The sequence below is a fragment of the Myotis myotis genome, unplaced genomic scaffold (assembly GCF_014108235.1).
Source record: "Myotis myotis isolate mMyoMyo1 unplaced genomic scaffold, mMyoMyo1.p scaffold_m19_p_4, whole genome shotgun sequence".
NCBI classification, from domain to species: domain Eukaryota; kingdom Metazoa; phylum Chordata; class Mammalia; order Chiroptera; family Vespertilionidae; genus Myotis; species Myotis myotis.
This window is the reverse complement of record NW_023416346.1, coordinates 81121384-81193472: the sequence shown is the minus strand read 5'-3', so window position 1 is coordinate 81193472 and position 72089 is coordinate 81121384. Positions and strand designations below refer to the sequence as shown.

Sequence of the window (72089 nt, the reverse complement as noted above, 5' to 3'; positions counted from 1 at the left end):
TATTTGTTGCCTGTACAAGAATAAGAGCCAGGGCTAGTATATTTTTAAAATAAATTTATACCAAAACTATAGCTTGGTTTTTAAAAAATTGAATTTATTGGGTGACATTGGTTTACAAAACCATATAGGTTTCAAGTGTACAACTGAACAAAACATCATCTGCACGCTGCATCATGCACCTGTCACCCAAAACAAAATCTCTTTTCACCCTCATTTATCCCCCCTTTGCCCACCTTACCTACCCAACCCCCTTTACCTCTGGCTATCACTGCATTGTTGTCTGTGTCCATATCTATCTATCTATCTATCTATCTATCTAATCTATCTATAGATATAGATATGGATACATATATAGATATATAGATATCTATCTATCTATCTATCTATCTAGATAGATAGATAGATAGATAGATATATGGAGATGTGTGTGTGTGTGTGTGTGTGTGTGTGTGTGTGTGTTGTCTGTGGAATGCTACACAGCTATAAAAGGAACTCTTTCATATATATCTGTATATATATATATATATATATATATCTGTTTACACACACACACACACACACACACACACATATATATATATATATACAGATATATATGTATATAAATATATTCTTTTTTTGCTTAATCCCTTCACCTTCTTTTATGCAGTCCTGCAATCCCTCTCCCATCTGACAGCTGTCAGTTTATTCCATGCCTCCATGCCTCTTGTCTTATTTGTTTGTCATTTTACTTTGTTGATTAGTTTCCACATATAAGTGAGATCATACGGTATTTGTCTTTCTCTGACTGGCTTATTTCACTTAGCATAATGCCCTCTAGGTTTATCCATGCTGTTTCAAATGGTAAGAGTTTCTTCTTTTACAGCTATGTAATATTCCATTGTGTAACTATACCATACTAATGGCCCGGTGCATGAAATTCATGCACATTTAAAGGGGATTAATTAGAGGAAATATATTAATATTGCTATTTGCCCTTTCTGTATAATAGAAGTGTCGGAGATGAAAGAAAATTAGTAAAATGTATATGAAAATCTTCCTCCTGTCAGAATTTGAGGTGAGCCGCGGGACCCAGAGTCAAGTCCCCGCCCACCCACGGTGCCTCAATGTTGTGCAAGACCCAGACCCAGCCAGCTCCAACCACATTGGGTGAGATCCAGACCCAGCCAGCCCCACCCTTGTCAAGCCCGGCTGGGTGGGTGGCACAGCCTCCGGTCCCCCAGCCAAGCACCAGGGCAGGGGGCACACCTTGAGGTACCCCGTCAAGTCCCACCAGGCTGGGGATGCAGCCTGAGGTCCCCTGTCAAGCCCCGCTGGGTGGGGGCCACAACCTCAGGTCCCCTGGCCTAGCACTGGGGCGGGGGGTGCAGCCTGAGGTCCCCTGTCAAGCCCTGCCAGGAGGGGGGCATGGCCTGAGGTCCCCTGTCAAGCCCCACTGAGCAGGGGATGCAGCCTCAGGTCCCTGCTGATTGCTTGTTAAGGCTCATTATGGAACTCGGCCTCCACTGTGGGTGCAGCCATCTTGTGTTATGGAAACCCCGCCTCTACTGTGGGTGCAGCCATCTTGTGTTACAGAAATCCTGCCACCGCTGTGAGTGCCTCTATCTTTGTGACGGTGTGATGGTCAATTTGCATATTTCATCTTTATTAGATATGATAGTTTTCCACTTATCTACTGATGGGTACTTATTCAGTTCTTTAGACATATTTGTAACAGCTCCTTTGAAGTCTTTGCCTCTGAAATCTAACATCTGGTCATTGTCAAAGGTAGTTTCTGTGGCTTAATTTTTTTCTGGTGTATGGATTATTGTTTCCTGGTTCTTCGCATGTATCATACTTTTTTATTGTAAACTGGACATTTTAGGTAATATATTGTAGCTACTCTGGATACTGGTCTCCCAACCCCCACCCCAAGATTTGTTTATGTTATTTGCTTGTTCACTGACTGGATTATTTTAGTGAAGTCTATTCCCCCCACACTCCCAGTGTGAAGCCTGTGATATTTTTTAAGGAGCACATCTCTAGTGTGCCCACAGACAGTCTGGTTTTTGCAGGGCTTTTTTTGTCTCTGCCCATGACCAAACCCAGCTGTTAAGATTTACAAACATTTGCTTTACAAATATTTGAAGGGATAGTTTCCTAGATCAGAGTTTGAGATTTGTTCGGATCCAGGAAGGCTCTTCTCAACTGTCTCTTTCCTTGTTTCTTTCCAGAAACTAGCTTTTCTATAGTTCAACCTATATCTCCAATGAATCTATCATTCTCTTACCAATTTCCCTTTACCACACCCTCCACTTTTTGAGAGTGCACTTAGGATTGAATGTCTCCACATGCTATTTCAAATGAAGTCCATTCCTTTGGGGAAGTATTCAGAGTTCTCCATGCTATGGCCTGCTTCTCCCCCAGGGCAAAGTCTCTTAGCTACTGCTCCTGTGATGCAGTCAGAGACAGTGGCACACTTCTGAGTAACAACTCCACTTTAGAACCTGAGTGCTCAGTGGAAAGAAATATCTTGGCTTGCCTCTCTTGGCATGCTAATCGTGCTTCACAAGCCAGGTCACAGGACATAGAGTTGCCTCTATAATGTCTCTCTATCTATGCCTAAATTTTATTTGTTATCTTTTTGATACCCATGCAATCTATAGTGATGTCACATTTTCTTTCTGATATTAGTAATTTCTGTCTTCATTTTTTTTCTCTTAGTTAGCTTGTCTAGCAGCTTATCACTTTTATTGATCTTTTCAGAGAGTCAACTTTTGGTTTTGTTAATTTTCTCTACTGATTTCTTATTTTCAGTTTCATTGATTTCTGCTCTAATTTTTTATTATTTTTTCTTCTGTTTACTTTTGAATTATTTCTCTCTTATTTTTCTAGTTTCCTAAGGTGGTAATTTAGATTGTTGATTTTACATTGTTCTTTTTCCCCAATACAGGCAATCAATGCTATAAATTTCCCTCTTAGCACTGCTTTTGCTGCATCAAACAAATTTTGACAAGTTGTATTTTCATTTTCATTTAGTTTAAAATATTTTAAAATTTCTCTTAATTCTAAATAAAGTCCAGAAGGTTCAAGGTTTGAAATTTTAAAAAGTAAAAACATGAAAGTATTAAAAATATCCAGGGGAGAATTTACTTTTATAATGTTAGTGTGGAAGCAACCTTTTTAGGAAATACATAAAGACAACAAAACATAAAGAAAAAAGTGACCATTTGACAACATACGATTTAAAGTTTTTTCCAAGGCAAAATATGCCATAAATAATGTCAAAAGACAAATCCTATCTAATAAAAGAGAAACATGGTAATTGGCGTACGACCACTTCCCTTCCCATTGGCTAATCAGGGTGATATGCAAATTAACAGCCAGCCAAGATGGCGGCCGGCAGCCAGGCAGCTTGAAACTAACATGAGGCTTGCTTGCTTCAGTGACGGAGGACTCCAACGTTCCCCGCCTGCCGCTGCCGGCCTCTGAGCTTGCAGTTTAAGAAACATAGTTACAAATATAGAAGCTAAAAAAAAAAACCAGAAACCAGCTTTCAGCCGGCTGGTATCTCAGAGCTGGAGTTGATACAGAGTTTCGATTATAGAACTGAAACAAACCAGATACCTGCTTTCAGGAATGGAGGCCTCAGAGCTGGAGCCTCAGAGCTAAAGCTGGCCCAGAATAAAAAAAGAAAAAAGAAAAAAAAGGAGCAGTTGGGAGCTTCAGTCCCAGCCTGAAAACAGCCCTCAGCCCCTCACCCAGACTGGCCAGGCACCCCAGTGGGGACCCCCACCCTGAGGGGTGTGTGATCAGCTGCAAACAGCCATCATCCCCTCACCCAGGCTGGCCAGGCACCCCAGTGGGGACCCCCACCCTGATCCAGGACACCCTTCAGGGCAAACCAGCCAGCCCCCACCCATGCACCAGGCCTCTATTCTATATAGTAAAAGGGTAATTTGCCTCCCAGCACCGGGATCAGCATGACAGGGGGCAGCGCCCAAACCCCCTGATCGCCCTGCGGCTCTGTGTGTGACAGGGGGTGGGGCCACAACCTCCCTATCCATCCTGCTCTGTTCCTGACAGGGGAAGGCGCCCCAACCCCCTGATCGGCCCTGCTCTGTGCCTGATAGGGGGGAGCTCCCCAACCCCCTGATCGCCCTGCGGCTCTGTGTGTGACAGGGTGCGGCACCCCAACCCCCCCACCCCACGGGCCCTGCTCTGTGTGTGACGGGGTAGAGCCATAACCTCCCCATCGGCCCTGCCCTGAGTGTGACAGTGGCGGCGCCCCAACCCCCTGATCTGCCCTGCTCTGTGTGTGACAGGGGGCTGTGCCCCAACTCCCCTATTGACCCTACTCTGTGAGTGACAGGGGGGAGCTCCCCAAACCCCTGATGGGCCCTGCTCTGTGTGTGACAGGGGGGAGCTCCCCAACCCCCTGATGGGCCCTGCTCTGTGCATGACAGGGGGGAGCTCCCCAACCCCCTGATCGACCCTGCTCTGTGTGTGATGGAGGGAGCTCCCCAACCCCTTGATTGACCCTGCTCTGTGCATGACAGGGGGTGGCCCCGCAACCTCCCCATCGACCCTGCCTTGAGTGTGACAGGGGGCGGTGCCCCAACCCCCCAATCGGCCCTACCCTGAGCGTGACTGAGGGTGGCATCGCAACCTCCCAATCCGCCCTGCTCTGTGCATGACAGGGGGCGGCGCCCCAACTCCCCAATCAGCCCTGCTCTGAGCCCGACCAGGGGCTGCACCTAGGGATTAGGCCTGCCCTCTGCCACTCGGGAGAAGGCCTAAGCCAGCAGGTTGTTATCTCCCGAGGGGTCCCAGATTGCAAGAGGGCACAGGCCGGGCTGAGGGACGCCCCCCCCCCCTCCGAGTGCACAAATTTTTGTGCACCGGGCCTCTAGTGTTAAAATAAAGGTGGAATGAGAGTGGGGCTTTTGCAACCCAACAAGTATGGACTAGCATATGTGTAACTACAGAAGTCTAATTTATTATTGAATTAAGAATTCTCATAAATCAAGGGTTAAAAAGCTAAGAAATGAAAAGAGGGACAACGTTCAAAGAATAATAATAAATAAACATCTGAAAATATGCTTAATATTTCTCATAGATAAAAGCAAATTTGAATAGTAAAAAATCAAATTTTATCAGATGTGCCAACACCATGAGTTTTGAAGTTGTGTTGATAGGATAGAGGAAGCAGTGCTCCAATGTGCTGTTGGTAGGCATATAGTAAATTGTTACAGTTCATTTTGTGGAGGACTACTTGGCAATAGCTATCACAATTGCAAATGCACACCTTTTTTAAAATATATTTTTATTGATTTCAGAGAGGAAGACAGAGGGAGAATGAGATAGAAACATCAGTGATGAGAGGGAATAATTGATTGGCTGACTGGTACACACCTTCCATTGGGGATCAAACTTACAACCCCGGCCCGTGCCCTGACCAGGAATCGAACAGTGACCTCCTGGTTCATAGATCAATGCTCAACCACTGAGCCATGCAGGCCAGGCTGCACATAACCTTTGAGCTAACAATTTCATTTCTAGGAATACACAGTATTCCTAAAATTTATTGCAATATTGCTTGTAATAGTAAAAGACTAGGAAACTCTTTAAATGTCTCTCACTCCATGTCATAAAATATGGTACATGCTTATGGTAGAATAATCTGCAGAGAGGAAAAAAAGAATAGGGTATTTTCATATGTGCTGATATAGAAATATCAAGATGATTATGTCTCTCCATCTAGCCTAGAAATTTTTGGAGATACCCAAGAAAAGATTGTTGCCCTGATGTGAGAATGGGCACCTGAAAAAGAAGACACACATACACACACACACACACACACACAATTTATATATTTTTAATTCTCCCACTTTTTATTTATTTTGACATTTTAAAATTCTCACCAGAGGATATATTTCCATTGATTCTTTTTTTAGAGAGAGTGGAAGGGACGGGGAGAGACACAGAGAGAGAAATATCGATTGGTTGCCTCCCACCTGCGCCCCAACCAGGGCCGGGGATTGAGCCTGCAACCAAGGTGCATGCCCTTGACTTAATCAAACCTTCAGTCCGCAGGCCGATGCTCTATCCACTAAGCCAAACCGGCTAGGGCCGTGGTCGGCAAACTGCGGCTCGCGAGCCACATGCGGCTCTTTGGCCCCTTGAGTGTAGCTCTTCCTAAGCCTTAGGAGTACCCTAAGTAAGTTAATAGCAATGTACCTACCTATATAGTTTAAGTTTAAAAAATTTGGCTCTCAAAAGAAATTTCAATCGTTGTATTGTTGATATTTGGCTCTGTTGACTAATGAGTTTGCTGACCACTGGTAGGGCATGTTGATATTTCCACAAACTCTTAAGTGGAACGTAAGACAAATATTTTTTTTATCTTGTATCCCACAACCTTGTTGAATTTCTCTATTAGTTCTAATAGATTTTTAGTGGTTTTCTTAGGATTTTCTACCTACAAACTCATGTCATCTGCAAATAGAGATCGTTTTAGTTCTTCCTTTCTAATCTGTTTGCCTTTTATTTCTTTCCTTTTAAAAATGTTTTCCTTCCCTCCTTCCCTCCCTCCCTCCCATCCTTTCTTTTGCTTATTTGCCCTAACTTGAAGCCCCCTTATAGTGTTGAATAGAATTGGTGAGAGCAGACATTCTTCCTTATCTTAGTGGAAAAGCTTTCAGTTTTTTACCATTAAGTATGATGTTACTCATACCTGCTAGAATGGCTAGCATCAATAAATCAACAAACAATAAGTGCCGGTGAGGATGTGGAGAAAAAGAAACCCTAGTACACTGTTGGTGGGAATACAGACTGGTACAGCCACTATGTAAAACAATGTGGAGTTTCCTCAAAAATTAAATATGGAACAGCCTTTTGACCAAGTGATCCAACTTCTAGGATTATATGCTAAGAATCCCAAAACACTAATCAGAAAGAATATATGCACCCCTATCAGTAGATGAGTGGATGAAAAAGCTGTGGTATTTACACCATGGAATACTATGCAGCTGTAAAAAGAAGGATCTCTTACCCTTTGAGACAACATGAAGGGGCCTGGAAAGTATTATATCAAGCAAAATAAGCCAGTCAGAGAAAGAAAAAATATCATATGATCTCACTTATATGTGGAATCTAATGAACAAAATAAAATGACAAACAAAATAGATCCAGAGACATAGGAGCATGCAACAGACTGATGAATCACAGAGGAAAGAGGCAGGAGAGAAAGGGAGAGATTTACCAAAGAATTTATATACATGTATGCATAACTCATAGGCAGTGAAGGCCTGGGGATAGGGTGGGAATGGGGAGGAGGGGGTTAATGGGGAAAAAAGGGGACATCTGTAATACTTTCAGCAACAAAGATTAGGTTTTTTTTAAGTCTAATCATAAGAAGAATATCAGATAAATTCCAATAGAAGGACATCCTACAGTACATCTTACCAGGACTCCTCAAAATAATCAGGGTCATCAGAGACAAGGAAGGTGTGAGAAACTGCCATAGCCCAGAGGATCTAAGGACACATTACAACTAAATGTAATCTTGGATGGGATTCTGAAATAGAAGAAGGATATTAGGTAAAAACTATTTAAATCTGAGTAAAGCATGGACTTTGGTTAATAATGTATAAATATTGGTTTATTATAATTATGACAAATGTATCACACTATTGTAAAATGTTGATAATAGGGGAAAATGGAAATGAAGTGTATGAGATATCTCTGTACTATGTTCTCAATATTTCTGTAAATGCAAAATTCTTGAGATAAAATAAAACACACAAAAACAGCAACAATAAAAGAATGATGTTAGCTGTGTGTTGTGGTGTGTGTGTGTGTGCGTGTGTGTGTGTGTGTGTGTGTAAACCCTTAATTTGGTTGAGGAAGGTTCCTTCTATTCCCTGTATATTGAATGTTTTTTAAAAAAATAATAGGGTGTTAGATTTTGTCAAATGCTTCTACTGAATCTATTGAAATTTTCATATATATATATATTTTTTTTCTGTCCTTTAGTGATTAGTAATTGGTTTTCATATGTTAAATCAATCTTAAATTCCTGGGACAAATCCCACATGTTCATGGTGCATCATTTTTTTCTGTTACTGGATTAAGTCTGCTTAAATTTTGTTGACTCTTACATCTATATTCCTAAGGGATATTGGTCTGTAGCTTTCTTTTCTTTTCATGTCATTTTCGGGCTTTGATATTGGGAGAATGGTGGTTTTATAGAATGGGCCTGGAAATTCTTTTTCCTTCTATATTTTCTGGAAGAGTTTGTGAAGGATTGGTGTTTATTTTTCTTTAAATGTTTTGTAGAATTTATCAGTGAAGCCATCTTGGCTTGTACTTTTCATGAGAAGTTTTAAAATTATTAATTCAATCTTCTGTTTTGTCTGTTTAGATTTGCTATTTCTTATTACAATTTTAGAAATTGTTTTTTTCTAAGAATTTGTCCATTTCATATAAGTTTCCTAATTTGTTGCCATTCACTTCATAGTAGTTTCTTCTCTTATTTTCCTTTTTATTTATGTAAGAGCAGTAATGATGTCTTCTCTATTTTTCTCTTGATTAGTTTAGCTAAAAATTTGTCAGTTTTATTGTTTTTCTCAATTAATCAACTTTTGAATTTGTTGCTTTTTCTCTCTTTTTTTTATTCTCTACTTTATTTCCTCTCTAGTCTTTATTATTTCCTTTATTCTGCTAGCTGTCAGTTTAGTTTCCTTTTTTTCTGACAGGTTTCTTTTACTGCCTTTTTTGGAGTTAAATAAGTATTTTTCTAATGTGACATTTTAATTCCTTTAATGATTTTTAACTATACTTTTGCATTGTTTTCTTAGTGGTTGTCCTATGGCTTACAATATACATCTTAACTTGGCAGAATCTACTTGAATTTTATGCTGTTAATTTCATTGAGTTATAGAGACTTCCTTTTTATATAGCTCCCTTTCTTTCTCTATTTTTGTGCTATTATCGTTGTAATATTATGTCCACATATGTTATGAATCCAGCAATACCTGGTTACAATTATTGCTTTATGTAATCTTATGTCTTTTAAAGAAGCTCATAGAAGAAAGGGGAGCACAAATATATTTATAGTTTTTAAAATATTAACATTCTTAATTACCATCATTGGTTCTTTTTATTGTTTCCTATTGATTTAAGTTAACATCTGGTGTTATTTTCTTACTCCAATACAGCTTTGTTCCCAACTACCTCCTTTGTGTTGTTATTGTTAAATATATAACATTTCTATATGTCATAAGACAAACAAAACCATTTTATAGGTGTTTTTGAAATTATTTTTCAAATCAGTAAAGATAAGAAAGAAAAAGAAAAATATAATTATATTGTCTTTTATCATTACCTACATAATTACCTTTACTGAAGTGCTTTGATTATTTGTGTGAATTCAAATTACTGTATGGTGTCATGTCCTTTCAGCTGAAAAACTTCCATTGATAAGTTTTGTAAGGCAGGTTTTGTAGCCATGGGTTCTTTTAGTCTTGTTCTCTTTCATTTTCAAAGATAGTTATGTTGGGTTTAGGGGGTGATATTTTTCTTTCAGTTCACTGAATATGGCATCCCACTCCTTCCTGGCCTCCATTGTTTCTAATGAGAAGTTAGCTGTTAATCTTATTGAGATTTCCTTATATGTGATGAGCTGTTTTCCTCTTCCTACTTTAAAAATTTTCTCTTTGCCTTTCAACATTTCTATACTTCAACAACTATGATGTGTCTGGGTGTGGATCTCTTTGTTTTTATCCCACTTTGAGTTCATCAAGCTTCTTGGATATGTATATAAAAGTTTTTCACCAAATTTAGATTGTTTTCTGCCAATATGTCCTTAAATATTTTGTCTATTCTTTTCTCTGTCACCTCTCCTCTGGTAATCCCATTATTTACATGTTGGTGCACTAAATGGTGTTCCACATTTGTCCCACAGTTTTCTTGGTTTTCTTCTTCTCTTCAATTCTCTTCCTTCTCTCCTTCTCCTCCTCCTCCTCCTCCTCCTCCTCCTCCTCCTCCTCCTCCTCCTCCTCCTCCTCTGTTTTAGATAATAAAATCTCTATTGATCTCTCTTTACTGTTGGATATGTGTGTGTGTGGCTTTCACGTTCAAAGAGTTTATAATTTTGTTCCACATTCAACCAGGAAGTAGTGGCTTAAAAGTTTTCTCTGAGAGGGCACAGTCTTCCAGACTACTAGGGGTAGGTATAATTTAATTTTAAGCCTGGATTTCCAGGAGTAGCCCCTAGGTCAGAGTAGCTTTCTATTCAATCAGTATTTGATCAGAGGTTGTGCCTAAATCCCTTGAACCAGTAAGACTTCTGCCCTTTCTTGCTTCATCTGTGTGTGGCTTGGGGAATGTTTTCAAGTCTTTCTTGTGTCCTTCTCTGATTGCTCCTGAAATGGGTGAAACCTAATGCATGTGCACAGCCTTCCAGATCCATAGGGATGAATGTGATCCCACGAGAGGGTCATCTTGGCTGTTTCTTTCTCTGGCGATCTTCTGGCTTATCTGCCATTTTTCTTATTGCTACTAGTTTATTGAAGCTAACAGCCCCCTCTTAACTTCTTGCCAAGAAAGTCTCCATTATTTTTGACAGTGTCCTTAGGCATGAACTCCTCCATGTTCTGTTCTAAATAGTCCTTTTATGGCACAGCTGTGGAGTTTTCTATATTTATGGTCTGCCTTCACCCTGAAGTGAAACCTCTGGGCCACTGCACTGGAAGCTGAGAATGGGGCAGTGATTGCCTTCCCTGCTGTATAAACAGGAATAAGGAGAGGAGATGGTAGACCTTGGTCTTCTCAGCTTGACTTTTCTAGCATGGAACCTTCATCCTTTGAGCTTGCAGGAGTAGGCTAATTAAGGGCCCAGTATTCTTGGCCTACTGAGCCTGAGGTAGGCTTCTTCCACCTTGTGAGTTGGGGTTGGGTTGAAGAAGGCAGCCCAGTCCTCTTGGCAACTCTCACCCAAGATAGAGCTTCTGCAATACTGAGCTAGGGGAGAAAAGAGATGCTTTGGGGTGAAAATGTGGCCCCTAGACTGGGATATGGGGGGAAAGGGAACCCTGTTTTCTTAGCCACACTTGTCTTGAGCAGTGCTTCTGTAACATGAAGCTAGGTGGGGGGGAGGCAGCATGGATTGGAGCAGGTTGTGGTTCAAATGCCACAGACCCTCACTGTTCTTACCGAGATTTTGTAGATTTTCTTGAATAAATGTTTCTGTGCTAGCTGTATGCCCCGAGGACAATCTCCAGAGACTTTAAAAGGCTGTTTTTCAAATAATTTTCACCAGTGAAATGGTTTTTTCCCATATGGCCATTCTGGAAGCCCCACTTTCTAAAAAATTTTCCAGTGGAAAAAGTACTTTGGTTAGAGCTCCTTCTCCACATATTATCTATACTAGAATCTCATCAAGCCAAACCTAAGATTTTATTCAGCATACAAAAAGCATGCAAAAAAGTGAAATGGGGTTACAATGTAAAATATAGCATAGGTAATATAGTCAATAATATTGTAATAAGTATGTATGGTGTCACATGGGTACTAGATTTATCAGGGTGTTCACTTTGTAAGTTATATGAATGTTTAATCACTGGGTTGTACACCTGAAACTAATATAATATTGTACAACAATTGTAATTGAAAAATTAAAAATTATTTAAAAAGAAAAAGTAAACCCAATAAATAGTTTGAGGTTTATCACCTAAGTGCCAATGTTTTGAAAAGCAGCTGTTCTGTAGAATCAGGCATTAATCAGAAGAGGAAACAACAGTAATTATGTGTAAAACATTCTGATTCCTGGAGCAGCAGAAATCATCCCATTCCTTGGAACTGTTTGTGGTTATGTAAGGTCTACTCTGCTGCCGATACAGCTATGGTTTTGAAATTTCATTTTAATATTTTATAAGAAAAAAAGGAAAGATTATCTTCACTAAATATTGGCAAGAGCACAAAGTAGGCCCCATTTGGTCTCTAGAAACATAGATGCTGGGTATAAAATTGTGGAAAAGCTGATTGTGACATTGCTGTAACTGTTAACAACTTTAGTGACCCCTTCCATGCTAACTATTGGAGAATGATTGTTTCTTTTCTCTTCCACTTCACTTTCTCCCTCTGTAGCGTAGAACTCTGAACACTAGCTAAACTGGGAAACTCTTACCTCAATGGAAAGTGTGACAGGATTTTGCCACTAGGAGAGATGTCTTCTTCTAAATTGACAACCTCTCCCCAACCTCAGCCTCTTCTTGACCTACTCATTCTGAGCACTTTATCAAAGAAATGGTGAGTTATAAGTATATGTAGGACCTCAAAGAAAAGAAGCATCTATAGCAGCTCTCAGTTCTCTCCCTGCTTGTTTAGCCTGTGTGTGTCTCTATTCTGAGTAGCCATTGCTCCATTGTGCCCACAGCTGCCCCAGACCCTAGCTGTAGGGCCGCAAGGCTGGAGGGGCAGATACCAAACTATCTATTCCCTGGGAACACTCCCTCAGGAGTGTAAAAGAAATTTAAGCACACTAAGGAATGGCTACTATGAGACCATGACCACTGCAGTGCCCTAGCCTCTTGGTTCCCTATTATCTTCTAATTTATTTTCTCCATCATTCATGGACATATCTCACTCTTTAATTCCCTTCAATGTGTGAGTGGATAAACAAATATTCAGATCCACGCAATGGAATATTATTCATTCATTAAAAAGGAATGAAGTACTCATACATGCTACAACATGGATGAACCCTGAAAGCGTTATGATAAGTGAAAAAAGCCAGACACAAAAACCTACTTATTGTATAGTTCCATAAGCAAATCCACAGAGACAGAAAATAGTTTAGTATTTGCCAGGGCTGTGGGTGAGGGAGAATAGAGAGCTAATGGGTATGGGGTTTCTTTATGGGAGTAATGAAAATATTCTAAAATTGACTGTAGTGATGGATACCCAGCTCTGTGAATATACTAAAAACTATTGTATTATCTGTTTTAATTTTTTGAATTGTATGGTATGTAAGTTATGTCTGAAATAAACTATGAGGAAAAAATGGAAAAGAGAAAAGAACTTTGCAAAGCCACCATGACAGATTTGACAAAAGGAAAAGGGGTTATTGGTGATCACCAGTTGGTGTGTCTGTGTGTGTGCATGTGCTCACATGAGTGTTTCAGAGTATTCTGCTTCTGGCCTGGCCCCAGAAAAACTGTCACATCGACAAAGTTTTTTCTCAGCACTTTTCTAATTCTCCATCTGCCTAAAGGTGAAAAAATTTTACCTTACTCTCCCTTGAAGTGGTCTTTATATTTCTGTTGGGGACTACAGCTGTGTATAGGTTAGGCACCATCGATTCTTTATGAGTGAATGAATTTTGAAGAGAAGAGCTTCCAGGCAGAAGTTTCAAGCAGTGGGCTGGAGAGTGGTGGGCTCCTGGGTCGGAAGTGGGCGCAGATCTTACCACCTGTACTCCTGGAGGGCAAGGCTGCAGAAGGGTAGAGCTGGGTAGCCATATGTGCCATATTCTGACACATCAGGATGCTATCTTTGGTCAGCTGGTGTCAACTATCCATCGTAATGGGACCCAGAGGTGGGATAAATAGATCCCTCCCAGTGGAACATTTGTTTTGTAAAGGATTTCAGAGGTAGGCCTGTGTCCCATGCTGGTCAGTCTGCCATCTCTGCTACCTTGCAAGGAAGGGAGCTATAGTGGAGCACATGGCAGCTGTGATGTTGTCGGCCCTTCCTTAAGATGGTGGATGTGGGTGCTACCCTCAACTTTTTACATTCCTAGCCAGATTTTGGTAATCAAAGTGGAACATGCCCATAATGTCCAAAGTGGAAAGAAATGACAGTATGATGCAGGAACCCCCAACCGCAGCCCCTTTCTAGGAAGCAACCAATTTTTGTTCCTTTCTTCTTATATTTACCCTCATTTCTCTAAATAAAGCACTTCTTTTATTCCTTTATTCACTGATTGAAAATTACCTGTTGACTTTCTGCTAAACTAGTTGAGGATTTATCACCATTGTATAGCTCTATCACTATTTCTTTTATTGGTTAATTTAGTAATTTATGCAATACACTGATTCTTATGTTTTTGTTCCATCAGTTCTTGGCTGCATCTTTAGAATCCCCTCTTGGTAAGATGAGATATTGGAACCCTTTCCCTTCCTCTCACCATGTGGTGTCTTGGTAAGACATCTGGTGTTATAGAAGACTGGAGAAAAACCAAGCAACACTTAGAGAAATGGAGTTATACAGTTTTATTATGCCAGTGGACTCAGAAGAGGTTTCTCTCACATTCTGAGCAAAACAATCTGGTGGAAGCTTTTACTTTATACCTTTTTTTCTTCTTTGTCCCCTAAATATGAAATGGGGTTTCTGGGCCTTTTGGGGGCTTTTCAAAAAGCCCCATGTGTGGGGATGGGGTCATGAGACCATACCTAAGGGTCTGGTCTGGCGCCAGCACTGAAAGCCCTCTCCAGGAGTTGTGTCTTATGATTTATGGCCTCTGTAACATGTGAGCAAACAGGCAACAAATCTTGCTAGCACAGACTGCAGGAAAAGGGGAAATAGGTTATATTTTCCCATCTGGGTTACACTGTTTTTGCTTGAGGAAAGTTCCCTTAGAGGGAACCAGATACTATAAAAAGAATTAGCCTTTTGCCTTCTCAAAGATACTTATTGAAAGAGACCTTGTCTTCTAAATATAACAGATAAAACTAGCTTTTATTGAGCGTTTGTTATACTCCAGGAACTGTGAATGCATCATCACATTTAATCCTCATAGTAACCCTGAACAGGAGATGTATCATAATTTCAATTTTACAAATGAGAAAGCTATGACCAGACCATGCATCTGGTAGAAGGTCAAGCTGAGATTGGAATCAAAGTTGGACTCCAGGGGATCCAAGATGGCTGCCTATGGGATGGCAAGCTGCAAGACAGTGTGTGAGTGAGAGAACAAAAGGAGAGTGCGTGTATGTGTGGGGAGTGTCTATATTTGTCAGTGAGGGACAGCTATAGTCCAAGGAATTGTTGGAGACTGCCAGACGGGCATCCCCTGGCCAGGCAGCCTCTACTGCTGCTGAAATCACTCCTGGAGTGGGTGGCTGTGCCACAGAGACAGCACCATCTTGAAGAGGAGAGTGGCAGTGATCTGAATTTCAGCCTTACATTCAACCAGGGAGACCTCAGGTACCTCCCGGGACTCTACAACCACAACTCCCAGGGACAATCTGCCTCAGCTGTGAACCAAGGAACACCAAGACTCCAGCCTCTTCAATCATGGATGCCTAGAAAGTCTGTCCAGGAGGAGACAAAGCAGTGAGAATACGCAGACGAGCCCTGAACCTTCTCGCAGAGCAGATAGAAGGAACAGCTGAATCGATTACATCCACCTGGAATTGGCAAATTAAATAAGTCTGGTGAGGAAATCTGTGGACGGAAAGGACAGATATCACCTAGGGAAAGGACAGAGAGAGCTACCTAACCAGACATCCAGTGAGGAGTGATCACGGGGAGACAAAGAGACAGCCTGCATATGAAAGAAAAGGAGGAATCACCAGAAAAGGAAATAACCAAAATGGAGGCAAGCAATATGTTAGAGAAAGAATTCAGAGCAATGGTCATAAGGTGGCTAAAAAGAATGGAAAAAAAATTCAACAACATGTGTAAGAACCAAGAGGAAATGAAGAAGAACCAAAAAGAAATGAAAAAATTTACATAACTGCAATAAAGAGCTCAATAGAAAGCATCAACAGTAGACTAGAAGAACCGGAGGACCGCATCAGTGAGCTAGAAGACAAGGTAGAAAAAAATACCCAAGAAGAGCAACAGCTAGGAAAAAAACTTAAAAAACAGGAGGAGAGCCTAAGGGAACTTTGGGACAACATGAAATGAAACAACATCCACATAATAGAGGTGCCAAAATGAGAGGAAACTGAGCAAGGAATAGAAAACCTGTTTGAAGAAATATGACAGAAAACTTCCCTGATATAGGGAAGGAAAAACTCACACAAGTCCAAGAAGCTCACAGAGTCCCAAACAAGATGAACCTCAAAAGACCAATAACAAGACACATTATAATTAAATTGGCAAACAACAATGACAAAGTAAGAATCTTAAACACTGCTAGAGAGAGACAGAAAGTTACCTACAAATGATCCCCCATCAGACTAGCGACTGATTTCTCAACAGAAACACATCAGGCCAGAAGGGAATGGAATGAAATATACAGTCATGCAAAGCAAGGATCAGAATCAAAGAGTATTGTACCCAACAAGGCTATCAATCAAAATTGAGGGTGGAATCAGGAGATTCACAGACAAAAATGGACTAAGGAAGTTTATTACCACCAAATCAGCAATGCAAGAAATGCTAAAGGGTCTGCTGTAAAAAGAAGAAATAGGAAGGGAAGAAGGAACACAGGCATAAGAATAAAAATGGCAACAATTACCTATCAATAATCACTTTAAATGTAAATGGATTAAATGCCCTAATCAAAAGACATAGGGTACGTGAGTGGATAAGAAAACATGACCCATATATCTGCTGTCTACAGGAAACCCACCTTAGAAAAAAGGACTCACACAGACTGATGGTGAAGGGATGGAAAAAAGTTTTTCAGGCGAATAGAAATGAAAAAAAAAAAAAAAAGCTGGGGTAGCAATACTTATATCTGACAAATTAGACCTCAAAGTGAAGTCCATAACAAGAGATAAGGAAGGCCACTTCATAATACTAAAGGGAGCAATTCAACAAGAAGATATAACTCTGGTAAACATATATGCACCCAATACAGGAGCACCCAAATACATAAAAAAAAACTTCTGGAGGATATCAAGGGAGAGATTGACAATACAGTCATAGTAGGGAGCTTTAATACCCCACTAACACCACTGGACAAATCCTCTAAACAAAAAATCAGCAAAGAAACATCAGTCCTAAATGAATCACTAGATCAGATGGACTTAATTGACATCTTCAGAACATTTCACCCCAAAGCCACAGAATATACATTCGTCTCAAGTGCACATGGGTCATTTTAAAAGATAGACCACATATTGGGACACAGACAAAGTCTCTTCAAATTCAAGAAGATAGAAATTATATCAAGAATCTTCTCAGATCACGAAAGTATAAAACTAGTAATCAACTACAATAAAAATAATTTAAAAAATCAAACACCTGGAGGTTAAATAGCATGCTACTAAACAATGATAAGGTTACCAAAGAGATCAAAGAAGAAGTAAAAGGAATCATGGCAACAAATGACAATGAAAACACAACAATCCAAAATCTATGGAACACAGTGAAAGCAGTTTTGAGAGGGAAGTTCATAGCTCCATAGGCCTATCAAAAACACAACAACAACAAAACAACAACAACAAAAAAACAATGGTAATAAATTATCTAACCATACAACTCGAAGAGTTAGAAATAGAGCAACAAGAAAAGCACAGCGTAAGCAGAAGGCAGGAAATAATAAAGATCAGAGTGGAACTAAATGACATAAAGACCAAAAAAATACCACACACACAAAAAACACAAACAAACAAAAAAACAATACAAAAGATCAACAAAGCCAAGAGCTGGTTCTTTGAAAGGATAAACAAGATTGATGAACCTCTAGCCAGGCTCAGCAAGAAGCAAAGAGAGAGGACCCAAATAAACAAAATCAGAAATGAAAGAGGTGAAGTAACAACTGATGCCACAGAAATACAAAGGATTATGAAAAAAAATCCTATGAACAACTCTATTCCAACAAAATGGACAACCTAGATGAAATGGACATATTCTTAGAAAAATACAAGCTACCAAAACTCAATCAGGAAGAATAAAAAAAACCTGAATAGGCGATAACTACCGAAGAAATTGAAGCAGCAATCAAAAATCTCCCAGCAAACAAAAGCCCTGGTCTGGACAGCTTTACAGGAAAGCTCTACCAAGCATTCAAAGAAGAACTAAAACCTATACTCCTCAGACTATTTCTAAAAATTCAGGGGGAATGCACACTTCCAAGCTCTTTCTATGAAGCCAGCATTACCCTAATCCCAAAACCAGATAAAGACACCACAAAAAAAGAGAACTACAGGCCAATTTCCTTGATGAACATAGATGCTAAAATCCTCAAAAACAAAATTCTAGCAAATCGGATTCAGCATTACATTAGAAAGATCATACACCATGACCAAGTGCGATTTATTCCAGGGTTGCAAGGATGGTACAATAGCTGCAAATCTACAAATTTGATACATCACATAACCAAACAGACCAAAATCACATAATCATATCAACCAATGCAGAAAAAGCATTTGACAAAATCCAACACCCTTTCTTGATAAAAACTCTCAGCAAAGTGTGAATAGAGCTATCATACCTCAACATAATAAAAGCCTTATATGACAAACCTACAGCCAACATCATCCTCAATGGGAAAAAACTAAAACATTTCCTCTAAAAACAGGAACAAGACAGGGATGCCCACTTTCACCACTCCTGTTCAATATAGTACTGGAAGTGCTAGCCATAGAGATTAGACAAGAAGAAGAAATAAAAGGCATCCAAATTGGAAAAGAAGAATTAAAACTGTCCTTATTCGCAAATGACATGATACTGTACATAGAAAACCCCAAAGACTTCATCAAAAAACTACTAGACCTAATAAATGAATTTGGCAATGTAGCAAGATACAAAATTAACACCCAGAAATCTATGGCCTTTTTATACACCAATAATGAACTCACAGAAAGAGAAACTAAAAAAAAATCCCATTTAATATTGCACCAAAAAGATTAAGATACCTAGGAATAAACTTAACTAAGTATGTAAAAGACCTGTACTCAGAAAACTTCAGGACATTGAAAAAAGAGATAGAGGAAGACTAAACATATGGAAAAACATACCATGTTCATGGATTGGTGGAATCAACATCATTAAAATGTCCATACTACCCAAGGCAATCTACAGAATCAATGCAATCCCCATTAAAATACCAATGGCATATTTCAATGATCTAAAACAAACTCTCCAAAAGTTCATCTGCAATAAAAAAGACCCAGAATAGCCACAGCAATCCTGAGAAAGAAGAACAAAGTTGGAAGGATCACATTACCAGATATCAAACTATATAACCAAGCCACGGTTCTCAAAACTGCCTGGTACTGGCACAAGAATAGACATATAGACCAATGGAATAGAACAGAGAACCCAGAAATTGACCCAAGCTATTATTCTCAAATAATATTTGACAAAGGAGGCAAGAGCATACAGTGGAGTCAAAACAGTCTCTTTAATAAATGGTGCTGAGAAATTTGGACAGATGCATGCAAAAAAATTAAACTAGATCACCAACTTACACCATACACAAAAACAAACTCAAAATGGCTAAAGGACTTGAATGTAAGATAGGAAACAATAAAAGTCCTACAAGACTGCATAGGCAGCAAAATAGCAGACATATATCATAGCAATATCTTTATAGACACAACTCCTAGAGCAGTGATGGCGAACCTATATGTGTGTCAGAGGTGACACGCGAACTCATTTTTTTGGTTGATTTTTCTTTGTTATATGGCATTTAAATATATAAAATAAATATCAAAAATATAAGTCTTTGTTTTACTATGGTTGCAAATATAAAAAATTTCTATATGTGACACGGCACCAGAGTTAAGTTAGGGTTTTTCAAAATGCTGACACGCCGAGTTCAAAAGGTTCGCCATCACTGTCTAAGGCAATGGAGACTAAGGAGAAAATAAACAAATGGGACAACATCAAAATAAAAAGCTTCTGCACAGAAAACACACACACACACACAAAAAAAACAAACCATCAACAAAACAACAAGAAAGCCCACTGAATGGGAGAACATACTTGCCAATGCTATTTCAGATAAGGGCTTAATCTCCAAAATTTACAGAAAACTCATACAACTTAACAAAAGGAAGATAAACGATCCAATCAAAAATGGTCAAAGGATCTAAATAGACATTTTTCAAAAGAGGACATTCAGAAGGCCCAGAGACATATGAAAACATGCTCAAAGTCACTAATCATCCGAGAGATGCAAATCGAAACGACAATGAGGTACCATCTCACACCTGTCAGAATGGCTATCATAAACAAATCAACAAATGTCAAGTGCTGGTGAGGATGTAGAGAAAAAGGAACCCTCGTGCACTGCTGGTGGGCATACAGACTGGTGCAGCCACTGTGGAAGACAGTATGGAGTTTCCTCAAAAAGTTAAAAATGGAACTCCCATTTGACCCAGTAATCCAACTTCTAGGAATATCCCAAGAAATCAGAAACACCACTCAGAAAGGATATATGCACCCCTATGTTCATAGCAGCACAATTTACAATAGCTAAGATTTGGAAACAACCTAAGTGCCCATCAGCAGATGAGTGGATTAAAAAACTGGCACATCTACACAATGGAATACTACGCCTCTATACAAAAGAAGGAACTTTTACCATTTGCAACAACGTGGATGGAACTGGAGAGCATTATGCTAAGCGAAATAAGCCAGTCAGAGAAAGATAAATATCACATGATCTCACTCATATGTGGGATATAATGATCAACATAATTTAATGAACAAGAATAGATTGATCTAGAAACAAATGGTAGGGGAGGGGTGTTAGAGAGCAACTATAGCACTTGTATGCATACATATTAGCATATTAGCATAACCAATGGACACAGACACTGGGGTGGTGGGCGCTTGCCTGGGGTGGGAATGGTTGGTGGGGGGGGGGTTCAATTGGGGAAAAAGGAGACATATGTAAAACTTTAGATAATAAAAAAAAGTTGGACTCCAGCCCTAGCTGGGCAGCTCAGCTGGTTAGATCGTCATCCCAATTCACTAAGGTTGCTGGTGTGATCCCCAGTCAGGGCACATACAGGATTCAATCAATGAATGCATAAATAAGTGGAATAATAAATAGCTCTCTCTCTTCCTCTCTCTCTCTCTCTCTCTCTCTCTCTCTCTCTCTCTCTCTCTCCACTCCAAAGCCACTATTCTTTTTCCAGAGCTCCATGCATGCATTCTTCAGCTTCAATTTTATCTGCAGCTGTTCAAGTCCCCTTTCTGTGATCAAGGCTCGGACTGGAAGTCTTCATCTATTTTTGGAACACCACACTGGCTCTGTCTTGTTCACTGATGCTGCATTCTCTTCCCAGAGGGAGAAGGAAAGGGTGATGAGAGGGAACAGGAGGCAAATGAACCATCCCTGAGTGGATCATCCAGATGAGCTTGACGGTCTGGTGGCAGGCCTGGCAGGCCTCTCTCTTCCTGGCAGCCCAGGCCTTTGGAAGCCAGCACAGAAGTCCCAGGTAACCCCTGAGGTGACACTGTGAATTATCTTACAGCATCACTAAGGCTCTCCCAGCCATCATGCTGCCTTTGATATGAAAAGCAAATACAATATTTTGAAGGTTGTAGCTGACTCAGATCATTGCTCTGGTATTGCGGTCATAGACAAATGTGGGAAATTCCCAAATTTACTTTCCCACAGAGCTGTTTTGGAGTGGGGGAAAGAAAGAGGCCAGGGGTGGAGAATGTATTTTAGTTATTTATTTGATTAGTACTTGCTAAATTGTTGGACTAATTCAAGCACTGAGTGGGATTTCCCCAGGGGTCACTTCTGGGCATATGGAAGAGTTGAGAGGTCAAGAGGCCTGACTCAATTTTCCATTCTGAGGAAGGAGAGACTACAATAACATAAAACAGACAATCCCAGATTCTTCCTATTGGTCTTGAGGTTGCTGTCATAGAGAAATATTTGGACAACCCCATCAACCCACTTCCCCCTAATCCAAGTCCCCTGGTTTCTTCCTTTCAGTTGACCTTGAATCCATCCACCCATATTGGAGTCATTTTTATTTTTCCCTCTTTTTGCTTCTTGCCAACCTATATACTTCTCCTCAGGCCCGTACACTGACAGACACACACATGCATGCACCCACACATGCACATACACATGCACTCTACAAGCCGCACCCTATTTATTTGCAGTGTTTTACACATTCTTCCTTTCCCCTCTCTTGTTAGTGACCCCCAACTTCATTACCTCAGTTCTACGCTATTGATTTCTTCAGCCACTCTCTGTGCCTCCAATTATACCTTCCACCCCACTGGACTGGCCCCAATCCATCTTGTCACAACTGCTGGATGGATCTTCCTATAGAACAGCTTTCTGAGACTGGCTCAGACTTGCCCAAAATTTCTCTGCTGCTAACAGTGTAAAATCCAAATGCCTTGGTTTGGCATTGAAGGCCCCATGCACTCTACCCTCAACTTTGATTTCAGGGTCCAGTTCTTGCCACTTCCCTACTGGAATGAGGTGTTCTAGAAGATAGAGAACATGTTTGGTTCACTGATAGCACAGGAGGATGTCTAGGACATCATGGGGGTCATGACTTCTTTGCTGAAGGAATGAAGGAACAAACAGGATGAAGATATCACAGGATTCATTTTGTCAGACAGTTGTGTCGAGGCCTCTGTCACTCACTGGTTGGGTGACCTTGGATAAGTCCTTTTCTTTGAACTTTGCATCTCGAACAGCAATCCTAAACTTAACAGCAACTAGGCCCTAAGGGCCTGCAGACATGCTTTGTTGGTTGGCATATTAAAATGATTTTAAATGCCTTGTTGTAAGGCATGTGATCTCTAGTTCCCTGCCCCTCTCCCAAATTTTATACCTCCCCTCCTCTCTCATTTTCATTAGCTACTTGGTGCGTAAAGGCATTTACGTTTGTGACCCTTGGATTAGGTGGTGTTTATGCACCTTTCAACTCTGGCAAGGCAGAGATTCTCTGTTTGAACTGCTTTGAAAAGAAAATTGCAAATGCTTTGCTTACGTGGTTCCCAATGTCATCTAATATACAGTAGCCAGGCCTGACTGGCTCTACCCTCCCAAAACAGGCCACCAACGCACAGTGGTATGTGCCCTTAGTATTTCTGACTTTGGCAGTCAGCTGCAGAGGGAGATGTTACTCCATTGAAAGTGATTGTCTTCACATAGCCCAGCGCAAGTGGGGTTCATTTATAGTCTACAAAGAACCAAGCACAACCTGCCCATTGGCAGGCAGCTGGGCATACACAGGGGGCATTAGTTGCAGGCACCAAGTATGATTTAACCCAAGTTGCCTGGCAGGGTCCTTTCCAGAACAAAGTGCTGAATGTGGAGTGTGTATTGCTCTCACTGTCTGCCTGGCTCTCAGTGACCCTGTCCACAGAGAGACTCTCAGAGATGTGCGGGTTGTGAAGGGAACTTCAGGGATGGCATTGTCACCTCTGGGCTCCTTTGCATTAGTCAGTCCCAAGGGCCACATAAGCTGAAAATCTGCTCCACCTAAGGCTGGCAAGGCCCTGCTCACTGGACATGCTAGAGGAACACAGCGCCTAGAAGGCACTGGCCCAGCTGGGACAGCATTTGAGCCCCACACATTAGGGCAGCATCTGGGCAAAAAGTATCGAGAAGGGGCAGAGTGCTGGTGTGAGTGAATGTACTAGGCACAACCACTGGGTAAAGTGGCACCGCTGATGGCCCATGGTGCCAAATGGCTGCAGTGACTTGGGGGTACCTATAATCTGGCTGCCTCCAATCTCAATGTGAAGAGCGTAGAGGAACTATTCAGTTAGAGGAAACATCTGGTGAATCCACTAGTATATAGCAGTTGTATGTATCTGGGATGGGGATGGGGAGGATGAGGGAGGCAGAGGGGGAAAGACAGATAGTGTTTCTCATTAAGTCATTTCATGTGTCTGGAACAACCCTAGAGAGCTTCCTGGGGTGAAAGGGCTTGACTCTGTGTGACTTTACCTCCCTGTTTGTCTTTTCCTGCTTGGTGGCTTATGAACTCAGGGAGACAAATCCTTAGTGCTGTTTCTCAAAGCCAAATAGAATGCAGAAGGTAAACTTTCTAAAGAAACTTTATGGGACACTTTTCAAAGCCCTAGAGAAACAGTTTTAGATTTTTCGTGTTGTTGGTTTTCTTTGTATGACTGCAATCTGCTCTTATCAGCAAGGCATAAGGTGAGACACTTACAACTGTTGCGTCTGCAAGGGGAAGTGGGTACACCTGCTGTGGAAGTGCCAGCTGTGAGGGGCGGGAGAGGCTGGCTGCGCAGGGCTGGGCTGTGGCCAGGACCAAAGGCTGTGCACATGTGACAGCATGATGGGGTGGGTGGTGTGACTGTGGGTGTGCTGTGTGTTATGCACATGTTTGTGACATGACTGGGGACCGAGCTGTAGCTGTCGTGTGTGGATCTGTTGCATGTAGGTTGAAACCAGGATGTTCTGACAGTGCCAGGAGCCAGTAGGGGAGATAAGGCCAGAGAGCCTCAGTGTCAGCTAGATGGGCACAGAATGAATTGCTGTCACCTGAATTTCCACAGAGCCAGTGGGCCTGTGTCTGGCAACACTTGATGGTGTTGGAAGGCTTCCATGCCTTCTCTAAGTGGTCTGCAGCATTTCAGCTGGAAGCCATGGAAATGTATGCATGGAGTTGCGACATTTTTGGCACACTTAGCCACACCCAGTACCCTAGAAGCATAGCAGGATGAGGAGACAAGGCTGGGCCCTTGGTTGCAGACCCATACTGTGCCTCATGCTTAGCTAAAAGCCTGGTTATTATCACACAGTAAGGAATCATGATGGAATGCAATCTCCTGCTGAGACAGGGGTTAATGTTCTCTATCTTTTGAGTAATTGGGGTTCAGGGCAAGCCAAGCCCTGGCCTGGGTTCTGCAGTTGCTTCCTGCAGACTTTGCAGCCCTGCATCCCCTGCTACCATTGTGAGGAGAGCTCTTGCACACCTTGGAGGGTTTGAGGTGGAGATTATGGTCCTGTTGTTGACAGACATTTGGGTCTTTATCCCAATGGCTACTAACCCGCTGCCTAGACATGGCATGGCCATTTAGTTTACATGGCATGGGGGTTCTGCCTGAATGAGCCGAGGTTGTTCTTCTATTAGTGAGCAAAATATTGTGGCCAGTAAGTAGGCAATGGAGGCCCCTGACCAGGGGAAGCAAACTCATGCATGCAGGGCTACACTCCCCACCCCGTCCCTGGCAGTTAACAGAAAGGTGAGAGTTGGTCAAAGGAAGGACAACTCCTGATGTGAACAAACATGACTCTCTCCTCATATTACTTTTAAAAACACTGATCAGTCCTCTCTGAAATGGCCAGAACAAAAATATGTGCAAAATATATTTAGCCTCCTGGTTGCCAGTTTGTGACCCATGTGAGAAGCAAAATTTAATTATACATGATTGAGAATTCTTTTTGCCTGCTGAAATCTTTCCTGATCTTCCAAACCCAGCTTAAATGGCATCTCTGTGACACGTTCTGACTTGCTTCTTTAGACCAAATGAATACTTGTCTCTCTGATCCTTTAGTATCTCTATCATAGCATCCTACCTAATAAAAGAGTAATATGCAAAGTAACCATCACTCCCTCACTCCATCACAAAGATGGCAGCGGCCACAGAGCTGGAGCGAGCAGGAGGCATGGGTTGTGCCCGGTGATGGAGAAAGCCAAGCTTCCCACCTGCCCTGGCGGCACTGGGCTCCGCTCAAGGCTACAAAGTTTCAATTATAGAAGATAGATAAATCCCGGGGGGGGGGGAAAGAAAAAAAGGAGAGTCTGGGAGCTTGGGTCACTGGGGGGCATGGCCAGCCTGAAAACGGCCATCAGCCCCTCACCCAGGCTGGACAGGCACCCCAGCGGGAACCCCACCCTGATCCGGGAAACCCTTCAGGGCAAACCAGCTGGCCCCTACCCATGCACCAGGCCTCTATCCTATATAATAAAAGGGTAATATGCAAATTGACCCTAAGAGCAGAACGACTGGGAATGACTGGTCACTATGACACACACTGACCACCAGGGGGCAGATGCTCAAAGCAGGAGCTGCCCCCTGGTGGTCAATGCGCTCCCACAGGGGGAGCGCTATTCAGCCACAAGCCCAGCTGACGACTGCCAGCACAGCGGTGGTGGTGGGAGCCTCTCCTGCCTCCTCAGCAGTGCTAAGGTTGTTTGGCTGCAGCTTAGGCCTGCTCCCCACTGGAAAATGGACATCCCGGGCTGCCAGAGGGATGTCTGACTGCCAGCTTAGGCCCAATCCCCCGGGGAGCGGACCTAAGCCAGCAGGTGGACATCTCCCGAGGGGTCCCAGACTGTGAGAGGGCACAGGCCAGGCTGAGGGACCCCCCTGAGTGCACAAAGTTTTGTGCACCGGGCCTTTAGTATTAGATAATTCACTCATTCATTCATTCAATAAGTTTTCATTGAATAGTTTAGCAATTCAATGAAGGCTTATTTAATGACTGGGGTTCTAGAAATGAATAAATAAGAAACAATACCTGCCCTTAAGGAGCAACTAGTGTGAGGAGAGATGGGAGAACAGACTGACTGTCAAATGTGTAAAGGTTGAGGGTCCCCAAGGGAGACTGGGCCAGGTACTGGAAGAAGAAAACAAGTAAAGCAAGCTGAGGAGGGAGGAGGCCTCTCCTGGCCTAGTAAAATTCCTGAGCTTACCCCTGGAGTTGTGACTCTGGATGGCCTACTCAGTCCCTGGTGAGTAACTCTGTACCTGGGGTATAAGAAATGGAGGGCTTTACTGGCACAAGAACAGACATATAGACAAATGGAATAGAATAGAGAACCCAGAAATCAACCGAAACCCCAATGCTCAATTAATATTTGACAAAGGAGGCAAGAGCATACAATGGAGTCAAGACAGTCTCTTCAATAAATGGTGTTGGGAAAATTGGACAGATATAAGTTAAAAAAATGAAACTAGACCACCAAATTACACCATACACAAAAATAAACTCAAAATGGATAAAGGACTTAAACATAAGACGGGAAACCATAAAAATCTTAGAGGAACCCACAGGCAGCAAAATCTCAGACATATGCCAAAGCAGTATCTTCACCAAGACAGTTCCTAGGGCAATGGAAAGGGAAGAGAAAATAAACAAATGGGACTACATCAAAATAAAAAGCTTCTGCACAGCAAATGAAACTATCAACAAAACAAGAGGACCCACTGCCTGGGAGAAAATATTTGCCAAGGTTATCTCCAATAAGGGTTTAATCTCCAACATTTACAGGGAACTCATACAACTTAACAAAAGGAAGATAAATGTTCCAATCAAAAATGGTCAAAGGATCTAAACAGATACTTTTCGAAAGAGGACATTCAGAAAGCCAAGAGACATATGAAAACATGTTCAAAGTCACTAATCATCCGAGAGATGCAAATCAAAACAACAATGAGGTACCACCTCACACCTGTCAGAATGACTAGCATCAACAAATTAACAAATGACAAGTGCTGGCAAGAAACACTAATCAGAAAGGGTATATGCACCCCTATGTTCATATCAGCACAATTTACAATAGCTAAGATTTGGAAACAGCCTAAGTGCCCATCAGCAGATGAGTGGATTAAAATCTACACAATAGAACATTACGCTGCTGTAAAAAGGAATGAACTCCTGCCATTTGCAACAGCATGGATGGATCTGGAGAGCATTATGCTAAGCGAAATAAGCCAGTTGGAAAAAGATAAATATCACGTGATCTCACTCATTTGTGGACTATAATGAACAACATAAACTGATGAACAAAAACATATCCAGAACAGAGAAGCATCATTCCTCAGAGGGAAGGCAGGGGAGGGTGGGAGGAAGGGGGAGAGATCAACCAAGGACTTTCATGCATGCATATAAGCCTAACCAATGGATACAGACACTAGGGGGGTGAGGGCATGAGCGGGGAGGTGAGGTGGACAATGTGGGGATAAGGACACATATGTAATACCTTAATCAATAAAGAAAAAAATAATTAATTGAAAAAATGCAGGGCTTGGAGTGGCTGGAAATAGGGAGGATCATCCAGGGCCTCCAGGACTACAGATCTTTGCTTTTACTCTGAGGCACTGGGGAGCCAGCTGAGTGGTTGGAGCAGAGGAGTGACAGGCCTGACCTTGGATTTGGAGGCCCACACTGCAGCCTGCATATGTTGGGAGGACAGAAGGAACAAGACTGATGACAGGGAGCTGTATCCCCAGTGCCTGGGCTTGCTCCCTTCGTACTTGCTGAATGAATGAGTGAGTAGTGATCCTGGTGGGATGTGCAGAGCTGCTGCTCCTGGAGAACTCCCTCCTGCCACTGGGGTTGCTTTCACAGGTACCTACTTGGGTATCTCATGGGCATATCAGACTTACAAAACTCCTCACCATTTTCTTCAAACCTGCTATTCCAGCAGTTTTCCCATCTCAGCTAATGGCATTCCCACCTTTTCAATTGCTCAGGACCCAAACTTCAAAATCATTAACTCCTCTTTTTCTCTCATATTCCATGCGCATCCCAATATCATATTATGTTGTCTCTGCCTTCATAATATTCAGAGCCAAACTCTTGTTACCACCTTTATTGTCTGTGCCACCATCATCTCTCACCTGGATATTTGCAACAACCTCCTACCATATTTCCTTCTTATATAAAATTAGAGGTCTGGTGCATGAATTCATGGGGTCCCTCGGCCTGGTCTACGGGATCAGGCCAAAACTGGCTCTCTGACATTCCCCAAGGGGTCCCGGATTGCAAGAGGGCGCAGGCCAGGCGAAGGGACCCCACCGGTGCACAATCGGGGCTGGGGAGGGACTGTGGGAGGGCTCAAGGGCGTGTCCGGCTCTTCTCTCTCAGTCCCAATTGGCAGGACCCCAGCAGCAAGCTAACCTACCAGTTGGAGCGTCTGCCCCCTGGTGGTCAGTGAACGTCATAGTGAGTGGTTGAGTGGCCACAGAACAGCTACTTATAACAGCTACTTATAATCCTTATAACCATTTTTTTAAATTCTATCTGGTGAATTGCTTGCCTCCATTTCTTTCTCTTTTTTTTGTGGAGATTCTCCTGTTCTTTCATTTGGGGCATGTTTCTTTGTCTCCTCATTTTGGCTGCCTCTTTGTATTTGTTTCTATGTGTTAGGTAGATCTGTTATGACTCCCAGACTTGGTAGGGTGACCTTATGTAGTAGCTGTTCTGTGGGACCCTGTAGCACAGTCTCCTTAATCACATGCACTGGGTGCTTCAGGAATGTCCCTTGCATGGGTTATGTAGCACCTCCTGTTTTAATTGAGTCTTGATTGCTATTGGCTCATATGTGTGTGGGGTCGACCCTCAGGCTGATGACTGTGAGGATCAACCCTGACCACAGTGTATGAGTTGCCATGCAGGTGCTGACTACATGAAGCAGAATTTGCCTCAGCAGTGTGTGGTGTCTTCCAAGATCTCCCTTTGGATATGCTGTTTGTGAAGCTAATTAGATCCTGCTCTGATATTGTCTGAAGCTGGCCACTAGGTGTGTTGATTCTAGGGCCTCTTGGGAGGGACTCTGGAGCGGGCCAATGTCAGATGCTGCCTGTGACTCACCCTGGGCAACCTGTTTGGAGCTACAAAGTGATCCACAGTTTATGGCTGCCTCTGCTGGACCTGGGTGTGCACAGGAAGGATAAAGCTACATACCAAAGCTGGCTTTTACCAGCCCTGGGCTTGGGGGCAGGTCAGTAAGAGTTCTGAGGAACCCCGGGGTCTGCCTCCACCTCCTCCACCTGTTGGCTTGGCAGCTGGTTAAGCTTGGTCACTGAAAGACCCTCTGGTGGTAATTAAGTTGCATGCGCTAGATTTTTAGTGAGCGACCAGACAGAGGCGAGAGGTGTTCACCAGATCTATACAGATTTAAACTTGGTGCCAGTGCTAGGTATGAGACACTCAGCAAATGTCCCAGGATATACCAAGTCTAGATGCCACCCACTGGGTACTCGCACATCTTTATGATATGATGTGGTCTCAGGGAGTCGTCAGGCAGAGGCCCACAAAGTTTATTTAGCCCAAACAGACCAAGATTTGGCCATGGGAAGGGAAGGCTCTGTACTGGTTGGATGTGCAAGTGAAAAATTTCCCCTGTCCTAGAGCCACACAGCTCAGTCTGTCCCAGATTCTGCCAGGAGCCTGATCTCTGCAGGATGGGGCCACTGAGAATCAGGAGAGGGGGAGGTGCAGGTCAGGCTTGGAGGAAGTTGGAAGGTGTGGCACCCTCCCCAGAGCCACACAACTCATTCTGTCCCAGATTCTGCCCAGACCATGGCAGGGCAGAGCTACTAGGAATCAAAAGGGTGGGGCCACCAAGAGCCCAGAGAGAGAGGCTAGTGGACCTCTTATGAGGAGGAAGTGCCAGTCAGGTTAGGGTTAGGGTTACAGTTAGGGTTAGGTGACCAGGAGTGCCTGCCCTGGGGAATCTAGCCTTGCCACAGTGGAAAGTTGGGAGAATGGCCCCGACCCCAAAGCCACACAACTCAGTCACTGACACCCTTGAGTCTGCCTAGACCTCTACACCCTGGCCTAGGTAATTGACTCCTCAACAGGGCAGAAGCTCCATAGGTTGGATTGGCAGGGAGTCCAGAGTAGGTTTATTGCATTCCCCAGGCTGATACTGCAGGTAGGGGAATATTCCAACCAAGAAAGATGGTGTCTGCGGTGCAGTACTGTGACACAGCACAGGGTGTCTTGTGGTTGTTTCTTCAGCTTTCTGCCCAGGGCCACAAACCACCATCTCTCCTCACACAACTTCAGTCCATTCTATCCTCCCTGCACTGGAGCCCAGGGTGAGTAGCTAAGAATAAAATTTTGTACATTGGCCTTCTAAGAGGGTGCCTGTGGCCCTGGATGAGTAGCTCAGTTGGTTAGAGCATCATTCCAATGCACCAAGACTGTGGGTTCTATCCATGGTCAAGGCACATATAAGAATCAACCAATAAATGCATAAATAAGTTGAATAACAACTCAGTGTTTCTCCTGCTCTCTCTCTCCCCACCCCCCTCTTTCTTAAATCAATTAAAAAAAAAACTTTTAAAGAGGGTGCGTGTGTCTCTACCAGACTTCACCTCTCCCTGGTGTACAGAATCCCTGCTTATATTCACAGCCAGGTGTTAAATAGGTGCCTTTTCATGGCTCTGGTGCTCTGGGCCGGGGAGCCTGGCATGGAGTTTAGACACCACATTCCTCTGGGGGAACATTTGCAGCTGAGATATCCCTCCATATTCTCAGCCTCTGCATGTGGGAGTGGGGCCAGCCCTTTTTGCATCTCTGTATGTTCTACCTGTCTCGCTGTCTCTTCTTTTGTAAATCCTTGATTATAAGACTTTTCTTCAGCTAGTCTTCAGTTGGTTATTCAGGACAATAGTTCTATAATTAGTTGTAATTTCAGTTTGGTCTTGGTAGGAGATGAGTTTAGCCACCTACTCCACTGCCATCTTGGATCTCCAAGGATTCTATCATTGAGGAGCTGAGATTTTAGTGGAGGGAGACAGGCAAAGGAAGTGCATTTGACTTGAACAATGTAGAGATTAAGGAATTAAGAGCACCAACCCTTCCACAGTTGAAAATTTGCATATAACTTTTGACTCCTCCTAAACTTAACTATTAATAATATACTGTTGACCAGAAGCCTTACTGATAACATAGTCAATTAACACATATTTTGTATATGTATTATATACTGTATTCTTACAATAAAATAAGCTAGAGAAAAGAAAATGTTATTAAGAATTCATAAGGAGGGGAAAATGCATTTACAGTATTTATTGAAAAAAATTCCTGTATGATTTTTTCAAACCTGTTGAAACCTGTGTTACTCAAGGGTCAACTGTAAAGACAAACACCTTCAGATAGTAATAAATGTATGAAGAAAATAAAGCGGTATAATGGGGCTGGGTTGTGATGTAGAAGCGGCTGAGGAAGTGATATAGAATCTCTTCTGAGGGGGTCTTGGTCTCAGATCAAGTTGGTTCTCGATACGTTGTCAACATTACCTCATCCTGTGAGCATTTATATGTTATCTGCCCAAAGCAGTGGTCTGGGTGTACCTCCCAGGGGTCTGTACATGGGGGTCTGGGTATGAGGGGCTGAAGAGAAGGGAGCTGTAAACATGGGGTACCTTCGTAGGAAAGTTCTGACATCAGTTGTCCTTTGACAGAGCTGTTAGTTGTGCTAGATGAAATAATGGTAGTGGCCTGAGAGCTTCCCCCTGGTATTCTTATGAGCCCAGCTCATGCATATTGCCTTCTTCACATGTGTGAACACTGCATCATCTTAAATACAGCCTAGACATTATCTCATGCCATCGCAACCCTTGTCACACTTGAGTACCCTTATTCATTACATGTTTGGGTATTTCCAGAGCCCAGTACAGAACTGACACCTAATAAGTGCTTATCAAATGAAAGAATAAATGGTGACTTTTTCCTTCTGCTTCCTCAACTGACTGGCTTATTCCCGTTCACGCATGAAGACTCAGCTCACACATCTTATCACCTTGTGTCCCACCTGGGAAGCTTTTGCTCATCCTTTACTTCCTCTGTAAAGCCTTCCTTGACCTCCCCAGGCAGAGTTGATCCCTCCCACCTCTGAGAACTCCAGCACATTCTATTCCCCTTATGACATCACTAACCACTCTAGGGGTATTTTCTTCTAGGACTCTTGTCAAGTCTCCTAACCTGTAGTTTTCTCAATGGCAAGGACTGTATTTTGGTCATCTTCAAATCCCCAGCACTAGCCCCTAGAGGGCGCTCAATAAGTATTTGTGGATTTTTATTTTATTTTTTAAATAAATTGTCAATTTTGCTTTAGTGTCCTATATAGAGTTATGCTGAAGCTGGATTGTTGTGACTCATGAGAACCACTTGTTAAATATTTAGGAACTTTGTGAGCCAATTGTTAAACACAACCATTGTTAAAAATTAAACTCCAGTATATGAGAAAACAGAAGACAAGCTGAAATTGAAGGACATTCTACCAAAATGACCACCTAAATGCTATATGGGATCTTGGATTGGATCCTAGAACAGAAAAAAGACTTTACTGGGAAAACTGGTGAAATCAAAATAAGGTTTGTATTTTAGTTGCTATGATGTACCAAGGTTAATTTCTCAGTTTTGATAAATTTTTTATAACTATGTAAGATATCAACATAAAAGGAAGCTGGGTGAAGGGTATAGAGAAACTCTACTGCTTCTGCAACTCTTCTGTAAGTCTAAAATTACCTCAAAATAAAAAAATTAACTGTTAAACAAAAATATTAAATCTCAGAGGGAAGGTAGGGGAGGGTGGAGGTAAGGGGGAGAGATCAACCAAAGGCAAGCATATAGGCCTAACCAATGGACACAGACAACAGAGGGTGAGGACATGAGTGGGCGGATGGAGGGTAACATGGGGATAAGTACACATATGTAATAACTTAATCAATAAAAAATTTTTAAAAAAGAATGACCCCAAAGTCATTCACATAAATTTTACTACAAAAATCAATCAATCAATCAATTTTATAAACCTACAATTAAATAAATTATATTAAAAACAAAAATAATAAATACTTAAAATCCAACTCTTCCAACATATTTTGCTATGAACTATGCTTGTGAGCTGACTCACATCTATTGCAACTGAACAGTTTGCTACTGTGCATGTTGTCACAACATGTGCTTGGTGATGACACTGTCATAGGTAGCTTGAAATAGGCCACAGTGGGAATATTTATGTCATGAAAATCTGGGAATTACACAAATCAGGGCTTGGATTCTTGTTTTGTTCATTTCACTCTAGACACAAGAAAGTGATGGAGAAAGTGTAAATAATGTACATTTAGCTTAAAACCGTGTCATCTCACGAGGCTGGCATGGCTCAGTGGTTGAGCATTGACCTATAAACCAGGAGGTCATGGTTCAATTCCTAGTCAGGACATATGCCCAGGTTGCAGGTGCTGGAGGCAGCCGATCAATGATTCTCTCTCATCGTTGATGTTTCTATCTCTCTTTCTCTCTCCCTTACTCTCTGACATCAATAAAAATATATATATTTTTAAAGTGTGTCATCTCTATAGCTGTTACTTAGTGAGTAGCACAAAAAAATTGAGGAAATATGCTTCCAGTACATGGAAACTATTCTCTGATTCAGCAAATAAGTTCTTTGAATCTTTAATGAAATTGTCAAGTCCTAACACTTCTTTATTGTTTAACTTTCTTCTTACTCATGAACATAAATGACAATGTCACCCATCACTCTATTATAATTGTAAGTTGATTATGATATTCAGCAAAATCTATGAAAACATTATATAAAAATCAATTGGCTATATGTAATTTGTAAAAAAGAGTAATATATTTCATTATTATTCATAAATTGTGTGCTTTGCATTCTTATATAATAAGTAAGTGTATATCTATATGTATATAAATGCATTCATTTTCTTTTGAGGGATGGTCGCTAAACATTTACCAGAACACCACTAGTCCTAAGTACTAATTACTATTTCATCAAATGCATTGACAGAAAAAGAACACAAAATTGACAATTCATTGCCAGACATCTTCTTTGTGCCAGACTGTCCTGTCTCTTTATGTTCATCATCTCAGTTGTTCTTCACCTCAACTCTGGGAAGTGTGCCCATTATGGACACCATTTATGAGGATAATAAGATGAGGATACAGTGACTGGACTAAGGTTAACTAATTGGAGCCAGGATTAAACCTTACATCTGTCTGAGTCCAAAGCTAGCTATACTAGTTTCCTAGGGCTGCTGTAACAAATTACCACAAATTTAGTAACTTAAAGCAACACATTTATTCTCTTACAGTTGGAGGTCAAAAGTCTGAAATGGGTCTCACTGGATTAACATCAAGGTGTTGGCATGACTGTGTTCCTTCTGGAAGTTCTAGGGGAGAATCTGTTTCCTCACCTTTTCCAGCTTCTAGACACCACTTATGTTCCTTAGCTTTTGTCCTTGTCTTCCATCTTCAGAACCAGCAATGACTAGTCAACTCTTTCTCAGATCCCATCTGTCCGACCTTTGCCTCTGTCATCACATCTCTAACTCTGCATCTCCTGCCTCCATCTTTCACTTTATAAGGACCCTTTTGATGACATTGAGCCCAGCAACAAAGTGCAGGACACTCTCCCCATTTCAAGATCAGATGATTCTCAACCTTAGTTCCATCTGCAAACCCTATTTCTGAACTTTGCCGTATAATCTAACATATTCACAGATTTAGGATGTGGACATCTGGGGGGGGGGGCATATTCTACCTACCACACTTGTGCTTTTTCCATGACCCTTAATCACCTTGCCTCTTGTTTTAGTGTTTATATAATCCAATGCAAGGCCCCAATTATTCTCCTGATACTGGTATGCCACACGTCCTATTCTCTCTGTGTTGGGGTATGATATCTTCTTTCCTTTGGTCATTCTCCCAGCATGCCAGAGTGCTGAGGGAGAATGTTTTCTACTCCCTGGGACTTTTAATCCTGGCATATATTTTACTTTTGTTCTTACTAAGGTGTTTTTAAAATAGTTTCCAGGATTTTTGTGGATTACTGGCTTTATCAAAGCTCCTGTTCATTTTTTCCTTTCCCCAGTGCTTGCACGGGGCCAGTATTCCCCTTTCCTATATGGTAGGTCTCATTGTACTATGGTTTGTGCATTCCTACTTTCTGAGCCTATTTCTAGTCACCAGCCAGGATCGTGCATTATTTATTTGCTCTTCTCACAGATTTTTACACTGCTGTATTCTAGAAAAGTCCTTTTCCCATGCCTGCAGATGAGGCATCTGTCTGTCTGGGTTTAATATTGTTCTCTGACTGGTTTTCAGAGTCAGACTCTATAAATAATAGCTCCCCATCTTCACTCGTTTCCTCCACACTGAGATCCCTGATTCTGGTCAAGGTCATAAGAAACTTCCCAACCAATGGCCAGATGTTGCCGCTCCCCCAGGAAGCCTTCATAACAGCCAGGCCCACCTCTTTCTTCACTGCCTCCAGCTCCAACTACAACCTCCTTGTTTCCCGCTTCCATCCTTGCCAAAAGTTCTTTGCCCCTCCCTTCTGCCTAGCAGATTCTCACCCACACATTGAGGCCCAGTCAGAATACTAACAACCTTGAGGAAAACTTTCCAGATCATATCAGCCCAAGGGACTTACTCTCCTCTGAGCACCTCCAGAACTTATTGCAAGTAACACTAATTTTGATACTTTAACATCTACCACTATGGAGAAGTTGCAAACTAGTGGCTGATGTGTCAAATAATGGCCACTGATATGTTTTGTTTGGTCTGCATGTGGCTTGTTTCTTTTTAAATTATTTGCTAACATGTAGCAATTCATAATCTTTTTATATCATCTGGATTTCTGGCTTCTTTGAAAGCCAGAAAAGTCTAGTAATACTGAGTCTGTATTCTCATAGGATGACAAAGGTTAGCTGGATTAGGGTGGCCATATCTCCTTTAGATGAAGCCTGTGGCTTCCAGCTCTGTACATTCCTCTCTAACTCCTTATTGTCATATTACTTCAGTCTCCATTCATTTTTAGTATTTGCCTGACTCCTAAAGGCATTCTGAAATTCTGGTATTTCTATGCTTGCCTAAATGTCCAGCTATATTACAGTCTCGTGGAGGAAAGAAACTTTATTTTGAATTTTTTTTGTTTCTCCATGCTGCTCTGTACATAGTAGATGCTCAATAAATATTGAAATTAAAGAATTTCCTGCTAGATGATTCTAGAATGTGTAAAAATTTACTTTTACTACAAGGTAAAGCTTTATAAATGAAACATTTGTTGAGAAAGTACCATATACCTGACTCAGTTTTAGATGCCTCAGAACAACAGAGAAGGAAACTGAGACTCCAAGAGCCTACAGAGCAGGGATGGGCTATAGATCTGGTAGTTTCTTGGGTAAGTAAGGGTTAATGCCTTTCTTTAATGAAGAAGCTTTGCTAAGTGTCAGTGCTGCAAGCAGTAAGGAACTGCCCCTGGTGCTCTCCGTAATGTTTGTTCACAAACTCTGACAGTTACTTTGTTTGGATAGAAATTGAGCATTTATTAAATGACCTTTCTGTGCTGGGCATTTATTAAATAACTCCGCAGTTATTCGTGGACTGTCAGGAATTCTGAGCATCCTGGGAAGCCCACTGAAAAGATGAGGACAATATAGGTGGATTGAGCCTAATTGTTGATGAGATTTGGAGCCCATTTGATGAGTCATGTGCAATTGAGAGAAGCCTCTACTCCTTGCCCATATGTGCATGGAGATTGTGCTACTCCCTCATGCTGTCACTAGTGGTACTGACATGTGGTGCAGGATGGGAAAATGTGTAGAAATTATGTGTTTGATTGCACAGTTTCAAGCAGAAAAGAATGTGAGAATACCAAAGACGGCCACTGGGACAAAAATCTAGTGCCATGTGTTGCTGAACAGCTGCAGGAAAATTTTCTGGACACTTGGGTGGAGAGAGGTACGTTTGCCAGACATTGGTTCTGAGTAAATTTGAGGGCAAAAAAGCTGTAGAATAAACAGACATGGTGCACCTAGTAGCTTGACTGTGGAGCTTTTGTCTGCCTTCTTTGCCATTCTGTCCCAAGCAGCCACCACCAGTTCCAGCCATGGCTAGGAGAGGAGGGAGGTGGGAAGGCTTCAGCCCCAGGGCTGTTAGGTTTCTCTGGGCCTGATGTGCTCACAGGCCCTGCTTAGAGCCACCAAAATGCTCAGGTTCAGCTGGGTGGGCTGAACCTCTGGAAAGGAGGAAGGTCCTGGATTAATCCTAAAGAGGCAGGATAGGGCAGAGTGGGGTTGGGGAAGGGAGTAGGGCAGAAACTCAGCTAAGGGCATTTATGGGAGCTTTAGTCCTTCAGACTCTATAGAAAGCAAGGAATCTGTAGCCTTGGAATCACTTAGAACTGGGTTCAAGCCCCTTCCCCATTTCTACAAGTGTGGCCTTGGGCAAGTCACTTAATCTCCCCAACCCCAAATTTACTTCCCTCTGTGTGTAAGTGGTCATGAGGCAATGTTTGGGGCCTGGCCCATATTTCAAGAGATGGGAGCTGTGAGCTCTGTAATGATGCAACCGAGCAATAAACTATCATATTGGTTACTAGTTATTATGGGCTTACTATGGAGACAGACATTATGCTAAGCCATTTAAATCCATTATAACCAGTACTTGCTCCATGCAGAGCAGTTCCAGAGCTGACACTTCTAACTAGACCACCCGCCAAGCGTTAGCCTCACTTCACACTTGAGGGACCTTGAAATTTTGGAGGCACTGGCGTCAGAGACAGAGCTTGGGACTTTAGACTTCTGGCTCTGCTATTTAACACGCTGTGTGACCTTGGGAAATTTACTCAACCTCCCTGAGCTTCAGTTTCCTGATTTGGAAAATGGCCAAGTCCAAAGCCTCTGGCAGCCTATATAGTGAGCAGCAGTATCCTGCGGGAGAAGGTGGAGGTGAGGAAGCTCAGAATCTTCCAGAGAACGTGAATGACAGCACATGGATGGGTCTGTGGCTTTATGAAGTGGAGGCAGGTCTGGAACAGAAACTTGCTAGAGTGGATGTGCCCAGCTCACACTACCCACTTAGAGAGAGCGCAGATGAACCAGATAGGCAGGCACAGCCATACCGTGAGCTGCTGTTGCCACCTAGGGGAAAGTCGGTGACCAGGAGCCCAGGTTGCTGTTGCTGTTGCTGTTGCTGCAGCTCGACTGAGGCTGAACACTACAGCACATTCCTGTCTCCTGCTGGTTTCCGGAGTGGAAAGAGGCTGCCAAGCATTGCTCCAGGAATGGGGAGGGGAGTGAGGAAAAGCAGCTGAGTGCTGCCTCTGGTTTGGAAGTTATAAATAAATCCATCTGGAAGTGTTTGGGGCTGTGGGAGCCTGAGGCCAGCCCTTGCAATTCAGGCCATGTGGCACATATTTCCATTCACACCAGACCCCTCCCCCACCCCCACCTCCTCCTGCCAAGTCCCAGGAGACTGTCTGATTGGCTTGTCTGCTCTAGCCCTGGCTGAGCTGGGCAGGAACTTCTCAGGCCCCAAATCTACTTCCAGCCCCTGTTCCAACCCTCCTCTCCTCACAGTACAACACTAGTAATATCATGTCTGAGAAAGTGCTTCTAAAAGTTTCATGTGCCACTCAAGTATTGGTTGAATGAATAATAAATTTTCTATTAAGCATTTAACTGGCAGTACATTCCCCTTGCTAGAAAGAGGCCTTGTGGTAGTTATGTAAGTTGTTGCATTATTGACTTTTAGCTCCATCTCAGAATCATCTTTGCCCATTCCAGCTAAGGCTGGCTGAGGTGCAAAGGCAGTGCCCAAGCCTTGTTCCTGTTTCTATCCCCAGCACCAAGGGTACTGCTCAGTAGATGTTGGTTATATAAAGGGTTGAGCTAATTTATTAATGTAACAAATACTTATTGCACACACTTATGTACTGTACACCCTGCTACATGCTGGGAACACTGTAGAGAACAAAATAGAGTCTCAGCTCACTGAACTTTTGGTCATGGTGTTTCTCAATGAGAGTATTACTGGTACTTGAAGTGAGACAATTCTTTGCAGTGTGGGACACTCTTGCGCACTCCTGACTCCTGACCCTAAGTGCCAATAGTACCCTGGAATCATTGTGAAAACCAGAAATGCCTCTACACATTTCCAAATACTTACTGGGGACAGGAAGATCCAGCCCTGGCCGAAGGCTACCATTGATGAATTTGACAGTGAGTGAGAGAAAGAAGGCCAATCCCAAGGTGTGAATGTGTTGAGTCCTCTAAATCCACATATAAATTGGTGGTTTAGAAATGGGAGTTGAGGCCCAGGATCCATTAAGATCCATAAGGAAAAAGGTATTGAGGAAAGGTGTAGAATGAATCCTGGATAAAGGCCAGAGCTAGAGAAGTAGCTTCCTGATGGTGTCTCTTCTTTGCCCCTGCACTTCCAGCCCACCGTCAGCACCCTACTTCAAGGCCTCAGCTTGTGCCAAAACCATTGCTGCAGCCTCCTAACTGGTTTCCATACTTCTGGTCTCTCTGCCTTCCATAATTATCTTCTTAAAACACCGCTTTCATCATGTCCCTTCTGAACATTCACCAGGTCCAACCTCCTCAGCCCTGAATTTTTAACCCCCCGTAGTACAGCTTCCTGTCAACCTGGCACTCCCTTCACACCAAATTCTTCTTTCCAGGCTCATTGTTGCTTGCTGGGGCTGACCAGCAGACCCTGAGTGATGGATGAATGATTACTCTGACACACATTTCTGTGAAAGAGAGGGCTAAGGGACTGCCTGGCTAAAGGAACCAGACAGCCCCGTTCACCTGCCTCCTTAGACTTTTATTGTAACAAAAGCTTGAACTAGAATTAACTATTAGATGCTATCAGCAGGGTAAGCATCCTTGAGAAGACACATGCATCTGCAGTGTCCTTTAAGCAAGGATGTCTAAAGAATAAACATAAAGATTCCAGCAAAACACCCAGGGGCTCAGACTTATTTGGAAAAGTCAAGGCAGGGTCGGCCGCCTTTGGCAAGTACCCCTAGAGGCCTCCGACTTTTCAGAGATTCCTCCATACCGACTTTCCAACCAAGTCCCGTGCTTCCCCACAATTACTGATCTCCCTAGACCCTATCATCTGGCCATACAGAGCCCAATACACATATTGTCCTTCTCTTCTCCATGCCACCTCCTCCCCTGAGATACCCTTTGAACCTCTCTCCATTTGAAAAAATACACTCAGGCTTCAAGGCCCAGCTCAAGTCTCTTCTCTTTTGTAAAGCTTTACCTGAAGAGGCAAGCAAATGTTTTCCTATGTCTGTATTCCCCTCTGCAGCTCTTCATATAAACCATGGTGCTGTCTCTCCAACTAAACTAGGAGTTCTCTGAGGGCAATAGTCATGTCTCATTTTGCTTGTAATCCAGTTACCGAGCCTGGTGTGAACAAGTGGAGAAGTGGTCTTGGGGTTTGGCTGGTGTGACAGGGCAAAGAGGAAGTGGAATGGTTTCCCCCAAGCCCGACTGTGGGTCCACTTGAGACACTTTTAACTGCTCTCTCCATAAGCACTGTATTCAGATGACAGCCTGTGAAAGAGCTGGGGAGGATAAGGGAAAGAAATGGAGAGGCAAGGCAAGGGGCAGGCAAAGGAGAAATATGGAGATGAGAGGAGAGGTAGGAAGGATGAAAGAGGAGGGGGAAGCCAAGGTCTGCATCAAACAGCTTACATACATAAGGGTTTCAAATAACCTGGAATGGAATAAGAAGAGATTTGGGATTCAGAAACTGAAAGCAGCTGCTTAGATAGGTCAGCTGAATATACAGATAATTAATAGGCATTAGTGCCCTTCAGTACCAAACCGTGTTTGCAACCATATCCTGCTAGGATCAAATGCCAAAACACCTGTTTAGTAAAGAGCAGAAAACAGCATTGGCATGAGAAAGCTGGAGAATTCCTCAGAGAGCTTTTATTAAGGGCAATAGGGACCATTGGAGTCCCATTGTTGCCCCACACCACTGGCCGGCTTCTTGCCAAAAAAAAGTGGGCATGAGAAGAAAACCACATGTCATGAGTGGCTAGTTTCCCAGAGGCCATGCAGACACCTTTCATACACACAAGATCATTTGATCCTTAATGAAACTCTGAGAGGTGGTTAGTGTCCCTATTTTACAGATTACAAAATTGAGGTCCTGGGAGGGTTAAGAATCTGACCCAAGATAACGTAGCTCAAAAGTCTTGGATCCAGGATTACAATGCAGGCCATCCCTCCCTGGTTGACAGCAATTTGCTCCCCATTCTTGCTGACTTTGGCTGTGGGGCTGATCTCCTTGGATTGATTTCTTTGACCATAAATACCATCAGTTTTTCCTGGCTCTCGAATGAGCTCTCGGAATCATGTGCCATTCTCCAGTTTCAAGCTGGGTGTGTTTGCTGGTGGTTCATGAATATGAAGCAACGGGCCTTATCCTGAGAATCAATGCCAGGGTGCTTTGGTTCCCAAAAGATACTTCAGGCTTCAGGCTTTTAGCCTATGGGACCAAGTTTTCTATTTTCTCTTTCCTCCCAAAGACCTTCCAATGGTTGATGGTTTCCTGCTTTCCCAGCCAAGTTTAAAAATCCTTATCAAAATCATGGTACCTTTGAGATGTTGCCCACACTGTGTTCTGACTGCCGTTGCAACCCTTCCCTATCTGCTCAGTGGTTGATGGATGCAATCTGTCTGCTGCCAGCCTATGAGTGGTTGTGAGCAGAGGACAGGAGAAATAGACAGGGCAGGTGCGGACAGTGTTTCCCAGAATTTGATGTGACATGGTTAGGCCAGCTAATGGAGGAGCCAGTGGAGGTAAAGTTGGCTGGAACCAATTAAGGGGCAGAATGACCCTCTGCATGACCCACATAGGGTTGTGGCTTTGGGCTGGGGTAGATTAGCTAGAAAAATCAATGACAATAGTTTTCTGGAGTCAGGTATAGTCTGGGAACCTTTTGGACTTGGCTTAGAGTTATGTGTCCCACACAAGTTGTAGGATATCAGGATTATCAAGTTGCATGCATGGCCTACTGGCATCTTGTTGAATAACAAAATTTTCAGTGATATACACCAACAAGCAGGGTAACAAGTCTCTGGTTTGAGTTTTTGCTCTGATTATTTTAGTGAACGGGATTCTTCTACACCACCTTCAAAATCTACTTGGAATCCATCACTTCTCACCACCTCCATTACTACCATCCTAGTCTAAGCCATTATGCTCTCTTGCCTGTCACCAGTCTTCCAAAGTGATGCTGTTAAAACATAGTCTTGGTATGTCAGTCTTCTGCTCAACATCCTCCAATTGCTCCCATCTCGCTCATATTAAAAGTCAAAGTCTTGCCCTGACCGGTTTGGCTCAGTGGATAGAACGTAGGCCTGTGGACTCAAGGGTCCCCGGTTTGATTCCAGTCAAGGGTATGTACCTTGGTTGCGGGCACATCCCCAGTTGGGGGGTGTGCAGGAGGCAGCTGATCGATGTTTCTCTCTCATCGATGTTTCTAACTCTCTATTCCTCTCTCTTCCCCTCTGTGAAAAATCAATAAAATATGTTTTAAAAAAGAATGTTAATTATTGTAATCTTCCATGAATATTTAAAAAAAAAGTCAAAGTCTTGAGCCATGGCCTCTGGCACCAGCTACATCACTACCAGTAACTGTGGCCCATTACAACACTGCCGACTCAAAGCACAAGTGGTTCTGGAGGTACTTGGAGAAGCCAGGAGTGCTGGACACACTGACCAAGTTTTTGAAAGCATCACTTAGGAGCTGCTACCACCAGAAAATCTAGAAATAGAGCTGCTTTACATAAAATTTGCGGAAATGAAAGAGAAATATGAAGCTTTGTAGAAGAAAATAAAGAACTGAAAACAAAGCTTGCTCAATATGAACCACCTCAGGAGGAGAAGCATGCTGAATAAGATTCTTCTCAGTTGAAAAGACACTGAAAAGTGGTTTTGTATGACTTGAATACTTTGTACAGTATATAATCTTTTCTGAACAGATGCTAAGAACTTTTAATATGTTCGATTCACATATAAACACATATTCTTAGAATCACCAATAAAAACTCAATATAACTTTCTTTGGGTCTTAAAAGTGAATCCTGAAAAAAGCCTAAACACAGCCATCTAACTCATTACCTTAAAAGACATTCTGTTTACTAGTCTGACTAGGAATGATGGTACTGGTTGTATTTTAGCCAAGGAAGGTTAGCATGAAGCTGTTCCTTAGTTTAGTTCAGGATATGAACATAGGTACAGTCATTCTTCTTAAAAAAAGAAGACACTGTTTATATTCTCTGTAGGCAGCTGGAGAGATCTGTGTGACATGAGATGCTCTTGCATGGGTTCCCATGAATCTTTTGCTCATTTATATTAATGTGGAACAAATAGCTCTTCTTTGCCACCACTTTGCCTTAGATAACTGTATATGCCAGTTTAAACTCTGACATCATGTTTTCCTTCTATGCCTTCATGCCCTATTTGATAATGGCGCCTTGCTTGCTCTGTGCTTCCCTGGGTCCTAATTGCAAATTTTCAATTTGCTACAATAGCAGTTACTATGATTGTAATTTATATTATTTTAAACAGGATCACACTGTTCCCCTGCCTTACTTAGTTGCTCAGTTGAGCACAGAACAGAGATGATATAAAATTCAGGGTTCACGCACAAACTGGGATGAAGGGAAATGAGCCATACCAGCTATATCGTGAAAAATTATAGTGTGCAGGTATAATTATACAGTGCTTTCTTCTCTCAAAATATTTTTCTAGACTTTAATTCACTTTATCTTCATTATCCCTGTGAAGTAGGTGGGGCAAATATGAGGGGAGGCTGGGTATTGAATTTTTAGGCCAAAGACATTATTTACTAACTGTAGAACCTTGGGCACATAAGTTAACTGCTCTGAGATTCAGTTTCCTCATCTGTTAAATGAGAAGAATATCTGTGTTGCCTACCTCACAGGGTTGTTGTGAGAGTCAAATGGAATATATGTGACATATTTTTAAATAATAAAGCACTAAAAAAACCCCAAAGTCTTTATGGTAGCCTACAGGTCTTCATAATCTGGCCCCTCTTATCTCCTTGAATTTATCCCCTACAAATCCCTCTGTCACCTCCTCCATTCCAGCCACATTAGTCTCCTGATTATTCCTTAAGCTCTCCAGGCACATTTATACTTTGTATTTGCTTTTCCTTCTACGTGGAATGCCTTTCCCTAGTGTGTCAGTCAGGATCCTGGGAGAGTGTGGTTATGGGGACTGGGTTATGGTGGTTATGGTCCTTGCCATATGGAAAGGACCACCTGGCAGGAGCTGTGGTCTTTGGTAGAGCGATGCCATCAACCCATGGTGAACCTGCATAGAGAGAGCTGATGAAAAATCACACTTTCTTTTTCCTTCTTATCTCCTTGTAGTTGCCTCTTATTGTTCAAAGCTAACCCAAAGCCAGAGGGCAAGGGAACCTGTTGATGCAGTCTGTACAGGTCAGCCTCCCAGGGCACAAAGCTGGGTGGAGAAGGGTGAAGTAGGTCAGGAGGGGTATATGGAAAATGTCCAAAATCACTGGATAGCTTTGTAGCTACCTGGCTCCCTCACTTCCTTCAGATTTCTACCAAAAGATCTGATTCTTCTCAGTGAGGCTTTCTCTGGCCACCATTTCTAAAATTTCAATCCCCAGCAACTAACACCTTGTATCCTCCTTACATGCCATGTGTTTTTTCATACCACTTAATACCACCTAACGTAACATATAATTTACTTATTTTTCTGGCCTATAATCTGCTTTCCCACTAAAAAAGGGAGCTCCATGAGGGCAGGGACTTTGTTTTATTTACTGGTATTGTCAGTGCCTAGAATAGTACCTGGAATATAGTAGGTGCTTAGTAAATATACAGTGATGAATGAATGCACTCTTAGGCCCATCCTAAAGTACTCTGCTCTCAGCCAGGTACAGCTGGACGCAGGTGTCTGATTGTTATTCATGCCTGCTGCTCAAGAAGCTCCACTGCTGCCATGCATTGACACTTCCTGACAGTTTGTCACCTTATAGAAACTGTTGTTGCATTGATTCAGCATGGGCTGAGCTTTGTGGGTTTTAAGTTGTCAGAAGCAATGAGTAGATTCATAGTCATGGGGACATTGATCCTTCCAGGTGGTACTTCTGTACATCAAAGGTAATGCTAGTGGGCCTGTTTCCAAAATAGGTAGGCTTAGGCTTGGAGCCACTTCTTTGAGGCTCAAGTGCAGGCGGGCATGAGCTGGGTCCCCTGGCTACAGTGGTGGTGAAACAGGTATAGGTCAGATCAGAACAAGTAAAACCAGGTTAGAATTCCTAGAGCAGTGTAACTGTATCCAGGATAATATTTTTACTATACAAATAGCATAAGAATATATTCCCATTGTGAAAAAAATCAAACAATCCAGTTGCAGTTAAAATCCTCTTCTCTCCCCAGCTCTACTCCCCAGAGGTAACCACTGTTATCAGCATAAAGTGCCCTCTTCCAAATCTTTTTCTATGTGTACATTGTTTGTGTGTGGGTATTTAAAAATAAATGGTATTAAACTTTATATACTGACCTGTAACTTGCTATTTTTACTTAACAATATATCTTGGAAAATTTGCCATCTTTTTAATTAAACTTTTTATTTTGAGATAATTGTAAATTCACATGAAATTTAAGAAGTAATACAGAGAGATCCCATATACCCTTCACCGAGTTTTCCTCAATGGAAACCTCTTGCAAAGCTCTAGCACAGCATCACAAGCAGGAAAAATGACATTGATACAGTAAAGATGCTGATTTCTGCCACCACAAGGATCCATCATAGTTGCCCTTTCATAGCTACATCCACTTTCTACCCACCTCCACCTTCTCCTTGACCTCTGGCACTCCCTAATCTATCTCCATTTCTAAAATTATGTAATTTCAATACTTTCATATAAATAGAATCATACAGTATTGTTTGTTTTCTCGAGTCAGCATAATTATCTGGAGATTCATTCAGGTTGTTTGTGTATCAAGTCTTTTCCTTTTTATTGCTGAGTAGTTTTCCATAGCTTGGATGTACCACAGGTAGTGGATCCATTCACCCATTGAAAGACATATGGATTGTTTCCAGTTTAGGGCTATTACACATAAAGGTGCCATGAACAATCATGTAACAGGTTTTTATGTGGACAAACATTTTTATTTCTCTGCAATAAATGTCCACGTGTGCAATTGCTGGGTCACATGGAAGTTACAAGTTTAGATTTTAAAGTAACTTGCCAGGCTGTTTTCCAGAATGGCCATAACATTTCACATTCCCAACAGCAATGTATGATGGGTCAGTTTCTTGGCATCTTCACCAGCATTTGATGTGGTCACTATTTTTTAATTTGCATCTCCCTAATGGTAAGTGATTGAACATCCTTTTATGTGCTTATGTTCCATTCTTATATCCTCTTCAGTGAATTGTCTGTTCATGTCATGTTTTTATTGTCAGGTATGAGATCTAGCTTATGTGCCTCGCTCTAAATTCCAAACATTTTTCTTTTTCTAAAAATTTTATAGTTTTACATTTTACATGTAAGATTGTTATGCATTTTCCAGCATTATTGAGATGTAATTGACATATACTTTGTAAGTTTAAGGTGTACAATGAGATGATTTGATACACATTATATTGTAAAGTTATTAACACCACAGTAAGATTAGTTTGTGATACATTTTAAGTAGATTTTTTGTATAAGGTATGACATAGGTTATATTAATTTCCTGAGACTGCCATAAAAATTGCCATAAACTTGGTAGCTTAAAAAAATAGAAATTTATTCTGTCACTAGAGAACCAGTGCATGAAATTCATGCATGGGGGGAGTGTCCCTCAGCCCAGCTTGCACCCTCTCCAATCTGGGACCCCTTGGGAGATGTCCGATTGCCGGTTTAGGCCCGATCCCACAGGACATCCTTCTCACAATCTGGGACCGCTGGCTCCTGACTGCCAGCCTGATAACCCCCTAACCACTCCCCTGCTGGCTTGATTGACGCCTAACTGCTCCCCTGCCAGCCTGATTGCCTCCAACTTCCCTCCCCTGCCAGGCCGATCACCCCCAACTGCCCTCCCCTGCTGGTCTGATTTTGCCGCCAACTGCCCTCCCCTGCTGGCCTGATGGCCCCCAACTGCCCTACCTTGCCAGCCTGGTCACCCCCAACTGCCCTCTCCTGCAGGCCTGGTTACCCCCAACTGCCCTCCCCTGCTGGCCCAATTGCCCACAAATGCCCTCCCTTGCTGGCCTGGTTGCCCCATGCAGCCTGCTATACAGTCATTTAGTCGTTCCTCACTAACCCCCCTGCCGGCCTTGTAGCCGGCTGTTTGGTTACTGTTACTGTGACTGTGTCCCAGGCAATTTGCACATTCCTCTATTATTAGTATAGATCAGTGGTAGGCAAACTCATTAGTCAACAGAGCCAAATATCAACAGTACAATGATTGAAATTTCTTTTGAGAGACAAATTTTTTAAACTTAAACTATATAGGTAGGTACATTGTTATTAATTTAATTAGGGTACTCCTAAGGCTTAGGAAGAGCCACACTCAAGGGGCCAAAGAGCCGCATGTGGCTCACGAGCCACAGTTTGCCAACCACTGGTATAGATGGTTCCGGAGGTCAGAAGTCTGAAACCAAGGTGTCAGCAGGCCCATGCTCCGAGGCTCTGGGAGAGGTTCCTTCCTTGCCTCTTATAGCTTTTGGTGGCTGTCAACATTCTTGTCTTCCTTATCTGTGGCCACATCACTTCAATATCTACCTCCATCTTCACATCACCTTTTCCTCTGTGTGTCTCTCTCACAAAGATATTTTCCATGGGATTTAGGAATAATCAGAATAATCTCTTCATCTCAAAATCCTTGACTTAATTACATTTGCAAAGATCAATTTCCAATTATGGTAATATTCACAGGTTCTGGGGATAAGAGCATGGACATACCTCTTAGGGGGCTATTATTCAAGCTACTATTCAAGGTACATTTTTGTTTTTGCCTATGTGTAACTGCTCCAGCACCATTTGAAAAGGCCATCTTTCTTCCATTTAATTGTTTTGGCACATTTATTAAAAACCAGTTGGGCATATTTGTGTGAGTATATTTCTGGGTTCTCTACTCTGCTCCATTAATCAATGTGTCTATCCCTCCAGCAGGACCATACAGTGTCGATTATTGTAGCTATGTAATAAGTTTTGAAATTAGGTAGAGTCATCCCACTTTATTCTTCTTTTTCAAAATTATTTTGGTTATTCTAGTTCCTTTGTTTTTGTATATAAATTTTAGAATAAGTTTGTCCATGTCTAAAATATCCTTTTGGAATTTTGATAGAAATTACACTAAACCTATATATAAATTTAGGGAGAATTGACATTTCAATTATGTTGAGTCTTCTAATCTATTACCGCAGTATGTTTCTCAGTTTATTTAGGTCTTCTTTGAATTCTTTCATCAGCATCTTGTTGTTTTGAGCATACAAGTCTTATTCATGCCCTTTTATATTTACCCTTAAGTATTTCATTTTGAGCAATTGTAAGTGGCATTGCATTTTTAATTTTGGCAACCATTTGTTCATTGCTAATATATACAAATACAATTTATTTGTGTGTGCTTATCTTGTATCCAGAGACTGTGCTGAACTTACTTATTAGTTCTAGTAATTGTTTTGTAGTTCTTTGGGATTTTCTATATACACGATCATGTCATTTCCAAATAAGAACAGTTTTATTCCTTCCTTTTCAATTTTGTGCTTTTCATGTCCTTTCTTGCCTGCTAGACCTTTCAGCATTAGAGAGGTAAGAACAGATATCCTTGCCTTGTTCCCAATCTGAGAAGGAAAACATTGTCATTCACCATTATATTTAGTGTTAGCTATTAAGTTTTTCATAGATGCTTTTTTTTCAAGTTGAAGAAATTCCTTTCTTTTCCTATTTCTGAGAGTTTTTTGTTTTGTTTTTTACGATAATGGGTGTTGGATTTTGTTAAGTGCTTTTTATGCATTGATTGATATGATCATGTGATTGATCTTTAGTCTGTTAATATGGTGGATTACATTGATTTATTTTTCAGATATTAAAACTGTCTTGCATCCCTGGAATAGACTCCATTTGATAATGGTGTATAAATCTTACATATTATTGAATACTATTTGCTAATGTTGTTTTGAGGTGGTTTGCTTCTATATTCATGAGGGGTATTGGTCTGTAGTTTTCATTTTGTGTGTGACTATCATCTGGTTCTGACATCAAGATAATACTAGCTTCATAAAATAACTTGGAAAGTAGTTTATCCTCTTCTATTTTCTGGGAGAGATTGTGTAGAATTGGTGTTAGTTATTTAAACATTTGGTAGAATTCTCCAGTGAAACCAGGGACCTGGAGATTTCTTTTTGGGAGTTTTGGATTTAATTCAATTCAGTTTTCCTAATACTGTAGTTAAAGGGCTATTCAAATCACCTATTTTCTATAGAATGTTTTTCTTTGTCAAGCAATTGGTTAATCCCATCTAAATTCTCAAAGTGTGTAGAGTTGTTCTTAATATTCCATTATTATCCTTTTGATATCTGAAGGGTCTGTAATGATATTTATTTTGTTCCTGATATTAATAACTTGTGGGGTTTTTGTCTTACTAGAGTTTGTCAATTTTACTGATCTTTTCAAATTGATTTTCTCCAATTGTGTTGCTGTTTTCAATGTTATTGATCTCTGCTCTTATTTTAATTTCCTTTCTTCTGTTTGCTTTGGCTTTATTTTATTTATTGTTTATTTTATTTAATCTTTATTCTTTTTTTTTAATTGCTTAAAGTATTACAAAGGGTATTACATATGTGTCTTTTTTTTTCCCCGCCCTTGACTATCCCCTGGCCTCCCCCACCCCCCAGCGTCCCATGTCCATTGGTTATGCATATATGCATGCATACAAGTCCTTCGGTTGATCTCTTATACCCCTTCCTCCTGCCCCCCAACTTTCCCCGGCCTTCCCGCAGCAGTTTGACAATCTGTTTGAGTCAGCTCTGCCTCTGTATCTATTACTGTTCAAGAGTTTATAATGGTCTCTATTATCCATAAATGAGTGAGATCATGTGGTATTTTTCCTTCATTGACTGGCTTATTTCACTTAGCATAATGCTCTCCAGTTCCATCCATGCCGTTGCAAATGGTAGGAGTTCCTTCTTTTTTACAGCAGCATAGTATTCCATCGTGTAGATGTACCACAGTTTTCTAATCCATTCATCTACTGATGGGCACTTAGGCTGTTTCCAGATCTTAGCTATGGTGAATTGTGCTGCTATGAACATATGGGTGCATATATCCTTTCTGATTGGTGTTTCTGGTATTCTGGGATATATTCCTAGAAGTGGGATCACAGGGTCAAATGGGAGTTCCATTTTCAGTTTTTTAAGGAAACTCCATACTGTCTTCCATAGTGGCTGCACCAGTCTGCATTCCCACCAGCAGTGCACAAGTGTTCCTTTTTCTCCACATCCTCTCCAGCACTTGTCGTTTGTTGATTTGTTGATGATAGCCAGTCTGACAGGTGTGAGATGGTACCTCATTGTTGTTTTGATTTGCATCTCTCGGATGATTAGTGACTTTGAGCATGTTTTCATATGTCTCTTGGCTTTCTGAATGTCCTCTTTTGAAACGTGTCTATTTAGGTCCTTTGCCCATTTTTTGATTGGATTGTTTATCTTCCTTTTGTTAAGTTGTATGAGTTCCCTATAAATTTTGGAGATTAGGCCCTTATCAGATATGACATTGGCAAATATGTTTTCCCACACAGTGGGTTTTCTCGTTGTTTTGTTGATGGTTTCTTTTGCTGTGCAGAAGCTTTTTATTTTGAAGTAGTCCCATTTGTTCATTTTTCTCTTTAGTTTCAAGTGGCCTAGGAGCTGTATCAGTGAAGAAATTGCTTCGGCATATGTCTGAGATTTTGTAGCCTTTGGATTCTTCTAGAATTTTTATGGTTTCCTGTGGTACATTTAAGTCCTTTATCCATTTTGAGTTTATTTTTGTGTATGGTGTAAGTTGGTGGTCTAGTTTCATTTTCTTGCATGTATCTGTCCAATTTTCCCAACACCATTTATTGAAGAGACTATCCTGGCTCCATTGTATGTTCTTGCCTCCTTTGTCAAATATTAACTGAGCATATAGGTTCGGGCCAATTTCTGGGCTCTCTATTCTATTCCATTGATCTATATGTCTGTTCTTGTGCCAGTACCAGGCAGTTTTGAGAACAGTGGCTTTGTAATACAGCTTGATATCTGCTATTGAGATCCCACCTACTTTGTTCTTTCTCAGGATTGCTGCAGCTATTCGGGGTCTTTTTTTATTCCAGATGAATTTTTGGAGAGTTCGTTCTAGATCTGTGAAGTATGCCGTTGGAATTTTAATGGGAAGTGCGTTGAATTTATTGATTGCTTTGTGTAGTATGGACATTTTAATGATGTTGATTCTACCAATCCATGAACACGGAATGTTCTTCCATTTGTTTATGTCTTCCTCTATCTCTTTTTTCAACGTCCTGTAGTTTTCTGAGTAGAGGTCTTTTACCTCTTTAGTTAAGTTTATTCCTAGGTAGCTTAATTTCTTTGGTGCGGTGGTAAATGGGATTGTTTTTGTAATCTCTCTTTCTGAAAGTTCACTATTGTTGTATAGAAATGCCTCAGATTTCTTGGGGTTAATTTTGTATCCTGCTACATTGCCAAATTCATGTAGTAAGTCTAGTAGTTTTTTGATGGAGTCTCTAGGGTTTTGTATGTATAATATCATGTCGTCTGCAAATAAGGACAGTTTTACTTCCTCTTTTCCAATTTGGATGCCTTTTATTTCTTCCTCTTGCCTAATTGCAATGGCTAACACTTCCAGTACTATGTTGAACAAGAGTGGTGAGAGGGGGCATCCCTGTCTTGTTCCTGTTCTTAGGGGAAACGGTGTTAGTTTTTGTCCATTGAGTATGATGTTGGCTGTGGGCCTGTCATATATGGCTTTTATTATGTTGAGGTATGATCCTTCTACTCCCACCTTGCTGAGAGTTTTTATCAAAAATGGGTGTTGGATTTTGTCAAACGCTTTTTCTGCATCAATTGATATGACCATGTGGTTTTTTTCTTTCAATTTGTTTATGTGATGTATCACGTTTATTGATTTGCGGATATTGTACCATCCTTGCATCCCTGGGATGAATCCTACTTGGTCATGGTGTATGATCTTTCTGATGTACTGCTAGCTCCGATTTGCTAAGATTTTGTTGAGGATTTTGGCATCTATGTTCATGAGCGATATTGGCCTGTAATTCTCTTTCATTGTGTTGTCTTTACCGGGTTTTGGTATTAGGGTGATGCTGGCTTCATAGAATGAGCTTGGAAGTGTTCCTTCCTCCTGAATTTTTTGTAGTAGTCTGAGGAGGATAGGTTTTAGTTCTTCTTTGAATGTTTGGTAAAATTCCCCTGTGAAGCCGTCTGGTCCTGGGCTTTTGTTTGATGGAAGCTTTTTGATGACTGCTTCAATTTCTTCCATAGTTATTGGCCTGTTGAGATTTTTAGATTCTTCCTGATTGAGTTTTGGAATGTTGTATTTTTCTAGGAATTTGTCCATTTCTTCCAGGTTGTCTAGTTTGTTGGAGTAGAGCTGTCCATAGTATTTTTTAACAATCATTTGTATTTCTGTGGGGTCTGTTGTTATTTCGCCTCTATCGTTTCTGATTTTGTTTATTTGGGTCCTCTCTCTTTGCTTCTTGGTGAGCATGGCTAGAGGTTTGTCAATCTTGTTTATCCTTTCAAAGAACCAGCTCTTGGTTTCATTGATTTTCTGTAGTATTTTTTTGGTCTCTATGTCATTTATTTCTGCTTTAATCTTTATTATCTCCTTCCTTCTGCTCACTCTGGGGTTTCTTTGTTGCTCTCTTTCTAATTCTTTGAGTTGTAGAGTTAGATGATTTACTACCATTTTTTCTTGTTTTTTGAGATAGGCCTGTAGAGCTATAACCTTCCCTCTCAGGACTGCTTTCATTGTGTCCCATAGGTTTTGGATTGTTGTGTTTTCATTGTCATTAGTTTCCAGGATGTTTTTAATTTCTTCTTTGATCTCATTGGTAACCCAATCAATATTTAATAACATGCTTTTCAGCTTCCAAGTGTTTGAGTATTTTGGGTTGTTTTTATTGTAGTTTATTTCTAATATTGTGCCATCGTGGTCTGAGAAGATGCTTGGTATGATTTCAATCTTCTTGAATTTGGGGAGACTTTGTTTGTGACCCAATATGTGGTCTATTTTTGAATCTGTCCTATGAGCACTTGAGAAGAATGTATATTCCCTGGCTGTGGGGTGAAGTGTTCTGAAGATGTCAATTAAGTCCATCTGATCTAGTGAGTCATTTAGGATTGCTGTATCTTTGCTGATTGTTTGTCTAGAGGACTTATCCAGTGATGACAATGGTGTATTAAAGTCCCCTACTATGATTGTATTGTTTTCGATCTCTCCTTTGATATCTTCCCGGAGATTTTTTATGTATTTGGGTGCTCCTGCATTGGGTGCATATATGTTTATCAGGGTTATATCTTCTTGTTGTATTGATCCCTTTAGTATTATGAAGTGGCCTTCCGTATCTCTTGTTATGGACTTCACATTGAGGTCTATTTTGTCCGATATAAGTATTGTTACCCCAGCTTTCTTTTCTTTTCCATTAGCCTGAAAGATATTTTTCCATCCTTTCACTTTCAGTCTGTGTGAGTCCTTTCTAATGAGGTGGGTCTCTTGTAGACAGCAAATGTATGGGTCATGATTTTTTATCCATTCAGCCACTCGATATCTTTTGGTTGGAGCATTTAGCCCGTTTACATTTAAAGTTATTATTGAAAGGTACTTGCTTGTAGCCATTTCTTTTTTTGTGTGTGGCTGTTTTCTTTCTGGGATTTTTATTTCTTCTTTTTACACCAGTCCCTTTAGCATTTCTTGCATTGCTGGCTTGGTGGTGATAAACTCCCTTAGCCTTTTTTTGTCTGTGAAGCTTCTTATTTCCCCTTCAATTTTGAATGATAGCCTTGCTGGATAGTGTATTCTTGGATTCAGTCCTTTGCTTTGCATCACTTTGTAAATTTCCGTCCATTCTTTTCTGGCCTGATGTGTTTCTGTTGAGAAATCATTTGATAATCTAATGGGAGATCCCTTGTATGTAACTTTCCGTCTCTCTCTTGCAGCCTGTAAGATTCTCTCTTTGTCCTGAACATTTGCCATGGTAATTATGATGTGTCTTGGTGTGGGTCTTTTCGGGTTCACCTTGCTTGGGACTCTCTGGGCTTGTGTGACTTTTTTCTTCCCCACCTCAGGGAAGTTTTCTGATATTATTTCTTCCAATAGGTTTTCTAATCCTTGTTCCTCTTTCTGTTGTTCTGGCAACCCTATTATTCGTATGTTGTTTCATTTCATGTTGTCCCAAAGCTCCCTTAGGCTCTCCTCCTGTCTTTTAATTTTTTTCTCCAACTGAAGTACAGTTTGGGTGTGTTTTGCTTCCCTGTCTTCTAATTCACTAATTCGGTCTTCTGCTTCTCCTAGTCTGCTGTTGATACTTTCAATGGTGTTCTTTATTGCAGCTATATCGCACTTCATTTCTCCTTGGGTCTTACTTAAGTTGTTGATTTTTTCATCTGTTTCTTCTTGCTTCTTGGATAAGTTGTCGATTTTTTCCTCCATCCGGTGTATGCACTCTAGGACCCTTATTCTGAATTCTTTTTCTGTCATGTTGTATGCCTCTGTATCACTTAGCTGCTTTTCTGGTGAGTCCTCCTTTTCTTTCCTTTGGGGATTTCTTTGTCTACCCATGTTTGATCTCACTGAGGTATGTAGATATTGAGTCGTTCAGTGGCTGCTCCCTAGGTGGCAGTGGCTCCTCGGGCTGTGGTTGCTCCTTGGGCGGTTGTGGTAGCAGTTGTTCCTCTGTTGGTAGCAGGTCTTCTGATGGGTGTTGTTCACAGCTGTTGTGGCTCTTCTGGCTGGTGGAGGGAGGCTTCACACACAGCAGCTGTTCCTCAGACAGAGCGTGTGGAGATCAGGAGGCCGCTGTTGCTTGGATCTGCTTTCTGTGGGGAGAAGCAGGGTTCCTCTGAGTTCACGTAGTCGCGCTCCTTGAGAGCCGTTGTTGCCAGGTTAGTAGCTGGTCTCTGGATGCCGGTGACAGTCACCCAAGATGGCATGGTCTCCGCGGCTGTGCCGGCGCACCTGGAGAGGTTTCAGCCTCAGCCTCTAACCGTTCCCTTTATCTAGGATTTCTCTGTCTTTCCTGGCTGCAGATTGTCTCTCAGCTGAATCTCCTCTGCTTATTCGGGCTGTATGCTACCCGTTTCAGCTGCCCGCCCTTATCTGCTCCAGGACAAGGCACCGACACCTCTGTCTAAACCTCCGCCATTTTCTCCAGAGTATCTTTATTCTTATTTTTCTAGTTTCTTAGGGAGGAACTTAAATTATTGATATAAGATATTTTTTCTAGTATAAGCATTTTATGTTATAAATTTCCCTTTAAAGTTGCATCCCACAAACTTTTCTCTGTTGTACTTTCATTTTCATTCAGTTCAATGCATTTTTAAAATTTCTCTTGAGATTTCATCTTTGACCCATAGATTATTTAGAGGGGTGCTGTATAATCTTCAAGTGTTTAGGTATTTTCCTCTTATTTTTCTGTTATTGAGTTCTACTTTGATTTCATTATAGTAACAGAATAGAGTCAATTTATTTCAACTGTTTTTAATTTGTTGAGGCTTTTTTTATGGCACAGGATATGGTCTTACATAGCCTGTGTTCCATGGGCACTTAAAAATAATGTGTATTTTTCTCTTGTTGGATGGAGTGTTCTATAAATGTCAAATCTGATCCTGTTGCTTAAGGGTCTTGTTGAGTTCTTCTATATACTTGCTGATTTTCTGTCTAATACAGCCGTGGGCAAACTACGGCCCGCGGGCCGGATCCGGCCCATTTGAAATGAATAAAACTAAAAAAAAAAAAAAAAAAAAAAAAAAAAAAAGACGGTACCCTTTTATGTAATGATGTTTACTTTGAATTTATATTAGTTCACACAAACACTCCATCCATGCTTTTGTTCCGGCCCCCCAGTCCAGTTTAAGAACCCATTGTGGCCCTCGAGTCAAAAAGTTTGCCCTGGTCTAATAGGTCTATCCCAATTCCCCACTCAGCCTTCTCTGACATCACTCCAATACAATGGTCTGCAGCACCTGGTTACAGTTTAGTAAGGGTGGAAATCTATGTTTTCAACCTTTCCTTTGCAGGTGGAGTTGGGGGTGGGGCCACATTTTTTTTCTTGTGTTATTTGACTGGAGTAGAGCAGTTATTGTCTAAAATTTTCTGTCTTTCAAATCTGCCTCCTTTTCGGGTCCTTTGGTTAGAGAAACAGACTTGGTTTTGTTTTTATTTCTCATCTTGCACTTATTGGTGCTTCCAGTTTGCAAGCATTTTAAGCTTTGGCTCTGAAATATATGAGGCAAGAGAGAAATTCAGGGGACTTACCATCATGTCATTCCTTGAGTTGTGAGGTCTCTTTCTGGTGTATCTTCTTTTATTCACCTTTCAGAATCTTTTTGTGGTTGTTTTATTTATGACGTTCAGGGGTTTTAGTTGTAGTTGGTGTTTAGTTTTACTTAGTGGGAGGAATAGGGAAAAGTTTATCTATTCCAGCTTCTAGGAGCAGAAGTTCTAATTTATTCCTTTAAAATTGCATAATTTGGTAGAGTATAACATTTATGAGAGTTTAACTATTTTCCTATTTCATGAACACAGGTTGTTTCTAAATTTTGATGGTTGACATGCCAATAAACCTCCATTTAATAAACATTACAGTACATGTGCAACAGTTATGTTAAGATAGATGATAAGAAGTGGAGTTGCTGGCTAATGGGGATGAGTATTTTACATACTAATAGGTGTTGCATAATCCCTACTGAAATGGCTGTACTCCACCCAGCAGTGTAAGCGCGTAACAGTTTTGCTTACCTCCACATCAATACTTGATATAATCAAACCTTTAATTACCGATATGATATGTGAAAGATGGTAGCTGATGGTTGTTTTCATTTGCCTTTCCTTGGTTACTAGCTGCTGAACAATTTTTCAAATATCTACTGGCCATTTGAACAAACTGACTATATTTTTGCCATATTTCCTTTTCTTTTTTTGCCATATTTCTTTTGAGTTTTTCCTTTTTATTGATTTACAGAAATTATATATTAATTATTTTTTATTTAATATATTGCAAATAATATATTTCTTCCATATTATTTTTTATTTAACTTGATTGATGATATCTTTTATTTAAGAATTTTGTTTATGATGCTGCGGTAAAAAAGAAGGAATTCTTTTTTTTTTCTGAAATATTTTATTGATTTTTTACAGAGAGGAAGGGAGAGGGATAGAGAGTTAGAAACATCGATCAGCTGCCTCTTGCACACTCCCCACTGGGGATATATCACAACCCAGGTACATATACCACAACCAAGGTACATGCCCTTGACTGGAATCGAACCCAGGACCCTTGAGTCGGCAGGCCAATGCTCTATCCACTGAGCCAAACTGGTTAGGGCAGGAATTCTTACCATTTGCAACAGCATGGATGGAACTGGAGAGCATTATGCTAAGTGAAATAAGCCAGTCAGAGAAAGATAAATACCACATGATCTCACTCACTTATGGAATATAATGAACAACATAAACTGATGAACAAAAACAGATTCAGAGACAGAGAAGCATCAATCAGACCATCAAACCTCAGAGTGAAGGTAGGGGACGGTGAGGGTAAGGGGGAGAAATCAACCAAAGGACTTGTGTGCATGCATTTAAGTGTAACCAATGGACACAGACACCAGGGGGGTGGGGGCATGGGTGAGGAGAGGTGGGGGGGGGAGAATGGGGCGATAAGGACACATATGCAATACCTTAATCAATGAAGAAAAAAAACAAATTTTATTTATGTAGATTCAAATTTATTAACCATTCCTTTATGGTTTTTGTGTTATGACCAAAATCACAAATATATACATCTACATATTTATTTTATTTTATTTTATTCTTTATTGATTAAGGTATTACATATGTGTCCTTACCCCTCCCATTGCCCCCATCCCCCTATTCCAGGGGTTCTTAACCTGTGGGTCGCGACCCCTTTGGCGGTCGAACGACCCTTTTACAGGGGTCGCCTAAGACCATCCTGCATATCAGATATTTACATTACGATTCATAACAGTAGCAACATTACAGTTATGAAGTAGCAACGAAAATAATTTTATGGTTGGGTCACAACATGAGGAACTGTATTTAAAGGGCCAGAAGGTTGGGAACCACTGCATTCGTACGCTCTTCCCACTAGTGTCTGTGTCCATTGGTTATGCTTATATGCATGCATAAAAGTCTCTTGGTTGCTCTCTCCCTGTTCCCCACCCTCCCCTGCCTTCCTTCTGAGGTTTAAAGGTCTGACCGTCTGATCAATGCTTCCCTGTCTCTGGATCTGTTTTTGTTCATCAGTTAATGTTGTTCATTATATTCCATAAATGAGTGAGATGATGTGGTATTTTTCTTTCTCTGACTGGCTTATTTCACTTAGCATAATGCTCTCCAGTTCCATCCATGCTGTTGCAAATGGTAAGAATTCCTTCTTTTTTAACGCAGCATAGTATTCCATTGTGTAGATGTACCACAGTTTTTTAATCCACTCATCAGCTGATGGGCACTTAGGCTGTTTCCAAATCTTAGCTATTGTAAATTGTGCTGTTATAAACATAGGGGTGCATATGACCTTTCTGGTTGGTGTTTCTCATTGCTTGGGATATATTCCTAGAAGTGGGATCACTGGGTCAAATGGGAGTTCCATTTTTAGTTTTTTGAGGAAACTCCATACTGTTCTCCATAGTGGCTGCACCAGTCTGCATTCCTACCAGCAGTGCACGAGGGTTACTTTTTCTCTGCATCCTCGCCAGCACTTGTCATTTGTTGATTTGTTGATGATAGCCATTCTGACAGGTGTGAGATGATACCTCATTGTCGTTTTGATTTGCATCTCTCGGATGATTAGTAACTTTGAGCATGTTTTCATATGTCTCTTGGCTTTCTGCATGTCCTCTTTTGAAAAGTATCTATTTAGGTCCCTTGTCCATGTTTTGATTGCATTATTTATCTTCCTTTTGTTAAGTTGTATGAGCTCCTTATAAATGTTGGAGATTAAACCCTTATCAGAGATAACCTTTGCAAATATGTTCTCCCATGCAGTGGGCTTTCTTGTTGTTTTGTTGATGGTTTCTTTTGCTGTGCAGAAGCTTTTTATTTTGATGTAGTCCCATTTGTTTACTTTCTCTTTAGTTTCCATTGCCCTAGGGCCTAGGAGCTGTATCGGTAAAGATATTGCTTCGGCATATATCTGAAATTTTGCTGCCTGTGGATTCCTCTAAGATTTTTATGGTTTCCTGTCTTATATTTAAGTCCTTTATCCATTTTGAGTGTATTTTTGTGCATGGTGTAAGTTGATGGTCTAGTTTTATTTTTTTTGCATGTATTTGTCCAATTTTCCCAACACCATTTATTGAAGAAACTGTCTTGACTCCATTGTCAAATATTAATTGAGCATAGTGGTTTGCATAGATTTCTGGGTTCTCTGTTCTGTTCCATTGATCTATATGTCTGTCCTTGTGCCAGTATCAGGCAGTTTTGAGAACTGTGACTTTGTAATATAGCTTGATATCTGGTATTGTGATCCCTCTAACTTTGGTCTTCTTTCTCAGGATTGCTGTGGCTATTCGGGGTCTTTTTTTTTTTATTCCAGATGAATTTTTGGAGAGTTTGTTCTAGGTCTTTGAAATATGCCATTGGAATTTTAATGGGGAGTGCATTGAATCTATAGATTGCTTTGGGTAGTATGGACATTTTAATGATGTTGATTCTACCAACCCATGAACATGGTATGTTCTTCCATTTGTTTATGTCTTCCTCTATCTCTTTTTTCAGTGTCTTGTAGTTTTCCGAGTACAGGTATTTTATCTCCTTAGTTAAGTTTATTCCTAGGTATCTTAATTTTTTGGTACAATGGTAAATGGGATTTTTTAAAACCTCTCTTTCTGTCAACTCACTATTGGTGTATAGAAATGCCATAGATTTCTGGGCGTTAATTTTGCATCCTGTTCCATTACTGAATTCATTTATTAAGTCTATTAATTTTTAGATGGAGTCTTCAGGGTTTTCTATGTACAATATTATTTCATCTGAAAATATTGATAGTTTTACTTCTTTTCCAATTTGGATACCTTTTATTTATTCTACTTGTCTAATCACTATGGCTAGCACTTCCAGTACTATATTGAACAGGAGTGGTGAAAGTGGGCATCCCTGTCTTGTTCTTAGGGGAAATAGTTTTAGTTTTTGCCCATTGAGTATGATGTTGGCTGTGGGTTTGTCATATAAGGCTTTTACTATGTTGAGATATGATCCCTCTATTCCCACTTTGCTGAGGGTTTTTATCAAGAAAGGGTGTTGGATTTTGTCAAATGCTTTTTCTGCATCAATTGATATGACTATGTGATATTTATCTCTCAATTTGTTTATGTGATGTATCACGTTTATTGATTTGCAAACATTACACCATCCTTGCATCCCCAAGATAAATCCTACTTGGTCATGGTGTATGATATTTCTGATGTAATACTGTATCCAATTTGCTAGAATTTTGTTGAAGATTTTGGCCTCTATGTTCATGAGGGATATTGGCCTGTAATTCTCTTTCATTGTGTTGTCTTTATCTGGTTTTGGGATTAGGGTAATGGTAACTTCATAGAATGAGCTTAGAAGTTTTCCTTCCTCTTGAATTTTTTGGAATAGTCCAAGGAGGATAGGTTTTAGTTCTTCTTTGAATATTTGGTAAAACTCCCCTGTGAAGCCATCTGGCCTCAGGCTTTTATTTGCTGGGAGCTTTTTGATGACGGCTTCAATTTCCTCCATAGTTATTGGCCTATTGAGATTTTTAGATTCTTCCTGATTGAGTTTTGGAAGGTTGTATTTTTCTAGGAATATGTCCATTTCCTCTAGGTTGTCTAGTTTGTTGGAATAGAGTTATTCATAGTTTTTTTTGGTTTTGGGGGTTGTTTTTTTCTTTGTATTTCTGTGGGGTCTGTTGTTATTTTGCCTCTTTCATTTCTGATTTTGTTCATTTTGGGTCCTCTCTCTTTGCTTCTTGGTGAGCCTGGCTAGAGGTTCATCAATCTTGTTAATCCTTTCAAAGAATCAGCTCTTGGTTTCATTGATCTTTTATACTTTTTCTTTTTTTTTGGTCTCTATGTCATTTATTTCTTCTGGTCTTTATTACCTCCTTCCTTCTGCTCACTCTGGACTTTTCTTGTTGCTCTCTTTCTAATTCTTTAAGTTGTAGAGTTAGATAATTTATTACCATTTTTCTTGTTGTTGTTTCTTGTTTTATTTTGTTTTGTTTTTTAGGTAGGCCTGTAGAGTTATGAACTTCCCTCTCAGGACAGCTTTCACTGTTTCCCAAAGATTTTGGATTTTTGTGTTTTCATTGTCATTCATTTTCAGGATGTTTTTAATTTCTCCTTTGGTCTCTTTGGTAACCCAATCATTGTTTAATAGCATGCTATTCAGCTCCCAAGTGTTTGAATTTTTTTGATTATTTTTATTGTAGTTTATTTCTAATATTATGCCTTTGTGTTCTGAGAAAATGCTTGATATGATTTCAATCTTCTTGAATTTGGAGAGATTTTGCCTGTGACATAAGATGTGGTCTATCTTTGTAAATGTCCCATACTTGATAAGAATGTATATTCTGTGGCTTTGGGGTGAAAACATATTTCTTATTGTGGTTATAAGTATATTCTATTTTTTTATGTTTAGCTCTTTTAGCTATCTGGAGTGTGTGTGGTGTGTGTGTGTGTGTGTGTGTGTGTGTGTGTGTGTGTAGTATAAGGTGTGGATCTAATTTAGTTTTTTCCAAATGTAAATCCAATTGAACCAACACTATTTATTGAATAGACCATCTTTTCACCACTGGCTTCTAAATTCCACTTATTTGTTTAATATATTTTTTAATCAATGTTTTGCTTCTTTTTAAAATTTTATCTTCTTGTTGAAAGTATTACAAATGTCCCCCTTTTTGCTCATTGACTTTCCCACATGCCCCCCTTTTTAAATATCTTTGCATGATTTATTTTGGGGGTTCTTTGTTCTCTTTCATTCTTTCATTCATTTATTTGTCTTTTTCTGTGCCAATACCACATCCTATTAATTATTACAGATTTGATACCTTGTAAAATAAATAATCCTTCATTGTCCTTCCCCCAAAATTGTTTTAGCTCTTCTTATATATATTCTTTCATATGGATGTTCAAATCAGCTTATCAGGTTCTATGAAAAATTCCTATAGAGATTTGATTGGTATGGCAATGAGTTTATAGATTAATTTAGAGAGGATTGACATCTTTTCTCCACATAATTTTTCCTCCTTCACAAGGAACACTTTGGCTTACATGAAAGCTGTTTAGAGACTAAAGAACACACATAAACCCCGCCCCTTACACACATTTATTTCTATGTATTTATGAAAGACTGTGCTTCCAGCTCCAAGGGTGAATACAGGGGTGGGTAAAATAGGTTAAATTACCAGGCATCATTACCTACAAGATAAAGCATAAGGATATAAAATAATAATGATAATAGTAATAATAAGATAAGTAATACCATAAATAATACAAAAATTAATAGATAATAATACAAGAATAATCTTTCATGTACTGACAACTGTAAACTTATTTTTGCCCAACCCTATATTTATTTATTTATTTTCATTTTTAATAAATTTTTTGAGACATTGGTTAATAAAATTATATAGGTTTCAGGTGTACAATTCTTTTTTATTAAAATTTTTAATGTTGACATTATTGTAAGTGTCCCCTATTTTCCCCCATTTTGTCCCCCTCCACCCACCCCACCTCCCTCTCTTTTGGCCTTCACCACATTATTGTCCCTGTTCAAGGGGTATGCATATATGTTGTTTAGCTAATCCCTTTGCCTTCTTTATCTAGTCACCCCCACCTCCCTCCCTTCAGACACTGGCCAATCTGTCCCATGTATCCATGCTTTCGGTTCCATTTTGTTCATCAGTTTATTTTGTTCATTAGATTCCATATATTAGTGAGATCATATGGTATTTGTATTTCTCTGACTGGCTTATTTCACTTAGCATAATACTCTCTAGGTCCATCCATGCTGTCACAAAGGGTAAGAGATCCTTATTTTTTACAGCCACATAGTATTCCATTGTGTAAATATACCACAGTTTTTTTTATCCATTTATCAAATGGTGGACACTTGGGTTGTTTTCAGATCTTGGTTATGTAAATAATAATGCTATGAACATAGGGGTGCATATATTCTTTCTGATTTGTGTTTCAGGATCTTAGAATATATTCCCAAAAAGGGGATCCCTGGGTCAAAAGGAAGTTCCATTTTTATTTATTTTTTTTTACATCTTATTATGTTTTTTTTTTAATTATTGCTTGAAGTATTACAAAGGGTATTACATATGTGTCCATTTTATCCCCCCGACCTAGAAGTCCCCTAGACTCCCCTATCCCCCAGTGTCTTATGTCCATTGGTTATGCTTATATGCATGCATACAAGTCCTTTAGTTGATCTCTTACCCCCCTACCTCCTGCCCCCCAACCCTCCCCGGCCTTCCCGCTGCAGTTTGACAATCTGTTTGAGGCAGCTCTGCCTCTGTATCTATTATTGTTCAAAAGTTTATAATGGTCTCTATTATCCATGAATGAGTGAGATCATGTGGTATTTTTCCTTCATTGACTGGCTTATTTCACTTAGCATAATGCTCTCCAGTTCCATCCATGACGTTGCAAATGGTAAGAGTTCCTTCCTTTTTACAGCAGCATAGTATTCCATCGTGTATATATACCACAGTTTTCTAATCCATTCATCTACTGATGGGCACTTAGGCTGTTTCCAGATCTTAGCTATGGTGAATTGTGCTGCTATGAACATAGGAGTGCATATATCCTTTCTGATTGGTGTTTCTGGTTTCTTGGGATATATTCCTAGAAGTGGGATCACAGGGTCAAATGGGAGTTCCATTTTCAGTTTTTTAAGGAAACTCCATACTGTCTTCCATAGTGGCTGCACCAGTCTGCATTCCCACCAGCAGTGCACAAGTGTTCCTTTTTCTCCACATCCTCTCCAGCACTTGTCGTTTGTTGATTTGTTGATGATAGCCAGTCTGACAGGTGTGAGATGATACCTCATTGTTGTTTTGATTTGCATCTCTCGGATGATTAGTGACTTTGAGCATGTTTTCATATGTCTCTTGGCTTTCTGAATGTCCTCTTTTGAAAGGTGTCTATTTAGGTCCTTTGCCCATTTTTTGATTGGATTGTTTATCTTCCTTTTGTTAAGTTGTATGAGTTCCCTATAAATTTTGGAGATTAGGCCCTTATCAGATATGACATTGGCAAATATGTTTTCCCACACAGTGGGTTTTCTCGTTGTTTTGTTGATGGTTTCTTTTGCTGTGCAGAAGCTTTTCATTTTGATGTAGTCCCATTTGTTCATTTTCTCTTTAGTTTCAAGTGCCCTAGGAGCTGTGTTAGTGAAGAAATTGCTTCGGCATATGTCTGAGATTTTGTTGCCTTTGGATTCTTCTAGAATTTTTATGGTTTCCTGTGGTACATTTAAGTCCTTTATCCATTTTGAGTTTATTTTTGTGTATGGTGTAAGTTGGTGGTCTAGTTTCATTTTCTTGCATGTATCTGTCCAATTTTCCCAACACCATTTATTGAAGAGACTATCTTGGCTCCATTGTATGTTCTTGCCTCCTTTGTCAAATATTAATTGAGCATATGGGTTCGGGCCGATTTCTGGGCTCTCTATTCTATTCTATTGATATATATGCCTATCCTTCTGCCAGTACCAGGCAGTTTTGAGAACAGTGGATTTGAAATACAACTTGATATCTGGTATTGAGATCCCACCTACTTTGGTCTTTTTCAGGATTGCTGCAGCTATTCGGGGTCTTTTTTTATTCCAGATGAATTTTTGGAGAGTTCGTTCTAGATCTGTGAAGTATGCCCTTGGGTTTTAATGGGAAGTGCGTTGAATTTATAAATTGCTTTGGGTAGTATGGACATTTTAATGATGTTGATTCTACCAATCCATGAACACGGTATGTTCTTCCATCTGTTTATGTCTTCCTCTATAACTTTTTTCAACGTCTTGTAGTTTTCTGAGGAGAGGTCTTTTACCTCTTTAGTTAAGTTTATTCCTAGGTAGCTTAATTTTTTTGGTGCGATGGTAAACGGGATTGTTTTTATAATCTCTCTTTCTGAAAGTTCACTATTGTTGTATAGAAATGCCTCAGATTTCTTGGGGTTAATTTTGTATCCTGCTACATTGCCAAATTCATGTATTAAGCCTAGTAGCTTTTTGATGGAGTCTCTAGGGTTTTGTATGTATAATATCATGTCGTCTGGAGTCTCTAGGGTTTTGTATGTATAATATCATGTCGTCTGCAAATAAGGACAGTTTTACTTCCGCTTTTCCATTTTGGATGCCTTTTATTTCTTCTTCTTGCCTAATTGCAATGGCTAACACTTCCAGTACTATGTTGAACAGGAGTGGTGAGAGGGGGCATCCCTGTCTTGTTCCTGTTCTTAGGGGAAATGGTGTTAGTTTTTGCCCATTGAGTATGATGTTGGCTGTGGGCCTGTCATATATGGCTTTTATTATGTTGAGTTATGATCCTTCTACTCCCACCTTGCTGAGAGTTTTTATCAAAAATGGGTGTTGAATTTTGTCAAATGCTTTTTCTGCATCAATTGATATGACCATGCGGTTTTTTTCTTTCAATTTGTTTATGTGATGTATCACGTTTATTGATTTGCAGATATTGTACCATCCTTGCATCCCTGGGATGAATCCTACTTGGTCATGGTGTATGATCTTTCTGATGTACTGCTGGATCCGATTTGCTAAGATTTTGTTGAGGATTTTGGCATCTATGTTCATGAGCGATATTGTCCTGTAATTCTCTTTCATTGTGTTGTCTTTACCTGGTTTTGGTATTAGGGTGATGCTGGATTCATAAAATGAGCTTGGAAGTGTTCCTTCCTCTTGAATTTTTTGTAGTAGTCTGAGGAGGATAGGTTTTAGTTCTTCCTTGAATGTTTGGTAAAACTCCCCTGTGAAGCCGTCTGGTCCTGGGCTTTTGTTTGATGGAAGCTTTTTGATGACTGCTTCAATTTCTTCCATAGTTATTGGCCTGTTGAGATTTTTAGATTCTTCCTGATTGAGTTTTGGAATGTTGTATTTTTCTAGGAATTTGTCCATTTCCTCCAGGTTGTCTAGTTTGTTGGAGTAGAGCTGTCCATAGTATTTTTTAACAATCATTTGTATTTCTGTGGGGTCTGTTGTTATTTCGCCTCTATCGTTTCTGATTTTGTTTATTTGGGTCCTCTCTCTTTGCTTCTTGGTGAGTCTGGCTAGAGGTTTGTCAATCTTGTTTATCCTTTCAAAGAACCAGCTCTTGGTTTCATTGATTTTCTGTATTTTTTTTTTGGTCTCTATGTCATTTATTTCTGCTCTAATCTTTATTGTCTCTGTCCTTCTGCTCACTCTGTGGTTTTCTTGTTGCTCTCTTTCTAATTCTTTGAGTTGTAGAGTTAGATGATTTACTACCATTTTTTCTTGTTTTTTGAGATAGGCCTGTAGAGCTATAAACTTCCCTCTCAGGACTGCTTTCATTGTGTCCCATAGGTTTTGGATTGTTGTGTTTTCATTGTCATTAGTTTCCAGGATGTTTTGAATTTCTTCTTTGATCTCATTGGTAACCCAATCAATATTTAATAATGTGCTATTCAGCTTCCAGGAGTTTGAGGATTTTTGGTTGTTTTTATTGTAGTTTATTTCTAATATTATGCCATCGTGGTCTGTGAAGACGCTTTTTATGCTTTCAATCTTCTTGAATTTGGGGATACTTTGCTTGTGACCCAATATGTGGTCTCTTTTTGAATATGTGTTATGAGCACTTGAGTAGAATGTATATTCCGTGGCATGGGGGTTAAATGTTCTGAAGATGTCTATTAAGTCCATCTGATCTAGTGAGTCATTTAGGATTGCTGTATCTTTGCTGATTGTTTGTCTAGAGGACTTATCCAGTGCTGTCAGTGGTGTATTAAAGTCCCCTACTATGATTGTATTGTTGTTGATCTCTCCTTTGATATCTTCCAGGAGTTTTTTTATGAATTTGGGTGCTCCTGCATTGGGTGCATATATGTTTACCAGGGTTATATCTTCTTGTTGTATTGATCCCTTTAGAATTATGAATTTGCCTTCCTTATCTCTTGTTATGGCCTTCACTTTGAGGTCTGTTTTGTCCGATATAAGTATTGCTACCCCAGCTTTCTTTTCCTTTCCATTTGCCTGAAAGATATTTTTCCATCCTTTCACTTTCAGTCTGTGTGAGTCCCTTCTAAGGAGGTGGATTTCCTGTAGACAGCAGATGTATGGGTCATGTTTTTTTAACCATTCAGCCACTCGATGTCTTTTGTTTGGAGCATTTAGTCTGTTTAAGTTTAAAGTTATTATTGAAAGGTACTTGTTTGTAGCCATTTCTTTTTTTGTGTGTGGCTGTTTTCTTTCTGAGCTTTTTATTTCTTCTTTTTATACCAGTCCCTTTAGCATTCCTTGCATTGCTGGCTTGGTGGTGATAAACTCCCTTAGCCTTTTTTTCTCTGTGAAGCTTCTTATTTCCCCTTCAAGTTTGAATGATAGCCTTGCTGGATAGTGTATTCTTGGATTCAGTCCTTTGCTTTGCATCACTTTGTAAATTTCTGTCCATTCTTTTCTGGCCTGATGTGTTTCTGTTGAGAAATCATTTGACAATCTAATGGGAGATCCCTTGTATGTAACTTTCCGTCTCTCTCTTGCAGCCTGTAAGATTCTCTCTTTGTCCTGAACATTTGCCATGGTAATTATGATGTGTCTTGGTGTGGGTCTTTTCGGGTTCACCTTGCTTGGGACTCTCTGGGCTTGTGTGACTTTTTTCTTCCCCACCTCAGGGGAGTTTTCTGATATTATTTCTTCTAATAGGTTTTCTAATCCTTGTTCATCCTTCTGTTGTTCTGGTACCCCTATTATTCGTATGTTGTTTCGTTTCATGTTGTCCCAAAGCTCCCTTAGGCTCTCCTCCTGTCTTTTCATTTTTTTCTCCAATTGCAGTACATTTTGGGTGTGTTTTGCTTCCTTGTCTTCTAATTCACTAATTCGATCCTCCGCTTCTCCTAGTCTACTGTTGATACTTTCAATGGAGTTTTTCATTGCAGCTATATCACTCTTCATTTCTTCTTGGGTCTTACTTAAGTTGTTGATTTTTTCATCTGTTTCTTCTAGCTTCTTCCATATGTTATCGATTTTTTCATCTGTTTCTTCTTGCTTCTTGCAGAGGTTGTCGATTTTTTCCTCCATCCGGTTTATGCACCCTAGGACCCTTATTCTGAATTCTTTTTCTGTCATGTTGCATGCCTCTGTATTACTTAGCTCCTTTTCTGGAGAGTCCTCCTTCTCTTTCCTTTGGGCGTTTCTTTGTCTACCCATGTTTGATCTCACTGACATATCTAGACGTTGAGTCGTTCAGTGGTTGCTCCCTTGGTGGCAGTGACTCCTTGGTCTGTTAGTGCTCTTCGGGCGGTTGCGGTAGCAGCTGCTCTTCAGTTGGCAGCAGCTCCTCTGGTGGGTGCTGTTCACAGCTGTGGTAGCTCTTCTGGCTGGTGGGGCGAGGTTTCACATACAGCTGCTGTTCCTCAGCAGAGGGTGTGGTGCTCAGGAGGTTGCTCTTGCTTGGATCTGCTGCGTTGATTTAAAGGCACAAAATACAACACAACAAGGCACCATGTACCAGGCACTATACACAAATATATTCACGATATTAATAACCCCAAATAAAGGTGACCACCTGAATTAAGAGAATTAGGGGATAAGGAAGAAGGAAGAGAAAAAGATAAAAGAGAAAAAAGAAAAGAAAAGTAGGGACCAAAAAAAGGAGTGCAAAAATGAAATTGGGAAAAAGGAGGGGGGAAAATAAAAGTGAGAAAAGAAAAGAAAAGAAAAGAAAAAAAAAGAGCGAAAAGAGAGAATGAAGTGGAAGAGGGGAAGAGACTTTTTATATGAGGAGAATACTCCTATAGAACAGCCATTAATCCCAACAAATTCCAGCAACAACTCCCTGGAGATGGATGCAAACTAGAAACAACCAATGATATAACGATGAAAATAGAATGAAGAACACTAATCCGAAAATAAAATAAAGAGAAAATAAAATGGCACTTTAAAAAATGGTAAAATGGTAGCAGTAATAATACTGGTTAAAAATAAGAAGGTAGTAATTAAAAGGGTAAAATCGGGTGATGGAAAAAGAAGAAAAAAAAGAAAAGAAAAAAAAGAAGAAGAAAAAAAAAGAGAAAAAAAATTGGTTTCTTAGTTAAAAGGTGAAAAAGGAAAAAAAAATTGCAGTAGTGAAGGTCCTTCGGTTCTTCTATTCTTCAGTGTGGCTCGCCTTAGACCTGCCAGGTATTCAGGAGAGTGTTGAGTTTCCCTGAGATACACTGTTCCTCTGTGTTGTAAACCACAGTCCTTTTTTTAAAGCAGGCCGCATTTGTTTCCCAGACTGCCTTATTTTGTGTTTAGCAAAGACTCAGTTTGTGGGTCAGCCTCTGGGTGGCAGTGTTCTGGGGTTGGCCTCTGAGGCTACAGGGCCTCTCTGTCCAGTGGAAGTTCACTGCCCAGAGCTGGCTGCATAATAGTTAGTTACCGGCGCTGTGTTGTTGCTGGGATTGAAAATCCCTCTATAGGCCAGACCCTGTTAACTCCCAGGGACTGATCAGGTTATTTTAATCCTTGATCTCGTACAGGGTGGAATCTGGGTGTGGCTGTGCTCCTTGCCTGGGGGCTGGGGGGAGGAGTCTCACTCTCTGGAGAGAATGGCTGCCCCAGTCCTGGGCTCAGGGGTGTCTCAGCACTCAATTCGCTGCCACCTCTCCCGGCCCCCCTTCTCTCCTCAGTCTCTCCCCAGATTTCACTCCTCCGCACACTCTCCCTCTCTTCAGCACAAGTGAGTGTCTGTATCTGAAATGTCCCATGAACAGGATTCAGTGAAAACAAACAAACAAACGCCGGCCGCGGAAACGGGGAAGGCTTGGTTTCTGTAAGCTTCTTCTCTTACTGGGACTGCATGGTCTGGTCAGCTCTTCAGGCTGCCCCCTTTAGGCTCAGTCCTCTGTGATCACAGAACCCAGCTCTCAATTCCCCCGGCGGTGCCAGGAATCCCACGGTTCTCCTTTCCCCCGTCAGGGGCTGGGCCTGTCCCAAGGGACGCGGCTGTCTGCCACGCGGTCTCCCTCCGACTCTCTGGGCTCAGAGGTCTGGCAAACTTTCCTGCCCAAATCCCTGGTTTTTTTACCTTTCCAGGGGATTTCTGCTCTTCCTGGCTGCAAACCGTCTCACCAGCTGAGGAATTTCGCCAGTTCGGGGTGGATGTTACTAGTTTCAGCTGCTCACTCCATTTGCTCAGGGACACGACCTGGGACGCGTCTGCCTATATCACCGCCATCTTCCGTGACCCCATTTTTAATTTTTTTTTGAGGAAACTTCATACTTTTTTCCATAGTGGCTGTACCAGTCTGCATTCTTACCAATAGTGCACTAGGTTTCTATTTTCTCCACATTTTCACCAGCACTTGTTTGTTGATTTACTGACAGTAGCCATTCTGACAGGTGTAAGGAAATACCTCATTGTAGTTTTGCATCTCTCTGATGGTTACTGACATTGAGCATCTTTTCATTTGTCTGTTGGCCATCTGTATGTCTGCTTTGGAGAAGTGTATATGGTATGTAGGGGAAGATGGGTTGGGTTCATAACTGTGCTTATTGGGCCTAATAGTCTGGATAGACCATGATGTGGGTTTGGAGATGGATCTGCCTACCTTTGGGTTCACTGCCGACATAATACTCCCTAGTTCTGTGGTGTTTCCGTCTTGGTTGGGGTGCCGATGCCTGGATAACTTACCCTTATTTAAAAGTGAGTCATTCTATCACAATACAGCCATGATACCTACCAGTGGTGTATTCATTCAGTGTTACTAACTAGCAGCAGATACTCACAGCCAGTTGCACAGGTCTTGATGCCTGACCTCAAGGGGGGGCTGCCTCAGGGCTGCCAGAGCAGTTCAACCTTCTCATGCAGGTGCTGCTGCAAACTGTGGGCCCAGAAAAATATTTGGTAACATTAGTCAGCCTTGGAGTTTAGCTGAAGCCCTCCAAACTTTTCTAAAATGGAAGTGGGGGCTGGTTTAGGTGTTCTTTGGCACGTGCAGATGCTGTCTGGGTAAGGAGCTCTGCCCTTACTTATGTTCCATCTAGCTGACAGGGCAGATATTACTCCTCCCACAAGGTCATGGTCTCCAAGGCAGGAGTTAAGGCCTGAATACCAGCACTATTTATGGATCTTAGCATCTAAGAAGGCGAACAAAATATCACTCTAATAAAGAAGGCAAAATTGATTGCAGTAGGAGAAGTTCAAAGTGGTACGTGGATTTTATTTACCCTGCTT

General features: G+C 40.9%; 1 pseudogene; it reads left to right on the top strand.

Moving 5' to 3' along the window:
• The first annotated feature begins 38275 nt into the window (after positions 1–38275).
• On the top strand, positions 38276–43326 carry LOC118653491 (annotated as a pseudogene).
• The last annotated feature ends 28763 nt before the right edge of the window (positions 43327–72089 follow it).